The 60,948-nt window shown below is 48.8% G+C and overlaps 2 protein-coding genes and 2 non-coding genes across 7 annotated transcripts; 2 read left to right on the forward strand and 2 right to left on the reverse strand.

The window, feature by feature from the left end:
- Window positions 1–6,144: 6,144 nt before the first annotated feature.
- PER1 (period circadian regulator 1) lies at window positions 6,145–35,641 on the forward strand. 3 transcript variants are annotated; one of them, XM_069948752.1, is made up of 23 exons: window positions 6,145–6,400; window positions 21,638–21,927; window positions 22,315–22,407; window positions 22,869–23,029; window positions 23,193–23,314; window positions 23,451–23,652; window positions 24,817–24,868; window positions 26,604–26,746; window positions 27,102–27,180; window positions 27,267–27,373; window positions 27,516–27,669; window positions 27,797–27,905; window positions 28,096–28,227; window positions 28,749–28,857; window positions 28,940–29,096; window positions 29,183–29,298; window positions 29,384–29,575; window positions 29,753–29,962; window positions 30,046–30,764; window positions 30,843–30,996; window positions 32,883–33,114; window positions 33,221–33,371; window positions 35,112–35,641. In XM_069948752.1, the coding sequence occupies exons 2-23, from the start codon at window positions 21,698–21,700 to the stop codon at window positions 35,241–35,243; spliced, it is 3,756 nt and encodes a 1,251-aa protein (XP_069804853.1). In that variant the 5' UTR covers window positions 6,145–6,400; window positions 21,638–21,697; the 3' UTR covers window positions 35,244–35,641. The 3 variants fall into 3 exon arrangements, with proteins under 3 accessions (XP_069804853.1, XP_069804845.1, XP_069804863.1); XM_069948744.1 differs by lacking the exon at window positions 6,145–6,400 and adding an exon at window positions 17,340–17,448; XM_069948762.1 differs by lacking the exon at window positions 6,145–6,400 and adding an exon at window positions 17,340–17,448 and having other exon boundaries at window positions 32,922–33,114.
- A 1,748-nt stretch (window positions 35,642–37,389) lies between these two features.
- On the reverse strand, window positions 37,390–49,832 carry CTC1 (CST telomere replication complex component 1). Of its 2 annotated transcripts, XM_069984747.1 has the most exons (24): window positions 49,638–49,831; window positions 49,445–49,566; window positions 48,053–48,311; window positions 46,440–46,639; window positions 45,494–45,629; window positions 43,224–43,511; window positions 42,883–43,011; window positions 42,581–42,807; window positions 42,329–42,503; window positions 42,098–42,250; window positions 41,752–41,860; window positions 41,322–41,403; window positions 40,967–41,246; window positions 40,803–40,892; window positions 40,614–40,715; window positions 40,474–40,535; window positions 39,831–39,928; window positions 39,604–39,766; window positions 39,356–39,427; window positions 38,705–38,849; window positions 38,570–38,631; window positions 38,331–38,493; window positions 38,009–38,132; window positions 37,390–37,594 (listed from the first exon to the last, which is right to left on the reverse strand). In XM_069984747.1, exons 1-24 carry the CDS (start codon window positions 49,665–49,667, stop codon window positions 37,440–37,442), a joined length of 3,426 nt encoding a protein of 1,141 aa, XP_069840848.1. In that variant the 5' UTR covers window positions 49,668–49,831; the 3' UTR covers window positions 37,390–37,439. The 2 variants fall into 2 exon arrangements, with proteins under 2 accessions (XP_069840848.1, XP_069840930.1); XM_069984829.1 differs by lacking the exon at window positions 42,883–43,011 and having other exon boundaries at window positions 49,638–49,832.
- Window positions 49,833–49,997: 165 nt separating this feature from the next.
- On the forward strand, window positions 49,998–50,079 carry TRNAL-AAG (transfer RNA leucine (anticodon AAG)). The gene has a single exon. It is a non-coding gene; the product is annotated as a tRNA-Leu (tRNA).
- Window positions 50,080–50,268: 189 nt separating this feature from the next.
- TRNAP-UGG (transfer RNA proline (anticodon UGG)) lies at window positions 50,269–50,340 on the reverse strand. The gene has a single exon. It is a non-coding gene; the product is annotated as a tRNA-Pro (tRNA).
- Window positions 50,341–60,948: the final 10,608 nt, after the last annotated feature.

Here is a 60,948-nt window from a genome sequence, read left to right on the forward strand (position 1 = left end):
AAGTTTTGTAGGAATCATGGCCGTTGTTACACCTTAGTGTATCACACACAGTAGTATATAGTGTACACCACACACACACACAGTAGTAGTATATAGCGTATAGCACACACATCTCAGTGTATCACACAGTAGTACTATATAGTGTATACCACACACACACACACACACACACACACACACACACAGTAGTAGTAGTATATAATGTATATCTCACATACGGCAGCAGTATATAGTGTATAGCACACATACAGTAGTAGTATACAGTGTATACCAAACACCTTGGTGTACCACACACACACAAGAGTAGTGTATAGTGTATACCACACACACACAGTAGTAGTAGTAGTAGTATATAGTGTATATCACACACACCTCAGTGCCGCCGCTGTCATTGTGTTATTATGTCACTCTATCGCACACAGTAGTAGTATACAGTGTATACCACAAACCTTGGTGTACGCCACACACACAATAGTAGTATATAGTGTATACCACACACACACAGTAGTAGTATATAGTGTATAGCACACACCACAGTAGTAGTATATAGTGTATAGCACACACAGTAGTATATAGTGTATACCAAACACACCTCAGTGTACGTGGCGCCACTGTCATTATGTTATTGTACTGTTAATGTCACTGTATCACACACATTAGTATATAGTGTATAGCACATACACACACTAGTAGTATATAGTGTATACCACACACACAGTAGTAGTATATAGTGTATATCACACACAGTAGGAGTATATAGTGTATATCACACACAGTAGTATATAGTGTATATCACACACAGTAGTATTATATAGTGTATAGCACACACAGTAGTATATAGTGTATACCACACACAATAGTATATAGTGTATACCACACAGTCGTATATAGTGTATACCACACACCTCAGTGTACGTGCCGCCGCTGTCATTGTGTTATTATGTCACTGTATCACACACAGTAGTATATAGTGTATACCACACACACAGTAGTAGTATATAGTGTATACCACACACACAGTAGTATATAGTGTATAGCAGTGATTTTCAACCTTTTTTGAGCCGCGGCACACTTTTTATACTTAAAAAATCCCGGGGCACACCACCAACCAAAATGGCACAAAATGACACTTAAACAGTACATATTATACATATAGTTAATAATATAAATTCTAAATGTATTTATACTCACTCAGTGTGAAACCTGGGCCTGTTTTCTTCTCCCCCCCTGTGCTTCTCTCCACCATACTTCTCCCCCCTGCTTCTCTCCTGTGCTTCTCTCCACCATACTTCTCTCCCCTGCTTCTCTCCTGTGCTTCTCTCCCCCATGCTTCTCTCCTGTGCTTCTCTCCCCCATGCTTCTCTCCTGTGCTTCTCTCCCCCCTGCTTCTCTCCACCATACTTCTCCCCCCTGCTTCTCTCCCCCATGCTTCTCTCCTGTGCTTCTCTCCACCATACTTCTCCCCCCTGCTTCTCTCCTGTGCTTCTCTCCACCATACTTCTACCCCCTGCTTCTCTCCTGTGCTTCTCTCCCCCATGCTTCTCTCCTGTGCTTCTCTCCACCATACTTCTCCCCCCCTGCTTCTCTCCTGTGCTTCTCTCCCCCATGCTTCTCTCCTGTGCTTCTCTCCCCCCTGCTTCTCTCCACCATACTTCTCCCCCCTGCTTCTCTCCCCCATGCTTCTCTCCTGTGCTTCTCTCCACCATACTTCTCCCCCCTGCTTCTCTCCTGTGCTTCTCTCCACCATACTTCTACCCCCTGCTTCTCTCCTGTGCTTCTCTCCCCCATGCTTCTCTCCTGTGCTTCTCTCCACCATACTTCTCCCCCCCTGCTTCTCTCCTGTGCTTCTCTCCCCCATGCTTCTCTCCTGTGCTTCTCTCCACCATACTTCTCCCCCCTGCTTCTCTCCTGTGCTTCTCTCCACCATACTTCTCCCCCATGCTTCTCTCCTGTGCTTCTCTCCCCCATGCTTCTCTCCTGTGCCTCTCTCCACCATGCTTCCCCCCCCTGCTTCTCTCCTGTGCTTCTCTCCACGTAGCGCACACGTTGATTGGATGCGTGCATCACGGCCCGCCGCAGCGCACCACGCAACCGCCCACATTATAATCCGCCACTGATCGCTGTGCATTGCCAGGGAACAAAACACAGGGGCACCATAGTTTGGGGAACTTTCCCCGCGGCACACCCGACCATGTGTCGCGGCACACTAGTGTGCCGCGGCACACTGGTTGAAAATCACTGGTGTATAGCACACACAGTAGTAGTATATAGTGTATATCACACACAGTAGTATATAGTGTATAGCACACACAGTAGTATATAGTGTATACCACACACAGTAGCAGTGTATAGCACACACAGTAGTATATAGTGTATAGCACACACAGTAGTAGTATATAGTGTATAGCACACACAGTAGTAGTATATAGTGTATAGCACACACAGTAGTAGTATATAGTGTATAGCACACACAGTAGTAGTATATAGTGTATAGCACACACAGTGGTATATAGTGTATAGCACACACAGTAGTATATAGTGTATACCACACACAGTAGTAGTATATAGTGTATAGCACACACAGTAGTAGTATATAGTGTATATCACACACAGTAGGAGTATATAGTGTATATCACACAGTAGTAGTATATAGTGTATAGCACACACAGTAGTATTATATAGTGTATAGCACACACAGTAGTATATAGTGTATAGCACACACAGTAGTATATAGTGTATAGCACACACAGTAGTATATAGTGTATACCACACACACAGTAGTAGTATATAGTGTATAGCACACCTAGTGGTATATAATGTATAGCACACACAGTTGTATATAGTGTATAGCACACACAGTAGTAGTATATAGTGTATAGCACACACAGTAGTATATAGTGTATAGCACACACAGTAGTATATAGTGTATAGCACACACAGTAGTATATAGTGTATAGCACACACAGTAGTAGTATATAGTGTATAGCACACACAGTAGTAATATATAGTGTATAGCACACACAGTAGTATATAGTGTATAGCACACACAGTAGTATATAGTGTATAGCACACACAGTATTAGTGTATAGCACACAAAGTAGTATATAGTGTATAGCGCACACACACAGTAGTAGTATATAGTGTATAGAACACACACAGTAGTAGTATATAGTGTATAGCACACACAGTAGTATATAGTGTATATCACACACACAGTAGTAGTATATAGTGTATAGCGCACACACACAGTAGTAGTATATAGTGTATATCACACACACACAGTAGTAGTATATAGTGTATATCACACACAGTAGTATATAGTGTATACCACACACAGTAGTAGTATATAGTGTATAGCACACACAGTAGTATATAGTGTATATCACATACAGTAGTAGTATATAGTGTATATCACACACAGTAGTAGTATATAGTGTATATCACACACAGTAGTAGTATATAGTGTATAGCACACACACAGTAGTAGTATATAGTGTATAGCACACACAGTAGTAGTATATAGTGTATAGCACACACACAGTAGTAGTATATAGTGTATAGCACAAACACAGTAGTAGTATATAGTGTATAGCACACACAGTAGTATATAGTGTATAGCACACACAGTAGTAGTATATAGTGTATAGCACACACAGTAGTATATAGTGTATACCACACACAGTAGTAGTATATAGTGTATAGCACACACAGTAGTAGTATATAGTGTATAGCACACACACAGTAGTATATAGTGTATATCACACACAGTAGTAGTATATAGTGTATAGCACACACAGTAGTATATAGTGTATACCACACACAGTAGTAGTATATAGTGTATAGCACACACAGTTGTATATAGTGTATAGCACACACACAGTTGTATATAGTGTATAGCACACACACAGTAGTATATAGAGTATAGCACACACACAGTAGTATATAGAGTATAGCACACACAGTAGTATATAGTGTATAGCACACACAGTAGTATATAGTGTATAGCACACACACAGTAGTATATAGTGTATAGCACACACAGTAGTATATAGTGTATAGCACACACACAGTAGTATATAGTGTATAGCACACAGACAGTAGTATATAGTGTATAGCACACACAGTAGTATATAGTGTATGGCACACACAGTAGTATATAGTGTATATCACACACAGTAGTAGTATATAGTGTATAGCACACACAGTAGTATATAGTGTATAGCACACACAGTAGTATATAGTGTATACCACACACAGTAGTAGTATATAGTGTATACCACACACAGTAGTAGTATATAGTGTATAGCACACACAGTAGTAGTATATAGTGTATATCACACACAGTAGTATATAGTGTATACCACACACAGTAGTATTATATAGTGTATAGCACACACAGTAGTATATAGTGTATATCACACACAGTAGTATATAGTGTATAGCACACACAGTAGTAGTATATAGTGTATAGCACACACACACACAGTAGTAGTATATAGTGTATATCACACACAGTAGTAGTATATAGTGTATAGCACACACAGTAGTAGTATATAGTGTATACCACACACAGTAGTAGTGTATAGCACACATAGTAGTATATAGTGTATAGCACACACAGTAGTAGTATATAGTGTATAGCACACACAGTAGTATATAGTGTATATCACACACAGTAGTATATAGTGTATAGCACACACAGTAGTAGTATATAGTGTATAGCACACACACACACAGTAGTAGTATATAGTGTATATCACACACAGTAGTAGTATATAGTGTATAGCACACACAGTAGTAGTATATAGTGTATACCACACACAGTAGTAGTGTATAGCACACATAGTAGTATATAGTGTATAGCACACACAGTAGTAGTATATACTGTATAGCACACACAGTAGTAGTATATAGTGTATAGCACACACAGTAGTAGTATATAGTGTATATCACATACAGTGGTATATAGTGTATAGCACACACAGTAGTATATAGTGTATACCACACACAGTAGTAGTATATAGTGTATACCACACACAGTAGTAGTATATAGTGTATAGCACACACAGTAGTAGTATATAGTGTATATCACACACAGTAGTAGTATATAGTGTATATCACACATTAGTATTATATAGTGTATAGCACACACAGTAGTATATAGTGTATAGCACACACAGTAGTATATAGTGTATAGCACACACAGTAGTATATAGTGTATAGCACACACAGTAATATTATATAGTGTATAGCACACACAGTAGTATATAGTGTATAGCACACACAGTAGGAGTATATAGTGTATATCACACAGTAGTATTATATAGTGTATAGCACACACAGTAGTATATAGTGTATAGCACACACAGTAGTATATAGTGTATACCACACACAGTAGCAGTGTATAGCACACACAGTAGTATATAGTGTATAGCACACACAGTAGTATATAGTGTATAGCACACACAGTAGTATATAGTGTATAGCGCACACAGTAGTATATAGTGTATAGCGCACACAGTAGTATATAGTGTATATCACACACAGTAGTAGTATATAGTGTATAGCACACACAGTAGTATATAGTGTATAGCACACACAGTAGTATATAGTGTATAGCACACACAGTAGTATATAGTGTATAGCACACACAGTAGTAGTATATAGTGTATAGCACACAGTAGTATATAGTGTATAGCACACACAGTAGTATATAGTGTATAGCACACACAGTAGTATATAGTGTATAGCACACACAGTAGTATATAGTGTATATCACACACAGTAGTATATAGTGTATAGCACACACAGTAGTATATAGTGTATAGCACACACAGTAGTAGTATATAGTGTATAGCACACAGTAGTATATAGTGTATAGCACACACAGTAGTATATAGTGTATAGCACACACAGTAGTATATAGTGTATACCACACACCTCAGTGTACGTGCCGCCGCTGTCATTGTGTTATTATGTCACTGTATCACACACATTCCTTGTCTCGTGTCTCTGCACCTCGTTGTGTTCCCGCCCCCCTTCCCTCCAATCACCGCTGAGGAGGCGGGGTCACTGCATGTGGACTACCAATCAGTGGCCAGGGGCGTGTCTTGGCTCCCAGCTCTCACGTGTAGCTGGGAATGGCAGGAGTTGTCTCCCGGAGCCGGTGACTGGATAGTGGCGCAGCACGGAGAGAAGCGACATATACGGATCCGTGCTGTCACCGCCTATACCGTGTGCACGGTGACCGGATACACCACAACCTCTCCCGGTACCGGCCATATCTCTGCTACGGTGTTCTGTATCTGAGCCCAGAATAACGCAGCGTGTGAACTGCGACCTCCTGAGTGCGACATACGGTACAGCGCTGTGATGGACGCTGAGGAGTAACTACATACAGGTAAGGGGCAGCCTGTCTGATCAGGGAGACCGTCAGCAAGTAGGTGCCATCTGTGTGATGTTATTACAAGCTTCTCCTGTATACCCTGTATGCACAGAGCATGTTCTCACTGTATACAGCAGCTCTGCGGTCTGTCAGGGAGGTTATTGTTTACTGCACAGTCCTTCTCACAGCTGAGGGTTTGTTACAGTTGTATCCAGTGCAGATAGTCTGTATACAGATACATGGCTGATACATGGTAACAGTGATGGGAAGCAGAGCTCCTGTATACAGGGTGGAGTCCAGTGTATTATAGGATGGTGCGCCCCCTAGTCACCTGTCAGGGAACTGCGCCCCCTAGTCACCTGTCAGAGAACTGCGCCCCCTAGTCACCTGTCAGGGAACTGCACCCCTAGTCACCTGTCAGAGAACTGCGCCCCTAGTCACCTGTCAGAGAACTGCTCCCCTAGTCACCTGTCAGAGAACTGCGCCCCCTAGTCACCTGTCAGGGAACTGCGCCCCCTAGTCACCTGTCAGAGAACTGCACCCCTAGTCACCTGTCAGAGAACTGCGCCCCTAGTCACCTGTCAGAGAACTGCGCCCCTAGTCACCTGTCAGAGAACTGCGCCCCTAGTCACCTGTCAGAGAACTGCTCCCCTAGTCACCTGTCAGAGAACTGCGCCCCCTAGTCACCTGTCAGGGAACTGCGCCCCCTAGTCACCTGTCAGAGAACTGCACCCCTAGTCACCTGTCAGAGAACTGCGCCCCTAGTCACCTGTCAGAGAACTGCGCCCCTAGTCACCTGTCAGAGAACTGCACCCCTAGTCACCTGTCAGAGAACTGCACCCCTAGTCACCTGTCAGAGAACTGCACCCCTAGTCACCTGTCAGAGAACTGCACCCCTAGTCACCTGTCAGAGAACTGCACCCCTAGTCACCTGTCAGAGAACTGCACCCCTAGTCACCTGTCAGGGAACTGCGCCCCCTAGTCACCTGTCAGAGAACTGCGCCCTTAGTCCGCTGTCAGAGAACTGCGCCCCCTAGTCACCTGTCAGAGAACTGCGCCCCTAGTCACCTGTCAGGGAACTGCGCCCCTAGTCACCTGTCAGGGAACTGCGCCCCCTAGTCACCTGTCAGAGAACTGCACCCCCTAGTCACCTGTCAGAGAACTGCACCCCTAGTCACCTGTCAGAGAACTGCGCCCCTATTCACCTGTCAGAGAACTGCGCCCCTAGTCACCTGTCAGAGAACTGCGCCCCTAGTCACCTGTCAGGGAACTGCGCCCCTAGTCACCTGTCAGGGAACTGCGCCCCCTAGTCACCTGTCAGAGAACTGCACCCCTAGTCACCTGTCAGAGAACTGCGCCCCTATTCACCTGTCAGAGAACTGCGCCCCTAGTCACCTGTCAGAGAACTGTGCCCCTAGTCACCTGTCAGAGAACTGCGCCCCCTAGTCACCTGTCAGAGAACTGCGCCCCTAGTCACCTGTCAGAGAACTGCACCCCTAGTCACCTGTCAGAGAACTGCGCCCCTAGTCACCTGTCAGAGAACTACGCCCCCTAGTCACCTGTCAGAGAACTGCGCCCCTAGTCACCTGTCAGAGAAGTGCGCCCCCTAGTCACCTGTCAGAGAACTGCGCCACTATTCACCTGTCAGAGAACTGCGCCCCTAGTCACCTGTCAGAGAACTGCGCCCCCTAGTCACCTGTCAGAGAACTGCGCCCCTAGTCACCTGTCAGAGAACTGCACCCCTAGTCACCTGTCAGAGAACTGCGCCCCCTAGTCCCCTGTCAGAGAACTGCGCCCCCTAGTCCCCTGTCAGAGAACTGCGCCCCCTAGTCCCCTGTCAGAGAACTGCGCCCCCTAGTCCCCTGTCAGAGAACTGCGCCCCCTAGTCCCCTGTCAGAGAACTGCGCCCCTAGTCACCTGTCAGAGAACTGCGCCCCTAGTCACCTGTCAGAGAACTGCTCCCCTAGTCACCTGTCAGAGAACTGCTCCCCTAGTCACCTGTCAGAGAACTGCGCCCCCTAGTCACCTGTCAGGGAACTGCGCCCTTAGTCCGCTGTCAGAGAACTGCGCCCCCTAGTCACCTGTCAGGGAACTGCGCCCCTAGCCACCTGTCAGAGAACTGCGCCCCTAGTCACCTGTCAGAGAACTGCGCCCCTAGTCACCTGTCAGAGAACTGCGCCCCTAGTCACCTGTCAGAGAACTGCGCCCCCTAGTCACCTGTCAGAGAACTGCGCCCCTAGTCACCTGTCAGAGAACTGCGCCCCCCAAGTCACCTGTCAGGAAACTGCGCCCCCTAGTCACCTGTCAAGGAACTGCGCCCCCTAGTCACCTGTCAGAGAACTGCGCCCCCTAGTCACCTGTCAGAGAACTGCACCCACTAGTGCCTTTATTGCATATCCTTTCTTACATTATAAGAAACTAGGCTTACATTTATGCGGGGAAATACCTTATAAGGCTTCCTCCTATAGGATTCTATGCTGTAAGATATATGTGACCCTAGGATAAATGCTCAACAGTTATACTACTGCTATAACACTGCTCCTATATACAAGAATATAACTACTATAATACTGCTCCTATATACAGGAATATAACTACTATAATACTACTCCTATATACAGGAATATAACTACTATAATACTGCTCCCTATATACAGGAATATAACTACTATAATACTGCTCCTATATACAGGAATATACCTACTATAATACTGCTCCTATATACAGGAATATAACTACTATAATACTGCTCCTATATACAGGAATATAACTACTATAATACTGCCCCTGCTATACAAGAATATAACTACTATAATACTGCTCCTATATACAGGAATATAACTACTATAATACTGCTCCTATATACAAGAATATAACTACTATAATACTGCCCCTATATACAGGAATATAACTACTATAATACTGCTCCTATATACAGGAATATAACTACTATAATACTGCTCCCTATATACAGGAATATAACTACTATAATACTGCTCCTATATACAAGAATATAACTACTATAATACTGCTCCTATATACAAGAATATAACTACTATAATACTGCCCCTATATACAGGAATATAACTACTATAATACTGCTCCTATATACAAGAATATAACTACTATAATACTGCTCCTATATACAAGAATATAACTACTATAATACTGCCCCCTGTGTACATAACTGTGTATATAACTATGATGCTGCTCCCTGTGGTTATGTATGTGCAGTTATCAGGCAGTGTGGTTGCTGTATTATCTCGCGTCTCCTCTTATTACTCTCCCGTCTGTTCCTCGCTGTTGTCGCTTTTACCAGTTTCGCTCTTCTTGCTTCTCCGTCTCCTCAGTTATTATGTCACACTCAGTCCTATTATATAACACAGTCAGTCTGATAGCATAGGGTTATGTGATCAGGCAGTGTTCACACCACCGCTCTGTGACATAATGGTCTTCGAGGAAAATCTCTGCCTTATGTTACAGCGGGTGCCCTGTGGTCCGAGGAGCCTCCTGTTACGAAAGGGGCATCTCCTGTGCCATCTGGACAATAGACGTGTCATCGATATGTCAGATAGGTAGGATCAGGAGAAGAGAGGCGGCCGTGACTCTCGGTCTATTACACAGGACTATGTTAATGTCAGCCAGTACGGGGTTAAACATTACAATGCAAGACCCTTTCCAGTCTCCGGGTCTGTGTGAAAGCGGGTTCCCCTTGTCCATTTTCCACCATTGGAGGTCTTGTCTATATTGCTCATTATAAGAAGCCTTTCCTATTGCCCCGGCCTTCACTCGACCACTAGATTGCAGTATACATGGTCGACTCTTGGGGGCGCACACTTGAGGCTTTGCTACATTCCCTATGACTTTTCTCTACTACACACCTCTTTCTTTCGTTCTCTTCTCCCATTCTCAGCCTTTTAAAACATAAAGTAGACTAACGAAATATGACGGCGTGTACCCCGCCCCTACATGTGCCGCCATCATGTGACATTGTGTGTATCACATCCCGGCCGCGCTCTGATTGGCTGTCCCACTAACCCAGCTCATGCCCCGAAGCCTGGGAGAGGGAACACTAGATGACGAGGAAGACGGGAAGAATCTGCAAAGTATGCAGACTCGTGTCTCTGAGCGTGCCGTGCAGAAAACCACGCCCACCGCGTCCATCGCAACCAATGGCTCGGATGCTGCCGCCCATTCATAAAGTCGTGGCTTCCATGCCCCAGGATCTGAGGTCACCAGCCGGTGATGTTTGGAAGACGGGAATGGATCCAAGGCTTGTTGTTTTTTACTTTGGGTCTTGTTTATGCAGGATAAGAAGTTATTAGGAATCTACAGGGCCAGGATAAACTTTGAGGGGAAGATTGCTACATTCCTGTACGCAAGGAGGCAGAATTCTCCGATGTCTCTGGTAGTCGGGATTTTAGTAGAATAGTTCTGCACAGGATATATATATGTGTATACATTAAGCTCCTGATACTAGTTTACTTTAATGGGTCTACACCTCTACCAGCTGGATCCGATCCAGACAGTTTCAGCCTCCGAAAATAATCAAGAATGTCTCCATTCACTGACAGCAATCAGAGGTAGATACTGTACACAGGGTTTCAGTAAAGCAGTAGTGCCGGACTGTCGAGAGCTGGACCTCCAAATGTCAAGAAGACCCAACTCACTGGAAGAGACTTATAGCGTAAAGGGAACCTGGAACACTGCAGAGATGTTGTTAGCAGGTCTCCTACCATTGGCTGTATCCCAGTTTTCCAGGCGTTCCCTAGGAGGTATCCACCCGCTGCATGGAGCGAGCAGACAGCGGGAATCCGACGCCGATCGTTCTGGTTCTCACGAACCAGAAACCCGAAAAGTCCGCTCATCTCTAGTCGGGGGTTGCTTGCTAACTTCAATAATGTTTAATCCAGCACGCATCTGGGCTGTGTCTTAGGGCCCTATTCTACCGGACAATTATCGTTCAGATTATCGTTGAATTGTTTGAATCTAAACGATAATTGTTCGGTTGAATAGCTAATGACTAACGACCGAACGAGAAATCGTGGCTCGTTTAATAAGACCTGGACCTATTTTTATCGTTGCTCGTTCGCAAATCGTTCGCATTGAATAAGAAGTCGTCGCAGTAGTGACAAACGCAATAGCGGCGACAAGACGACCGCAAGAACGATCATTAGTAACGATTATCTTTCCATGTAAATGGGTGAACGATTTCAGGTCTTTCGTAATAGCGGTCGTTTGGATCGTTTATCGTCAACGATTATGCAAACGATAATCGTCCCGTGGAATAGGGCCCTTAGTCACAGCTCTCTGCGGGGGTGATTGACAGTCAAGGAGGCCCGCTAGAGACTAAAAAGCAAGCAACCCCTCCACATGGTAGGAGACCTGCTCACAACATCCCTGCAGCCTCCCTGGGAGCTTAGTTGGCACAAATGTTCTGATTGGTTTCCTATAAGAACAACTGCAAAATGATGGTGGAGAAGCTGGAAGACCCAGATACAAGAGCTGTTGTGGTATATTGAGGTTGTAGAAGGGGACAGGGCTTCCTCATTTGCAAACCTGTCTTGCTTAGTGAGGCTTCACTTTCTTCCATTGGATGTCTGGCGTTAAGATCAATTGGCAGCCATTGACTTCAATGGCCACCAAGCAAAGAGCCGAAGTACCCTCAGCCCCATCGCTTGGGGTGGTTGCAGTATATATACTGTAGGGTAAGTCAAAAAGCCACCATATAATTTAGACACATTTCACTCGAGCCTGCCTCTGTGTTACGTGTAGAGGACCTCCTGACCTTTCATTGATGTTGAAACCAAGAAGGATCGACCATGTAGAATTTCCGCTGCCTCGTCCTTTTGTTCTCAGGTAGATAAGCTAGTGCCGGAGGAGCAGATTTCTCCCCTCTATCCAGAATACATGAATTTGTATGTGAGTATCAGGAGAGATTGTCGTTGACGAGCAAACATAACAGGCGTTTGGCCAACAGCCACCTTATAATCCAATGTCTACATCTCCCAGGTGGCATCACCGGCATTATTGTTCTGGCCACCATTGAGAAATTTATTGACGTTGCCCGTTCACCATTCTTCTTAAGTGCGGCCATTGTACAGTCATCAGATGCTGCCCCAAGGTCTATACTAATTCCTTTATAAGGGAAGTAACAATATTAAATTCCCTCCATCTCTACATTTCACACCTACACGCGTGTATTTCCTCAGCATCCGCTGCCTGAGTGAGTCACACACACCCCCTTATACTTTCACACGTATATAGCGGCAGCTTCTGTATCCTAGCAGTGTGATTTCTCTCCGGACCACCCTAATGATAACTGACAGGCAGTGACATAGTAATAGGAGTTACTATCGCAACCGCTGCCCTGTGCTGTCCATGCTAGCGGGAGGCCACGGACGGTGTGTGGGCATAGGGACATAGGGAGTCTGAGTAATGCTTCATTGTAATAATTTATATCTACTCTTGAGACCATCACATGCGGGGATGCATAGCGTGTAGGTGGAGGTATATCGTTGGCACTGGGGTCCAGGACCTTTTCGTTAGGCTTCAGCCAGCACAGCATAGGTGTTACGGGGCTAAGTATTACCCTTATGTTTGTAATCCAAGTAAACACATTAACCTTGACTTGGGCACATACAGTGGTACGTCGCTCTTGTTGGTTACAGCCTCCAGAGAGGCACAAAAGATTACTATTACACTGAGCGTTTTTTAACGATAAACGATCGCAAACTAGATTGTTTATCTTTAACCTGAAATTGTTCACCATATTACACAGAACGATAATCCTTAGATACGATCGTTATTACGATCGTTACTATGATTGTTTATTCCTTCTGCTCTCAGGAAAACAATGAACAATGTGCATTTACACTGAACGATTATTGAAAAAATGCGGAACTTGAACGAACGTGGAATTACAGGGAACGATTAACGATAATTTTAGGTTCAGATCTAAATCAACGACATACGAACGATTTTTTTAATCGTTGCCTGCAATTACACAGAACGATTATAGTTTAAATTTGAACGATATAACGATTTTTTGCACAATAATTGTCCCGTGTAATAGGGCCCTTACTCTCACACTAGGTGGCACTTTTTCTTGAATGTTAGAGTTGACATAACGTGAACAAGCTTATAACAGTATTCACCAATGCAGCTTAGTCTCTGGATCCCGTTCTATTCTCTTCTCCACAGTCTGTTTCTGGTCTGTGTTCACTTCACACAGAACCACACCTGTATGTCAGTTCTGCCTTGTGATTGGTGGCTACGTCCTGTGCAACCATTACATCAACGGCACTGATCTGACCCAGTTGTAGTTTCCTGCTAGTTTACTGCCCAGTAGGTAACCTCAGACTATTGGTGCCACCATACCTCACATTTGTCTACCTCCAAATCTTCCTCTAAGCCCTGTTAGGGCATAGTTTTCTGTATGTGGACCCTACTTTATCACTGCTTCCATCTTCTGCCAGGCCCAGTCTACTACTTAAAATACTGTCCAAACCAAGTCTGCTAACCAGGTCTCGCAATCTAGGCCAACTTACTGAGTCACGTCACAGACAACCAATTCCTATTCTAGTTATCCACCGGCCCACCACCAGGACTAGGCATAAAAACAAGACCTAACTAAACCTGCCCCTCCCCTTTTGCATGGTGGTGCAATGCATCAGTGCTTTGCCATGCTAGGCAGCTTCATGTCTCTTTACCTACCCTGTAGTTGACAGCCCAGAAGCTTTTCTGTCCTTTTTCCCTCTATACCAACATGGTGGCGCCACTAGGTATTGTGGTCCATAGTCTTTCAGTAACTTTAATAAGAACAGAACTTTGGTCTCTGAGGGGATTCAGAAACCTCATAATTTTTGCAGTATAGGCAGTCCACCATATGATAGACAAGGTGCCATATCCAGAAGTTTCCCTTATCTAGCTCACTTGGCACTGCCCAAATAGCTCACGTCAGGACCTCTTCCAGAAGATCAAGAATCTCAGAGATGGTGACCTGTGACATATGAGGCTATGGGCCTCATGAGGAGCCAAGTGGCCCTCTGGGTCTTCTGCAATGTCTGAGCCAAATCAACAGGAACCTATGAGGAGCTATGGTTACAAAGAGAGTCACTTGTTGAGAAGATGGCACTCCTTCATGGGGATTGACCACAACCCCTTTGTGCAAAGGTGACAACCTATAAAACGTCAGGAACCTATAAAGAGCTATGGCTACAAGGAGAGTCCCTTGTTGGGAAGATGGCACTCCTTCATGGTTCATGGAACCGCACAAAGGTGACAACCTACAAAACACCAGGACTATGAGAACATCTATAAGACTAAATGGAATACAGATTGTGGTCACATCCATGGACAAGAACCACTCAGCTGGAGTTAATTCTCCAGATATTTTCCGCCGTAACGTCACACGTCCCCCATCCCCCTTTTCCTCTCTGTAAATCTTTGTATAGTCTCGGCAGGACTTGCTGTGGTTTTGGATGTGACGCGTCTGGCATGGTGTGAATGCTTTTGGCTTCTCTACGTAATAGGAGCTGTTTTATGTTCGCCTCGGTGGGGACAGCGCACAGGTCTCTATAATTTTCCTTCCATCTTCATGTTACAATATATTGGCCGCAGGGGTTTTATAGACAGACTGGCACAGGGTGAGGCATTAAGCATTAGACATGAATGGGGCGTTACTAGTCTGGCAGCAGTGTGTAATAAGGTTAATGTAGGCAGATAAATGGGCATCCTCTGGCATATTGGCATGCATCCAGATGGCTGATCAGCTGCTGGGCACATATGTCTCTTGTGGATCCATTTGTAGCTTTGATCCCCCAACCTCATCTGCAGTGGATTCATTGGGAGATGATAAAGATGGAGGTGGACTTGGATTCTGGAGCAAAGAGTCTAGCTCGCACCCTTTGGTACCCTGCGGGACCCTGTATGTTTTGCATGCAATTGGGAACTGCACTCATGCTGAATTTTGCCATAGCCCTATGACATTCACACGGCATGCATATGGTGGCCGGACCCTTGTGCCCATTGCATGAATTTTATGGCTGGCCCCTTGTACTCATTGCGATCGTTTGGTGACTAGATCCTCAGAGCATGCAATTGGTGGCCAGGTCCTTGTGCTCATTGCATGCATTTAGTGGACAAACTCTAGTGCTCCGTGCATGCATTTGGTGGCCTGCCCATTGTGCCCATTGCATGCATTTAGTGGACGAACTCTAGTGCTCAGTGCATGCATTTAGTGGACAAACTCTAGTGCTCAGTGCATGCATTTGGTGGCCAGCCCATTGTGCCCATTGCATGCAGTTAATAGCCAGACCTTTATGCCATTTGCATGCATTTAGTAGCCAGATACTTGTTCTCATTGCATGCATTTGGTGGTTGGACCCTTGCACCCATTGCATACATTTGGTGACTGGACCCTTGCACCCATTGCATACATTTGGTGACCGAACCCTTGCACCCATTGAATACATTTGATGACCGGACCTTTGCACCCATTGCATACATTTGGTGCTTGGACCCTTGCACCCATTGCATACATTTGGTGACCGAACCCTTGCACCCATTGAATAGATTTGGTGCTTGGACCCTTGCACCCATTGCATACATTGGGTGCTTGGACCCTTTCACCCATTGCATACATTTGGTGCTTGGACCCTTGCACCCATTGCATACATTTGGTGCTTCGACCCTTGCACCGACTGCATGCATTTGGTGGTCGGCCGATTGTGGTCATTCCTCGACTAGACCCTTATTGCATGCATATGATGTCTGGATCTGTGTGCTTATTGCATGTACATTGTGGCTGGATAACCTGCACGCTTTCTTACCAGGACATACTGGAATAGTCCCTACATTACACCTATCCGGCAGTGGATGATACATTGCCATCTAGTAGCTCCTGTGGACCCCTGTGGCTTGGACTTCTCTGTGTCCTGTGGTGCGTGTATTGGACTCCCCCCAGGACAATACCTAATATATGCATTTGTAGATACCAGCTTCCCCCTCCCCCCTACTCTATTAAATTGTACGATTAGATAACTTTGCATCTGATCCGGTGTCCAGTAACGGAGAGCTAGAAATCCCCTGGGCGGCTCACACTGCCGCGCACACTTTTACATAAGAAGTCTTTATATAAGCCGCTATCATGACACCGAGGGCTGCGCTGCATTTATGTAAGGACTGGGTAACCCGATCCCTGTGCGTGGGGGTCTATTATGTGATGTCACCCTGGGGATCCCCCCATCTTTCCTCCTCGCACACGCTCCTGCCCGTCGGCGTCTCCTCTCTCGCTCCTTCCCTCTCGTCTCGCTCTCACCACCATCTATGTTTGCCTATGCTAGAACACTATGTTCTTGGCACGCTCACCCCGTCTGGGTGTGTTCCTCGCACGACTCAAAATCTGAGTCTAGTTTCCATTAAGCAGAAGAAGAGGAAGAAGAGTTAAAGGCGGCTTCAATATGTCAAATGGTTTTTCACATTTATTTATTTTTGTAAATATGATGTGATGAATAAAATGAATAAAACCGTAAATGAAAAAAGTCAAAAGATAGGTCCTTCTTAGCCCCTTCCCCCCCCAGAGTGTAGAGATCATTGACGGGGTTAGAGTGCAAGCTCTTGGGCTCCACATGATAGAGGTTTTTTTTAGGGTTTTGACCTTATAAGGGTTAATAATCTGATGTGAGAAGAGGCGCTCCGAATCGATAAGGGGTGGAAGGAGGGGAAGACCTAGATGCAGCAGCAGGAGAAGGGTTAATTTATGATAGAAACATGTTCCTTATTTACATATTATGCAGGAGCTGCGCCACCATTGGTCGCTTTACTGCCTCCAATCATAGCTGGCGAAGGAGGGGGGTCAGCAGCACTGTGTTCCACGTGTGGGGCGATTACTTCACAGGGTGGATCAGTGACATCACGGGACGGGCAGCCTATAGGGAGGCAGCAGGGGAGGGACTGGCAGATGATCAGAAGCTGAGAACTGAAGGTAGTGGAGAAGGAGACGACGTGAGGGCGAGAGAGAGAAGGACGAGCGAGACCCAGCTGAGGATGAGACTGACAAGGTAAGGAGAGGAGGAATACAGGGCCAGCAGGGATGTATACGGTGGTTGGTGAGCGGATGGCAGTGCCAGGGGCCATGGCATCATCTGGAGACCCCCACGTTGTTGCAGCCATATGCCAGGATAGCTTCCATGGCTTCTGTTCCCAAGGACTGTGAAAGTTTTACCCATCAAAAGATAATACCGGACGGACGGAGTGCTGCGTACATGACACGGTGTACGGGAACCAGCGCTTCACCCTATTGGCTGAGAGAGCGAGAGACAGGTGTGCGTCACATGCTCTGACATAGGACTGCCGAAACAGGTCATGTAGGGATCCCCGCCCCCCGTCCGACCTGCATTGCATGAATTCTATGACAGACTGATGACAGTGCTGCGTAGGTGGCGATACTGGAGAGGCTTTGACTTTGCGTTCCAGGATTTTATATAAAGTTTTGCAGCTTCCTTTTATACGTTGACCATTAATTCTCTTCAAAACCTCTGCTTGCTGTTAGTGAGTGGGACCACTCTAGAAGCTGTAGGACAGATCTAGTACTTCTCAGAGCTGAGGGTTTGTTACACTTCTATATAGTCTAGTACAGGTCTAGTGCAGGGGTAGGGACCCTTGCCCCCCCCCAGCTGTTGCAGAACTACAACACCCATCATGCCTGGACAGCCAAAGCTTTAGCTTTGGCTGTCCAGGCATGATGGGAGTTGTAGTTTTGCCACAGCCGGAGAGCCAAGGTTCCCTATCCCTGGTCTAGGCAATGCTCTGTGAGCTAAACAGATGTGCAGCTGTTCTGATGGTTTGTTACAATGTGTCAGTTTGGAGTCCGGGCTGCTTTATTGGCTGACAGGTCTAGAGTGAGCATGATGTGAGACAAGACACAGGGTTTCTATTGAATTTAGGTTTACATTTTGTGAGTTGATAAAATGACCACTAGGTGGCGATCTGCATTGACCATACACAGTGCAGGTAGCAGGACTGTCGGCGTGGATCCTGCATGTGTTTCTGACTCCACCCACTTTCTGACCTGCTGACCTCACAAATTTGCTCTGGTGATGTGTGGGATGAAAGATAGGGGGCGCCGTGTGCCCCTTTAATAATGCAAATGTATTAGGAATAACACCGCAATAGCTCCATGGCATTGCATATGTGCCAGGTTATTAGGTACTATTCATGTATGAAGGAGCGAAGAGCGCACCCCATAGAGAACCAGGTATCACACTGACTGGGAACTAGGGCAATGCTGCCCGACGGCTGTGCATGGTGTAAGCTGGCAGCTCTGCATGTCATTGCCATGAGACAGAACATCACATCGACCTGACACAATGAGGTGAACGAGGATCTTATGGCTTCACACTCCGAGACAGAGAGAGAGAATGAGCTGGGTATTCAATTCACATATATATCAGCAACCTACTGGGTAGCATCCTATATACTGGCTCAGGTAGTGGGGAGCATCCTATAGACTGGCTAAGAGAGTGGGGAGCATCCTATAGACTGCCTCAGAGAGTGGGGAGCATCCTATAGACTGGCTAAGAGAGTGGGGAGCATCCTATAGACTGGCTGAGAGAGTGGGGAGCATCCTATAGACTGCCTCAGAGAGTGGGGAGCATCCTATAGACTGGCTGAGAGTGGGGAGCATCCTATAGACTGGCTGAGAGAGTGGGGAGCATCCTATAGACTGGCTGAGAGTGGGGAGCATCCTATAGACTGGCTGAGAGTGGGGAGCATCCTATAGACTGGCTGAGAGAGTGGGGAGCATCCTATAGACTGGCTGAGAGAGTGGGGAGCATCCTATAGACTGGCTGAGAGAGTGGGGAGCATCCTATAGACTGGCTGAGAGAGTGGGGAGCATCCTATAGACTGGCTGAGAGAGTGGGGAGCATCCTATAGACTGGCTGAGAGAGTGGGGAGCATCCTATAGACTGGCTGAGAGAGTGGGGAGCATCCTATAGACTGGCTAAGAGAGTGGGGAGCATCCTGTAGACTGGCTGAGAGAGTGGGGAGCATCCTATAGACTGGCTGAGAGAGTGGGGAGCATCCTATAGACTGCCTCAGAGAGTGGGGAGCATCCTATAGACTGGCTGAGAGAGTGGGGAGCATCCTATAGACTGGCTGAGAGAGTGGGGAGCATCCTATAGACTGGCTGAGAGAGTGGGGAGCATCCTATAGACTGGCTGAGAGAGTGGGGAGCATCCTGTAGACTGGCTGAGAGTGTGGGGAGCATCCTGTAGACTGCCTCAGAGAGTGGGGAGCATCCTATAGACTGCCTCAGAGAGTGGGGAGCATCCTATAGACTGGCTGAGAGAGTGGGGAGCATCCTATAGACTGGCTGAGAGAGTGGGGAGCATCCTATAGACTGGCTGAGAGAGTGGGGAGCATCCTATAGACTGGCTGAGAGAGTGGGGAGCATCCTATAGACTGGCTGAGAGAGTGGGGAGCATCCTATAGACTGGCTAAGAGAGTGGGGAGCATCCTATAGACCGGCAGTATAGAGCTCTGTACTCTCGGCTGCTGAGACATGCCGGGATGGTTGCTCCCCCGCATCTGGAGATACTTTCCATATGAGCTGCCAGCGAGCCTAAGGACCTTTCCAGGCAGCATCTTCCATGTCTGATAACTACTGCCAGGAGGTTGTGGCTTTATTCCCTAGAGTTCGGATTTTTTGATAGGATTGAACCCCATTACTGAGCCCTAGATGTGAGCGCTGACTACGTGCCGCCTGGTACTGCAATTATTAAACAGGTTTATCCACCCTGGAGTGAAGTGGGGACATGAGCGGTTATGGAGGGAGTGGCCTCTATGTGTCCTCAGCTCACTGCCACTAGGACAGGTATTACAGGGTCATATGTATACAGCCTATTATTCACACTGATGCAGTCATCGCTCCAGAGTTTTATGGTAAAAGCATTAAAACAAGTAGGTTTTGCCAAATAAAGTAGTGATTCTAAATTTTATTTCAACCGTACATAAGGAAGAACAAATGCCGTAGTTAGTTTTCAAGAATATAACTACTATAATACTGCCCCCTATATACAAGAATATAACTACTATAATACTGCTCCTATATACAGGAATATAACTACTATAATACTGCTCCCTATATACAAGAATATAACTACTATAATACTGCTCCTATATACAGGGATATAACTACTATAATACCGCCTCCTATATATAATAATATAACTACTATAATACTGCTCCTATATACAAGAATATAACTACTATAATACTGCTCCCTATATACAGGGATATAACTACTATAATACCGCCCCCTATATACAGGGATATAACTACTATAATACTGCTCATACAGGGATATAACTACTATAATACTGCTCCTATATACAGGGATATAACTACTATAATACTGATCCTATATACAGGAATATAACTACTATAATACTGCTCCCTATATACAGGAATATAACTACTATAATACTGCCCCCTATATAGAGGGATATAACTACTATAATACTGCTCCTATATAGAGGGATATAACTACTATAATACTGATCCTATATACAGGAATATAACTACTATAATACTGCTCCTATATACAGGAATATAACTACTATAATACTGCCCCCTATATACAGGAATATAACTACTATAATACTGCCCCCCTATATACAAGAATATAACTACTATAATACTGCCCCCCTATATACAAGAATATAACTACTATAATACTGCTCCTATATACAAGAATATAACTACTATAATACTGCTCCTATATACAGGAATATAACTACTATAATACTGCTCCTCTATACAGGAATATAACTACTATAATACTGCCCCTATAAACCTCAGCTTATTAGCATGCATTGTGTTTCCTGTGATCCCCTGTTATGGAGTAGTGTGTAGTATATAGGTGTACTATATCTGTGTGTTGCTGGTCTGGGCGGTACATATGACGCTGTACCCGTAGGTGGATACTACTCAGATATAATCACCCATTTATGTAACCCATTATATAATGGTATCATCCACTTGTTATGAGTTATTATGTCACTGGTGGTGCTGGCAGCAGATGCCATCTGACATAATGGGGTTGCGGTGTAGGTGTGATGTGGCGGTGTAGATATTTTCTATCAGATCCTTTGCTGGTTGTGTATATAGTACATTAGTGTGCACAGTGTCCTCGGAGATGGCAGCCGCTTCCCCGTGTAACCTCGGCCTCTGTCTTCTCCTTCGCAGATCGTCATTCTTCATTTTGTCTCTGGTTCTTCACGCCACTGATCCGCCAATACGGAGGGGATGAACGGGCCGTGCGAACCTCCTCCTCCCCTGGGGGAGAGAGGAAGGAGAACACGGGGGAACCGGGAAATGGAGGGCACTCAACAAGACGAGACCGACACCAATAGTCATGGCTCCAGCGGCAACGAATCCAACGGGAACGAGTCACGGCAAAGCCGCAGTTCCCACAGCAGCACCAGCGGCAACGGCAAAGATTCAGCCATGCTGGAGGCCACAGAGAGCAGCAAGAGGTGAGTGGGAAGAGGAGCGATGGGCAGGGGAGCAAGCTGGTTAAAGGGCTTCCCTAGAAGTGGAGAAAGCACAGCTACTTTCTTGCAGAAACAGCGCCACCCCTGTCCTCAGGTTGTGTGTGGTATTACTTCTAATGGAACTAAGCTGCAATACCGCACCCAAACTGAGGACCTGAGTGGCACTGTTTCTGGAAGAAAGCGGACATGTTTTTCTAAGCCTGGAAAACCCCTTTAAGTGGTTAGTGGTGAGTCCACGGGTTTGACCTAGGAAACATTTCTATGGTATTTGTGTGGACTCTCATTTCTACTATACCTTGTGTAGGGGAGCATGACTGAGATGGTGACCCCTAAACCTGTATGGAAATATACTATTCTCTCCCTCTACAGTACAAACTCTCACAGCCCATCACCCCCGAGCAGCTCCATTGCTTACAGCCTCCTGAGCGCCAGCTCCGAGCAGGACAATCCCTCCACCAGTGGCTGCAGGTAAGTCTATTGCATCCACATCCAGAGCTGTAATCATAATTCAGCTTAACCAAGATAACGTATAAAGTCATATCTACCGCAATATAACATGGCAAATACTGGGCACCATGAGCAGTCCGGTAGATGCACAGTCAGTCGGCCAAGACGTGAGACAAGTCTTCGATGTACCTGCAGAGTTACACAAATAGTAAATCGCTGCCACGGTTAATATATTCAGTCAAACCACAATACAGGAATAGAAAAAAAGTTTGGTTTTTTTTTTTTGCAAAACAGCGCCACCCCCTGTCCTCAGGTTGTGTTTAGTATTACAATTCAGCTCCATTCTTTTCAATAGAACTGAGCTGCACTACTGCACCCAGACTGAGGACAAGAGTGGCGCTGTTTCTGGCCATGTATTTCTAAGCCTGTATAACCCCCTTTAACCCCTCCATCTCCATCTTTTATCACCCTTCTACCTGCAGCAGTGAACAGTCCGCCCGGGAGAAAAATCAGAAGGAGCTGATGAAGGCTCTAAAGGAGCTGAAGATACGTCTGCCGTCCGAGAAGAGGGGAAAAGGCAAATCGGGGACCCTGGCCACGCTCCAGTACGCACTCTCCTGTGTCAAACAGGTCCGAGGTGAGTAGACGTGGACGCCTGGATGGTCAGGGTAGATGCCCATCAGATGTCAACCTGAAAAAACGTGGACTGTGGTGGTCATGTACGTTACATACAGGTGGCTTTGTCAGCTGCTTACTGGCATTGAGCTGCACATTTACATCATGTGTTTTATTCTCTTCAGCCAACCAGGAATATTATCAGCAATGGACCATAGATGAGTCGCAGCCCTGCAGCCTGGACATGTCCAGCTTCACCATCGAGGAGGTGGAGAGTGTCACCTCGGAATACACTCTAAAGAACCCGGTAAGTGTCACGGGTCAGTGGGGTCCTGGAAAGAAATGGCGTCCAGAGTCTAGAACTGGGGTGGTCTGCCCCTAGACTATGCCTGGTACGGCGGACTCTCACACACCGTGTTTCACCTTTCCGTGCCGTCTCATAGGACACCTTTTCAGTGGCCGTCTCCTTCATCACCGGTCGGATCGTGTACATTTCTGACCAGGCTTCTCATATCCTGCACTGCAAAAGGGACGTGTTTAAAGGGGCCATTTTTGCTGAATTTCTGGCTCCGCAAGATGTCAGCGTGTTCTATGGATCCACAGCGCCGTATCACCTTCCCTCGTGGAGTAGCTGCACCTCTGGAGGTAAGGATGACCCCCCCCCCTCCATCTATATACACCCTATATACTCATATACAGGGTCACAGCCCTGAGGAAATCACTCACACACCTGCATAAACTGATTCTGCTATACATGGCTATATATATATATATAATGGTCAGCTCAGGGAACTACCTCTGTATCAGATCTGAATAATCAGACATTTATTGCAATAATTAATGTAATATTTTTACTTTGGTAGGTGATCCAAGTGATCTGGGCTTATATGTCCAATATAGTGGCTTATAATAATGTTCTTGGTGGATTAGTAAGTAATAGACCTGGTGTCCTAGTGGATTAGTAACCAATAGACCTGGTGTCCTAGTAGATTAGTAAGTAATAGACCTAGTGTCCTAGTGGATTCGTAATAGACCTTGTGCTCTAGTGGATTAGTAAGAGACCTGGTGCTCTAGTGCATTAGTAAGAGACCTGGTGCTCTAGTGCATTAGTAAGTAATAGACCTGGTGCTCTGTGTGCTAGTAACTAATATCCCTGATGAGCTAGTGGATTAGTTAATTATAGACCTGGTGTCCTAGTGGATTAGTAACCAATAGACCTGGTGTCCTAGTAGATTAGTAAATAATAGACCTGGTGTCCTAGTGGATTAATAAGAGACCTGGTGCTCTAGTGGATAAGTAAGTAATAGACTTAGTGCTCTAGTGCATTAGTAAGCAATAGACCTGGTGCTCTAGTGGACTAGTGACTAAAATCCCTGGTGAGCTAGTAGATTAGTAAGTAGTAGACCTGGTGCTCTAGTGGATTAGTAAGAGACCTGGTGCTCTAGTAGATTAGTAAGCAATAGTCCTGGTGCTCTAGTGGACTAGTGACTAATATCCCTGGTGAGCTAGTATATTAGTAAGTAGTAGACCTGGTGCTCTAGTAGGCTAGTACCTAATATCCCTGGTGCTCTAGAGGATTAGTAAGTACTAGACCCTAGTGGTATTCTAGTGAGTACAGATCCATAGTTGTTTTATTAATATATTTGTCCTGGTGGTCTTGTGGATAGTGGTCTGGGACAGGAATCTTGATGATATGCTAGCCACACACTGATGGTACTCAGCCGATCCTCAGTGTTCTCTGTAAGGCATTGCAGCCATTCTCTCTGTACATATGAAGACTAACACTTGACGCTCTTCCCTCCCCTACAGATACAGCATCCATGGACTACACCCAGGAGAAATCTGTATTCTGCCGGATCAGGTGGGTATCGTATAATAGGAGAAAGGCCTAAGATACCTCTAACTAATGTATTTATAATTATTTTATACAGAGAGGAGAGATGTGCTGTCCCATTCATACCGAGCTCCAAAAATACTGATAACACAAACTAAGTGTATGTAAAGAGTGTGGATGGACTGATCACTATCACAGTATACATAGTCAGATCTGATATAGTATCGAGGGGATGTCCGTAACCCTTAGGCTGGGTGATCACAAACTGGTTAATAATAATGATACTACCATCCCTGGTGGTCTAGTGGTGTAATAATAAAATTCTGGCGGTCTAGTGGTGTAATAATAAAATCCTGGCGGTCTAGTGGTGTAATAATAAAATCCTGGCGGTCTAGTGGTGTATTAGTAAAATCTTGGCGGTCTAGTGGTGTAATTTTAAAATCGTGGTGGTCTAGTAGTGTAATAGTAAAATCCTGGCGGTCTAGTGGTGTAATAGTAAAATCCTGGCGGTCTAGGGGTGTAATATTAAAATTCTAGTTGAATAACGATATAATGATAGCATCTTGGTGATCTGGTGGAGTTATAACATTCTGGTGGCATAATAATAGAATCATAGTCTTGTAATACTAGAATCCTGGTAGTCAAGTGGTGTAATACTAGAATCCTGGTGGTCTAGTAATGTTATAATAGAATCCTGGTGATCTGGTGGTGTAATAATAAAGTTCTGGTGGTAGAAAAATAAACTCCTGGTGGCCGAGTGGGCTAACAAATGAGACTGGACTGTTCCATATCATACATCACAGGGGCACTGTCTGGGGTGAGTGTATACGTGTGCCTCTATTACAGGACAGTGGATGATGATGATGCGTCTGTGTAGTGAGAGGAAGCATGTACATATATAGCATAAGCCTCTATCGCCTGTATACACACAGGAGAGAATTCTTCCGCCTACCCCATATACCGTAATCTACAGCCACACAAAGGAGCCGGTGATTAACGTAGCGCCATGTTGTGCGTCATTCACCCACTCACCTCCCCCACTCTGCAGAACAGCTGTGTAACCTTTTATCTGCGAGGCTCGCCATATGTGAATGAACGCTTACTATATATGGTGTGCACAGTTACTGTATACCGTGTGCCAGGGTTCTATATACAGTGTGCTTGGTGGCTATATACGGTGTGCACAGTTACTGTATACCGCGTGCCAGGGTTCTATATAGTGTGCTTGGTGGCTATATACGGTGTGCACAGTTACTGTATGGGGTGTGTCTGGTGACTATATACGGTGTGCCTGGTTACTGTATACAGTTTGCCCGGTTACTGTATACGTAGTACTAGGTTTTTTTAAACAGTGTGCCCGGTTTCTATATACAGTGTGCCTGGTGACTATATACTGCCGCTAATCTGGCATGCCTGTCAGTGCCGGACTATTGGAAAACATTTTATGTAACAAGGGCTGAGTGGCGGTATTATAGCAGTGTGTTATACGGGGGGCAGTCATATATATTGTACAGGGGGTCGGAGCGGCTTCCAGGTAAGATCCTGCAGTTGTTTGTGCACGATTGGGCATCGCGGCCTCCGCAGGTCACACACTTCTTCTGCAGACTGAAGTCACCCGGTGGCTGCGGGGAGGCCGATCACTCCATGTTTCCCATCTCACCCCGTTGCCCCCACCCCCCTCCGTCTCTCCTCACATTATCGTGCCCCCCTTTGCTGCTGTGGTCTCCCCGGCTCTGGTCTTATTGCAGGTGTGTGTTTTCAGTGGGGGCCGAGAGCGGGATATGAACCTCCGCTATCACCCGTTCCGCCTCACCCCGTACCTGATGAAGGTGCGAGACTCGGACAACGCAGAGGGGCAGCCGTGCTGTCTGCTGATCGCAGAGAAAATCCATTCGGGATACGAGGGTAAGAGGACATGGAGCACATACTAGTGGGGGGTTAAAGGAGAACGCCACGTATTACAGCACTCCTAATAGGAAACTATATTCTTGAGTATTTCCCTTTAAAGGGGTTATAAACAGCGCCACATCTGTGCACAGGTTGTGTGTGGTATTACAGCTCAGCTCCATTCACTTTAATAGAGCTAAGCTGCAATACCACTTGCAACCTGTAAACAGGGGTGGCGCTGTTCCTGGAAGGAAGCTGTCTAATTCTGAGCTGCTCCTTTAATGCTGAATTTATAGCTGATGGGCATGGGGGAGGCATTTATACAAGGAGGGGGTATTTTACATTTTGTGTGACCAGTCCCTCTCGTCCTCAGCCCCCCGCATCCCCCCAGATAAGAGGATCTTCACCACCAGACATACCCCGAGCTGTGTGTTCCAGGAGGTGGATGAGAGGTGAGTGGATTAGATGTGGATTAGGCTCCTGCCCCCCTGGCCGCACTCTCTGAGGATCGGTGTATAACCCTCATCATGTGTTGCAGGGCCGTCCCTCTGCTCGGATACCTCCCGCAGGATCTCATCGGGATGCCGGTCCTGTTTTTCATCCATCCTGATGACCGGCCGCTCATGCTGGCGATACATAAGAAAGGTAAATGTGCCCAGGCCTGTGCCGGACCCGCCGTGATTTATTGTCTGTGGACGGGTGTAGGGGTCATAGATGACGGGTTTGAGACCTCCATGTTTTCGGTCACCTCCCTCCTCACCCGTCTTCCTCTCATCCCCCTCCTTAGTCCTCCAGCAGGCCGGCCAGCCTTTCGATCACTCGCCCATCCGCCTGTGTGCCCGCTCCGGAGAGTACGTCACCATCGATACCAGCTGGAGCAGCTTTGTCAATCCCTGGAGCAGAAAAGTTTCCTTTATCCTCGGAAGACACAAAGTTCGAACGTGAGTACCATGCCCCCCCCCCCCCACACACACACACACACTTTCCCAACACAAATCTGCCTATAGCAGGTGCCCCCCCCCCCCCAATCTACCCTCTACCTCATATACGTACCTCTCTCCTCCGCAGGAGTCCGCTCAATGAAGACGTCTTTACGGCCCCCAAAGGGGCAGAGCTGAAATCTCTGGATCCTGATATTCAGGAGCTGTCCGAGCAGATTCACCGCATACTGATGCAGGTACAGGCACCATAAAGGGGTCCTCTGCCTATCACTGTTGTCTATTGTTGTGACCGTCTCGTCTTTGGCTTCTCTGAGTAGCGGTCACGGCCCAACTAGTCCAGCCAAGATGTCTGCAAGGTGTCTTTAGTCTCTTGTTTAAGGATCATGTAGAGAGTTTCTGACACTTGTTATTTATTTCTTTTTTTAGCCGGTGCACAACACCAACTCCGGCGGTAACGGTAGTGGTGGGAGCAACACTTCACAGGAGCCATTCCACTGCAACGCCTCGTCCAGTGATAGCAACGCCATGGTCACTGAGGACGGGACAGATCCCAAACCTGTAAGTGGAATGAGCCCAAGTCATCATTTGCTTCGTGTCATGTGGAAAGGAGTTATAACTGCCCCCCACACGTTCTACCCCTCTCCTTATAACAGGGATGGGGAACCTTCTACCCTCTAGCAGTTGCAAAACTACCATTTCCATCCTGCCTGGACAGCCAAAGCTAAATTGTCCTGCTTAAAATGGCTGTTGACAATTGTTCTGCTGCCTATGGACTCCAGGAAATTAGACTTGCAGTCATTGAATTTTGGTTTTCCTGATTGTCCCATGGCAGACATTTGTTGTGCTGCTGTAGGAAAATCAAGAAAAACAAAAATTACTTACTAAAAGTCTAATTTCCTGGAGTCCCTAGGCAGCAGAACGGCCATTCTAAGCTTGTACTGCCTACAGACTCCAGGAAATAAAAATTTTAGTAAGTAAATTTTGGTCCTTTGGCTGTCCAGACATGATGGGAATTTCTGTTTTGCACCAGCTGGAGGTTAGAAGATGGCAGAATAATGAATGTGGTTTTGCCTCCTCAGATGACATTTCAGGAGTTCTGTCAGAATGTACATAAAGTCAAGAGTCAGGGTCAGCAGATGTTCCTGGGGTCCCGGGTGATCCGCCCGCACCAGAGAGGACACTTTCAGGGTAGGTGAATATGTTGGTCAGAGAACAGTGTTGGTCACTTTGGGTCTGAGATGTTGAGTAACGCCACCTTTTCTTCTTTTAGCTCTTGCCCCTCCTCGTACGATCCCTTCAGCCATTGCAGACAACACTTCACCCAATACTGCGCCCAGTCGGACTCCATGTGTCCCGGAGGAGCTAACCCGAAAGGAGTCGTCTAATTATTCTTACCAGCAGATCAACTGCCTGGACAGCATCATCCGGTAAGAAGTGATCCCCGGCCGGGCTTCTCCGCTTCCTCTTCCTTACCGCGCTTTCTTCTCACACATCCTTTACATCCTACTCTTAGATACCTGGAAAGCTGTAACCTCCCCAGCACTGTGAAAAGAAAATGTGGCTCCTCCTCGTACACCTCCTCAACCTCCGAGGAGGAGAAGCAGAAAACCGGAGAGAGCGACAAAGAGGGTGAGTACCCGGAAATCTGGTGGAGATTCATTCACGGTGGTTAGAGGGGAAAACAAGAGGTTTTACAGCTCATATCTTTTTGCAGACCCCTCGAGCGGTCCACCTCAACAGCCGGAACTGCCTCCCCCTCCTGCACCCTCCGCAGTAGGTTCCTCTCCTCTCGCTCCTTTGCCTCCATTACCGCCTAGCAAGGCGGAGAGTGTGGTTTCCATCACCAGTCAAGGAAGCTTTAGCAGTACCATCGTCCATGTAGGAGACAAAAAGCCGCCAGACTCGGGTAAATCTTTAGATTAATAACCTGGAGGGGGGGCATGGACGCGGTGGACGCTGATTTGACGGGTCTGCGATAACGGTTAACGGTTTTGTGATCTCACGTCTTGTTTTGTGTTGCTAACGTTGTATCACGTCTTCCCTTCATCTCGTCCATTGCTGCTGCCTCCGCTTTAAACCGCAGCCGAAATGGTCCCTTTGGAAGAGCCATCATGTCCTGCGGCTCCGGCGCCTCCGCTCCGGCCGTTGGGTCTGACCAAGGAGGTCCTGTCGGCTCACACGCAGCGCGAGGAGCAGGCCTTCCTCACCCGAGTACACAACCTGAGCCAGCTGCGGGTGTTTGACCCCATCCCTGTCGGTGTATGGGATGAGCAGAGCCAACGTGCCCCGAGAGGTCAGTTCTTCATCAGGGTGGACAGATATTGTATTCTATTGTTTTTAGCTTTTAATCTGATGACTATTTTTGTTATCTTGCAGGTACTAAGCCCTCGCTTTCCCATCAGCATAATGCCTCAGCTAAGAACCCCTCCACCCCCTCGAAGGATGGGGCAAATACAGGGGGACGGCGGAGCAAGAGTAGGAAGTCAAAAGCCAAGAGGCCAAAGCAAGGCAAACCTGCCACGCCGAGCTCCATGCCGCCATCTCATCACCAGGAGCCGCCTCTCCTCCCCCCTCCTCCCCCTGGCATGCCTGGTTATCCCCTCCCAATGTTTTCCCCCCGAGCCCCTGCCCCCGAGCCTGCCCCATCGCTCCCCAGATACCCTCTAGTTACCCCCATCGTAGCTCTAGTGCTCCCCAACTATCTCTTCCAACCTCCCCCCGTGGCACCTCCTTTCTATCCTGGAGTTTCTGGCTTTCCACCCTTCAATCCGACACCTGACGTCCCGATGTCTGCCTCTGAAGCTCCGCCCCCGACGCCTGCTCCTCCTCCTGTACAACCCGCTGCGTCATGCCCTCCTCCATCGCGGTCCTCATCCCCGCCCCAGCGCTTATTTCCGTCCCGGTGCAGCTCCCCGTTACAGCTAGACCTGCTGCAGATGGAGGAGTTACCGCAACCCGGAGGAGGCGCAGCAGCTGCCGGAGGCGAATGGGAGGTGGAAGAGGATAATAAAGGAGCGGCCCCTGGGAATGTGAACGCTGGAGGGCCCAATGCAGTGCCTGGAAATAGAGAGGACAGACAGGCCGAGAACTGTATGGTAAGTCACAGCCCATCTGGTGACCCTGCTGACCTCTCTTATTATCAGTCCCGACTAACCTCTCCCCTCCGTGTGCAGGGTGACCCCCAGGAGTCTTCATCACACAACGATGCTCTCTCCAGCTCCAGTGATCTTCTGGATCTGCTTCTCCATGAGGATTCCTGCTCGGGCACAGGATCTGCATCAGGATCCATGGGATCTAACGGAGGAAGCACATCGGCTTGTGGCACCCGTGAGTACGGCCAGCTGATCTCTGCTCTTATAACATCACACCATGTAGTGACATCACCCAACAAGGTAATGCTTAGGATAGTATGACATCACATGCAGAGGTAACTGTGGATAGTATGACATCACAACACTGGATAGTATGACATCATAGAGTGAGGTAACGGTATTACATCACATATAGAAGTAACACTATGGTTGTGATCTCACATGGCAAGGTGCTATAGATATGACATCACACATTGAGCTAACACTCGATATTACAATGGTACATAATGAAGCAACACTTAGAATATTATGACATCACTCACTGTAGTAATATGGATATTATGACATCACATGGAGGGGGTAACACTATAGATATATCACACAATGAGGTTACAAAGTGGTGATTATGACATCACACAGAGTTAACACTGTATATTATGACATCACACAGACAGGTAGCACTATGTATATTATGACATCATACAGATGGGTAATACTATGCATATTATGACATCACACAGCCGGGTAACACTATGTATATTATGACATCACACAGCAGGGAAGCACTATGTATATTATGACATCACACAGCGAGGTAACACTATGTGTATTATGACATCGCACAGCCTGGTAACAATATATATTATATCACACAGCTGGGTAACACTATGTATAATATGACATCACACAGCCGGCTAACACTATGTATATTATGACATCACAGAGACAGGTAACAATATATATTATATCACACAGCCGGGTAACACTATGTATATTATAACATCACACAGCCCGGTAACACAATGTATATTATAACATCACACAGCCTGGTAACACTATGTATATTATAACATCACACAGCCCGGTAACACTATGTATATTATAACATCACACAGCCGGATAACACTATGTATATTATGACATCACACAGCCTGGTAACACTATGTATATTATGACATCACACAGCCGTGTAACACTATGTATATTATAACATCACACAGCCGGATAACACTATGTATATTATGACATCACACAGCCGGGTAACAATATATATTATATCACACAGCCGGGTAACACTATGTATATTATGACATCATACAGACGGGTAACACTATGTATATTATAACATCACACAGCCGGGTAACACTATGTATATTATGACATCACACAGCCGGGTAACACTATGTATATTATGACATCACACAGCCGGGTAACACTGTATATTATGACATCATACAGACGGGTAACAATATATATTATATCACACAGCCGGGTAACACTATGTATATTATGACATCATACAGACGGGTAACACTATGTATATTATGACATCACACAGCCGGGTAACACTATGTATATTATGACATCACACAGCCGGGTAACACTATGTATATTATATCACACAGCCGGGTAACACTATGTATATTATGACATCATACAGACGGGTAACACTATGTATATTATGACATCACACAGCCTGGTAACACTATGTATATTATGACATCACACAGCCGGGTAACACTATGTATATTATAACATCACACAGCTGGGTAACACTATGTATATTATAACATCACACAGCCGGGTAACACTATAGATTATATTACACAGCCGGGTAACACTATGTATATTATGACATCATACAGACGGGTAACACTATGTATATTATGACATCATACAGACGGGTAACACTATGTATATTATAACATCACACAGCCGGGTAACACTATATATTATATTACACAGCCGGGTAACACTATGTATATTATGACATCACACAGCCGGGTAACACTATGTATATTATGACATCACACAGCCGGGTAACATATATATATAACCTGTGCGGTAATATTGTATCCAGTCTCATAGAATATTATTTCACCTTATTTCACACTTTTCTAGAGCTTAAGTACAATCGAATCCTTTCTAATTTCCCGCCAGGGAGCAGCGAGGGCAGCAACACCAGCAAATATTTTGGTAGTATTGACTCCTCAGAGACAGACTTAAGAGTCAAAAAGTCGGAGAGGGAGGAAGTGGAACAAAAAGTGATCAGATACGTCATGCAGGACCCGCTCTGGCTCCTTATGGCCAACGCCGACCATGAAGTCATGATGTCCTACCAGCTCCCTTCCAGGTTAGACCATTAGTGTTTATACTTGTAGGAGGACGCAGGTCCCGGCTAGATCTTAGTCTTGGTCTAGTTCCTTCTGATCTAAGACCTCACTGGTCCACCCTCACAGAGATCTTGAAAGCGTCCTTCGGGAAGATCGGGAGAAACTTCGGCAACTTCAAAGAAATCAGCCTAAGTTCAGCGAGGAGCAGAAGAAGGAGTTGGGGGAGGTCCATGCCTGGGTCCGGAAAGGCCGTCTACCCCATGTCATCAATATCACAGTGAGTGTATACAGAGACAGTAGCCGGGTATGGCCCAATATTACACCAATGTTTCAGGTCTCCAGAGTTGCCTCTGAGCCGCTTCTGAGGCAGGTGATGGGCAGGACCAGTCTTCTCTTTATTGTAGGGATGGTATGGGGGCAGGTGATGGGCAGTGGTCTCCTCCTCCCTGTAGGGATGGTATGGGGCAGGTGATGGGCAGTGCCTGGTCTCCTCCTCCCTGTAGGGATGGTACAGGGCAGGTGATGGGCCCAGTCTCCTCCTCACTGTAGGGATGGTATGGGGGCAGGTGATGGGCAGTGGTCTCCTCCTCCCTGTAGGGATGGTATGGGGGCAGGTGATGGGCAGTGGTCTCCTCCTCACCGTAGGGATGGTATGGGGCAGGTGATGGGCAGTGGTCTCCTCCTCACTGTAGGGATGGTATGGGGCAGGTGATGGGCAGTGGTCTCCTCCTCACTGTAGGGATGGTATGGGGGCAGGTGATGGGCAGTGGTCTCCTCCTCCCTGTAGGGATGGTATGGGGCAGGTGATGGGCAGTGCCTGGTCTCCTCCTCACTGTAGGGATGGTATGGGGCAGGTGATGGGCAGTGGTCTCCTCCTCACTGTAGGGATGGAATGGGGGCAGGTGATGGGCAGTGGTCTCCTCCTCACTGTAGGGATGGTATGGGGCAGGTGATGGGCAGTGCCCGGTCTCCTCTTCACTGTAGGGATGGTATGGGGCAGGTGAGGGGCAGTGCCTGGTCTCCTCCTCACTGTAGGGATGGTACAGGGCAGGTGATGGGCAGGTGTCTCCTCCTCACTGTAGGGATGGTATGGGGCAGGTGAGGGGCAGTGCCTGGTCTCCTCCTCACTGTAGGGATGGTACAGGGCAGGTGATGGCAGTGCCCGGTCTCCTCCTCACTGTAGGGATGGTATGGGGCAGGTGATGGGCATTGCCCGGTCTCCTCCTCACTGTAGGGATGGTATGGGGGCAGGTGAGGGGCAGTGTCTGGTCTCCTCCTCACTGTAGGGATGGTATGGGGGCAGGTGAGGGGCAGTGTCTGGTCTCCTCCTCACTGTAGGGATGGTATGGGGGCAGGTGAGGGGTAGTGCCTGGTCTCCTCCTCACTGTAGGGATGGTATGGGGCAGGTGATGGGCAGTGTCCGGTCTCCTCCTCACTGTAGGGATGGTATGGGGGCAGGTGATGGGCAGTGTCCGGTCTCCTCCTCACTGTAGGGATGGTATGGGGCAAGTGATGGGCAGTGTCCGGTCTCCTCCTCACTGTAGGGATGGTATGGGGCAAGTGATGGGCAGTGTCCGGTCTCCTCCTCACTGTAGGGATGGTATGGGGGCAGGTGGTGGGCAGTGTCCGGTCTCCTCCAGACAGGATTGTTAGTTATGAGGCCATAAAGTTCAATCTTGGTTTCCTCAGAGCGGAGAATCTTGTTCCGTACAGTCGGAGCTTCCTTCAGCTGTGTCTATTTAACCTCCCGTCGGCTTTTATGTGTCCGTTGCTAGGAGCTGTTTGCTCCTGGCTGCTCAGATTGGAGGATGTTTCTCCTGCTGGAGCTCAGCAGTGACCATTGGGGTCTTGGTTCTTCTCCCCCGGTTACTTAGGTTGGTGGGGCGGCAGCTCTGTATGATATGGCTGCCCCCTGATGTATTGGTTCCCCTCCCATGTTGTGTATTCGGAGCTCCTGCAGCCATCACTGTACACACAGCACTTCTGCATCATGTTAACCCCGCGTTGTCCCCTTCAGTCCTGCACAGGCTGCTCCCCTGACGCCTCCAATTACGAGGAAGATCTGGATCTATCGATAATGATGGAAGAGGGAGGTGAGTGCAGAACGGGAGGCGAAGAGGCCCCAGCGGAGGCGTCTGTCACCAGCTGAACTCCCTCCTCCCCCATCCGTCTGAGAATTCCAAGCTGCCTTATGTATATATCACAATGATTCATAGGAAGGGAAGACTGGAGAACCCGGGAGGGAGGTGGGGGGCGAGGATTCCTCATCTCTCTGATCCTGGGGAACGCCATTCAGCTAAAGCCATGGACTCTAACTACAAGACTGCCGCCAATCATCCACCAACGCTGAATGGAAGGGGACAGCCTAGAACGGCATGGATGTTCATTTTCTTTATATATATATATTTTTGTAAACTGTCTTAATTTATCATGGTTGTGTGTGAGGGGCGGGGGTGGGTCCGGTCACGTCCGATGGGCGCGGAGTAACACTCGGTTGTCTGACGTTTGTACGGTTCTGTAAATAAAGACCTCCTGTTCTATTTTTTATGGGACTGTAGTGGAATAGTTTATTTATGCACCCCCCAGCCGTGGTAAACCTTCATTGAGTCAATATAGAAGCCTTAAAGGGGAGGTTGACCAAGAAATTACTTCTTTCAAATCAACTGGTGCCAGAGTGCTGTGTGGTGTTACAGGTAGAGATTACAGCGTGCTGTGTGGTGTTACAGGTAGAGAATACAGCGTGCTGTGTGGTGTTACAGGAAGAGAATACAGCGTGCTATGTGGTGTTACAGGTAGAGGATACAGCGTGCTGTGTGGTGTTACAGGTAGAGAATACAGCGTGCTGTGTGGTGTTACAGGTAGAGAATACAGCGTGCTGTGTGGTGTTACAGGTAGAGAATACGGCGTGCTGTGTGGTGTTACAGGTAGGGAATACGGCGTGCTGTGTGGTGTTACAGGTAGAGAATACGGCGTGCTGTGTGGTGTTACAGGTAGGGAATACGGCGTGCTGTGTGGTGTTACAGGTAGAGAATACGGCGTGCTGTGTGGTGTTACAGGTAGAGAATACGGCGTGCTGTGTGGTGTTACAGGTAGGGAATACGGCGTGCTGTGTGGTGTTACAGGTAGAGAATACAGCATGCTGTGTGGTGTTACAGGTAGAGAATACAGTGCTGTGTGGTGTTACAGGTAGAGAATACAGCGTGCTGTGTGGTGTTACAGGTAGAGAATACAGTGCTGTGTGGTGTTACAGGTAGAGAATACAGTGCTGTGTGGTGTTACAGGTAGAGAATACAGTGCTGTGTGGTGTTACAGGTAGAGAATACAGCATGCTGTGTGGTGTTACAGGTAGAGAATACAGTGCTGTGTGGTGTTACAGGTAGAGAATACAGCGTGCTGTGTGGTGTTACAGGTAGAGAATACAGTGCTGTGTGGTGTTACAGGTAGAGAATACAGCGTGCTGTGTGGTGTTACAGGTAGAGAATACAGTGCTGTGTGGTGTTACAGGTAGAGAATACAGCGTGCTCTGTGGTGTTACAGGTAGAGAATACAGCGTGCTGTGTGGGGTTACAGGTAGAGAATACAGCGTGCTGTGTGGGGTTACAGGTAGAGAATACAGTGTGCTGTGTGGTGTTACAGGTAGAGAATACATTGTGCTGTGTGGTGTTACAGGTAGAGAATACAGCGTGCTATGTGGTGTTACAGGTAGAGAATACAGCGTGCTGTGTGGGGTTACAGGTAGAGAATACAGCGTGCTGTGTGGGGTTACAGGTAGAGAATACAGTGTGCTGTGTGGTGTTACAGGTAGAGAATACAGCGCTGTGCGGGTGGGACCACAATGAAATGATAAAGTACTGCAAATAATTCAGTAACACAATGAAACTGCAATGTGTGAACACAGCCTAGATGTTCTGCAACAGATTTGGGCGGAGAATGTGCAGGGTGGGAGACTGTGATGAACAGCTGAGGGAAAGCAATGCATTCTGGAACCGGTACTGCATTCTGGGAACTGCTCAACCAGGAAGTACAGAAACACGATACAGAACAAAACCCCCCAAAACAAATGGATTTTTTGTAGTTTCAAAGCTGGGATAGATAGGTAAGTAATGCTTTATGCTTCTGTAGAAGTTTCATTTTTTTTACCCTCTACCTGGAGTTCCCCTTTAACATAACGGCACCAGACTTGGCAGCTTATATGAACCATAGAATAGAACATAACTGACTGGGGGGCCGAAACACTTCCATGGAGAGAACCTACTTCTTGCTGGAGTTTCCCTTTTAATAGCAACATAAGAATGTTATATATAAAATTATTTATTTCCAGTTTATCGACCATATATTATTGCCATTAACCGCTTCCTGACTGGCTGCGGTCCCTAATCATGTGACACAAGGTCCGGGGCTCCACTTCCTGTAGCTGCAGGCAGGTGACCACAGGGGCTGCAGGAACGCGGGTGACGTACTCTCTCTCCCCCCGTCTGAAACGCGTCAGCTGTGATGAGGCTGAGGAGCAGGAGTAACAATGTGAATACATTCTAGTGTGGGTCCTTTTACACAGACCGATTATTGAAGCCAAAGCCAGGAAGTAGACTATAAACAGAACAGGTCATAAAGACTGAGATTTCTCCTCTTTTTCTGCGTAATAGGACCCCTAAAGTACAGGTTCATAGAGGTTATCCAGGAAAAACAAAGCTACTTTCTTGCAAAATCAGCGCCACCCCTCTTCTCAGGTTGTGTGTGGTATTACAATTTACTCTCTATTTATTTCAATGGAACTGAGCTGCAATACTGCACCCAAACTGAGGCCAAGGGGGGTGCTGTTCCTGTTTTTTTTAAAGCCTGGATAACCCTTTAAAATAAAGCTCCAAGCTAGTTACAGTAAGGCCTATGGGGCACAGAGTATTAGAGGATACTTACCTGGAGTTTCGGCTCCCGTCGGCACACGTTGTCTGAACGTGAGCAATAAGGGGCGGGAGATGGCTGGACGGGACTTCAGGAAGGTTAGGTGGTCTAGCAGCGGGTCTCTGCTGTGCTCATCACTCTGCAGAAGAAGAGATGTAAACTTTCTAAGCAACATCTACAGGAGGGATGGGAGCCCTCCAGCTGTTGCAGAACTACAATTCCCATCATGCCTGGACAGCCAAAGCTTTAGCTTTGGCTGTCCAGGCATGATGGGAATTGTAGTTTTGCAGCAGCTGGAGAGCTGAAGGCTCCCCATCCATCCCTGATCTACACGTACCGGCATCTCGCTCCTCCCCCGACTCTTCACCACCACCTTCCCCTGGGACAGGACCCGGCCCTGCAGCGCCTCCCAGAGGCTGCGGGAGACTCCCAGCATCAGTGAGACCGCCTCATCCTGCAGGTAGAGCCGCACCTCTCCGGATCCATCCTCTGCCTTCACCCTGACATGGACAACAACAGGTTAACCCTTTCTGATCTCCGGAGTTCCTCCATGTAAGCGCTAGCGGTCTTGCTCACCAGGCTTTAGCTCTGAAGATGCCGGAGCGGGAGGTGCAGGAGGGCGAGCGGTCACAGACTCCCTGCAGGGTAAGAGGACTATAAGCCAAGTCATGTTATGGGAATGGTTGAGTGTGAGTTGCAGTGCACACTCACCTGCGTGAACTCACTGCCACACGCGGTGCAGTCCCAGTATAGCGTCATGCTGAGGACACAGGTCACCAAGCACAGGGCGCGCTGAGGAGCCGGGGTCCCTGGCAGCTGCCTGAACAGCACAAGAGGGGGCGCTGCAACATCCTCACTGAAGGCACAAAGGATTACAAGTGGCGTCAAGGAAAGTTTTGCCGCTTTCTAATATATTTTTATATCTTTGTACTTATCAGCTGCTGTATGTTCTGCAGGAAGTGGTGTATTCTCTCCAGTGTGACACAGTGCTCTCTGCTGCCACCGCTGTCCATGTCAGGTACTGTCTAGAGCAGCAGAGGTCTTCTATGGGGATTTGCTGCTGCTCTGGATAGTCCCTGACACGGACAGAGGTGGCAGCAGAGAGCACTGTGTCAGACTGGAGAGAATACACCACTTCCTGCAGGACATACAGCAGTTGATAAGTATGGGAAGACTTGAGATTTTTAAATAGAAGTAAATTACAAATATAGATATAACTTTCTGAAATCAATTGAAAAAAAAAAATTCACTGGAGTTCCCCTTTAAAACACTAAACGCATTAAAAAGTTGCGGAAAGTTTAACTTACAGAGAACTTTATCAACTACTGTGACACAGTTCTAACAACAGTTCGAAAAGCTCACCAATTGTCTGCTGGTGGGCTCAAGATGCTCACGTGGGTGGTGGGAACACTGCGGAGGTAGACTCTGCCAGACCTTACAGAAAGAACAGAAACATTAGCAGAATGGCGATTACAGCTCTGGAGTATAATGAAGGACAAGTAATGTAATGTATGTACACAGTGACCCCACCCGCAGAATAGTGAGTGCAGCTCTGGAGTATAATACTGTAGCAGTACAATATCATTGTATCTTAGTTATGCACTGGGTACCTGGACACTTTCCTCTCTAAGCCTTGCAGCATTACTGTGGCCCCTGGGAGAAGCCCTAGAGGATAGGGGCCCCCTGAGACATCCAGATACACAGAAGCAGATGAATAGCACTGGGGCTGCGTTATGGTCACTTTGATGGAAACTCCGGGTGGCAGGAACCAATCTGTGGAGGAGGAAAGGGGATGAGCATGATACATGACCAGCAGCAGTAAGACCGCCATGCTTACCCCTGTGCGTGTAGGATGGCGCTGTCCTCATACTCTGTGTGTCACACAAGGAGCGGCTGGATACCATGGCAGTCACAGTCAGCAGGGAGGAGCTGGAGCTGAAAGAGACACCGGGGGAGGTTTATCAAACATGGTGTAAAAAGTGAAACTAGCTCAGTTGCCCCTAGCAACCAATCAGATTCCACCTTTCATTCCTCACAGACTCTTTGGAAAATGAAAGGTGGAATCTGATTGGTTGCTAGGGGCAACTGAGCCAGTTTCACTTTACACCATGTTTGATAAATCTTCCCCGCCACGTCCATGGCTGAGGATCAGGCGCCACGTCCATGGCTGAGGATCAGGCGCCACGTCCATGGCTGAGGATCAGGCGCCACGTCCATGGCTGAGGATCAGGCGCCACGTCCATGGCTGAGGATCAGGCGCCACGTCCATGGCTGAGGATCAGGCGCCACGTCCATGGCTGAGGATCAGGCGCCACGTCCATGGCTGAGGATCAGGCGCCACGTCCATGGCTGAGGATCAGGCGCCACGTCCATGGCTGAGGATCAGGCGCCACCTCCAGGACTGAGGATCAGGCGCCACCTCCAGGACTGAGGATCAGACACCACCTCAACCACAAGGCTCGGCCTGAGGAGGCACCCACCTCTCCTTCAGTGCTTCTTCTATAGACAGAACGTCAGGCGGGGCCGATGAGATTACAGGCGTCTAAGTACATAGAACAGATCATGGGGTCACACAGGACACAGCACAGAGAGGGGGAAACCAACAGCGGGAATAGGTCACCTCCACATCTTCTAGTGTCCAGTCAGCCGGGACCTGGAGACATCGAGGAGCACCGACAGTGTCCCGGGGGGGAGCAGATAACCGGTAAAATATCCCAGAGTCCTAGAAGATTAATAAATGTGACCATAGGGAAGAAGCCAAGAGTCTGCCCCCCTCCTGCCAGGTGACACACAGTACTGCCGCTCTTACCGTCTCTCCCGTTGCCGTCACACGATACATTCTGTTGGGTTGAAGAAAATGAAACCACCGGACTGAAGATGAGGAGAACAATAGTAAAACCTGCACAGAGAGAACAGAGATTACTCAGGGTCACGGGCAGGCAGAAGAGGACAATGGTTTCCTGAGCCTCAAACCTTGGTAACATGTCCATCTGGTCTCCGGGAGGCTTTGTCTACTCCTGTGATGTCCACCCATGAGGCTGTAGCCCGAAACTGAAGCTCCTTGTCATGGCCAGGCTTCATACACCTCCCCTCCATATTCTTTACCACTAGGTGGCGCTGTGCCCAGGAAGCCTCCAGCCGCGGGATTTTATCTGGTGGTTCAACATCAGATGGTGAAACTGGACAGGAAGATGATGAGGAATGGGAGGAATGGAGGATTCTCACGTCCTGAACGAAGAACATAGCGTACGTCCTAAGACAGGAGGAGACGGGAGCTCAGAATGGTGATAAGTCCTGCACCCAGAGGTCACGTATAAACGAGACTTACCTGCTGCGGCCATCCTCACCGTTATCTTTAACCTGGATGTTTTCTGTCACCAAGTGATATTGCCGAACCTCGAGGACGCTGCCTATAAAACACAAGGCCGGAGGCTCGATGAATACTGAGTCCGGGGCTCGGAGAGAACTAACTGTAGAGATGAGCAGATCCGTCAAACTGTTCAGGGTCGGCAACAACCCGAACGCTCAGCGATTGATTCCCGCAGCTGCAGACGTTGGATGGCGCCCTAGGGAGTCCTAAAGTACGTGAATACAGCCATAGGCTCAACACTAGTTACCACCTATGAGATGTATGGTTGGTTGGAGGCCAGCCCTACGAAACATGAGAACGGGGGTCCCTTGTCTCCACAAGAATACAGCGTCAGTGCTTGTCCAATTCAGCCTTTATGCAAATAACACTATGGAAAATGGACACAAACCTATCCAGGCGATTGGAGGAGCCGGTAAAATCAGACAGGTGAGAGAAGACGACTGATCCTTTAGGAGCAAAGATCCTGAGGAGGAAGCGTGAAGAACACCGAGCAGGACCTGAGGAGGGATAAGACACATGTGAGCCCCATCTCTAGGCAATCTACCTGCAGGCTCTCATACCCGGCAGATGACATACACTACATTAAACCTAGCGAAGGACCTGAAGGGGCGGAGCATGACAAGATTTGTGCCGCCCCTTTTATAAGACTTCTGTAATTTCACCATTTCTATGGAATCACACCCCAAGAATGAAGCCGATCCTGTACTTTGCAATGTGTGGCCTCTCATACTCACGTGAGGAGTGGACAGGTCTCCAGACCGCAGGGAGTTATAGGACCAATGAAGACGACGACTTGACTCCTCTCCCCGGAGGTTCTGCGAGGAGGCGACCAGCGAGGGAAACAGAGAGAGAGGAGGGAGGCACCAAGGAGGAGGCAGTGGAGAGTACTGAGGGGGACAATGAGAAGACCATTAGATCATGGCCGCCGACCTCCACCAACTCGTACTCTTCTCCATCGCTCTTACCTCCTGCAGAGGACACTCATGGGGATCGGCCATCATCTCCTGCTGTAAATCCCTCTCACTCCTCCCGCTGGGCCAAGACGACAATGTGGAGGACAACAATCTTTCTGCAGGACCTTGGGCTCCATTACTGAGGGGTCGGGTGATGCAGGACTGTCTGACCAGACGGGGGCACAACCTGGAAACCCGAAACATGACATGAGTGGTGTTAACCCCCCTGGCTCCTCCTGATGAGAGGGTCTCCACCTCACTTACTTCTCCTGTAGCTTGTCCATGACGTGACAAACCCACAAGTACTCGGGCAGCCGAAGACGGTAGGAGAACAGGAGGTGAAGATACAGGTTACCGGAGGAAGAGAGCAGGGAACATGGCGTGTCAAGGCGAGAGAAGTCACATATTGTGAGGCGGCTTCTGAGACAGCACGAAAGGACGAGAGTGGGGAAGAGAGGGCTGGGAGACTGCTGCAGGTGGGCGTCAAAGACCTGGAAAACCAGACATCAGCTATGAATGGGCGCTGCCAGACATCAACCAACACCTCACTGGTTATGTCTCCTTACATCCACCCTGGCGCCAACTCTCAGTCCTCTCCCTATGTTCCGCAGCTGTGTGTACGCGGTGCAGAGAAGAAGCGCCCCATCCAGCTCATACAGGCCCGCCTGGGCATTCAGCACCCGCGTGACAGCGCCCTGGGGGAGAAGACCTCATGTAACATAGCAGCTGCCAGACACCCCCATCAGTTCCCACTGACATCACGCAAGACTCTAGCACCCACTAGTGGCAGAGTACAGGTACTACATGGTAACAACACTGCCACAGACTGCTAGAATGGGACAACAATACCCAGCAAGCTGTAATCACATGTCCATAGTGTCCTCCATCAGATGTCCTGACTCCTCACCTTGTAGGTTAAAGTCTTGGATTCTTTACACCGTTTTCCGGGCAGTCGCTCCTGAAGACGATCATGTGATGCTTTAGGTTCACTTGGTTCTGTTAATCCTTCTGAATTCTCCATAATGGGAGTAAAGGGGCAAGATGGGGAGAGCTGAGGGCGTGTGAAGAGAAGAGAAGATGAGGTGACAGCAAACACCTGCTGACGTGACCCACGAAGACACGACAGCGCAAGCGAGGTCACTTCATAGGTGTCACCGACGTGTATCACCTGATACCAGGAGAGCTTGGATGGAACCTGCAATAGAGAAGGATACAGATATAACAAAGCCAGAGCTATGAGTATCCTCCTCCTCCTCCTGCAGGGTGATACAGATAGAAGGAGCTATGAGTCTCCTCCTCCTCCTGCAGGGTGATACAGATAGATGGAGCTATGAGTCTCCTCCTCCTCCTCCTGCAGGGTGATACAGATAGAAGGAGCTATGAGTCTCCTCCTCCTCCTCCTGCAGGGTGATACAGATAAAAGGAGCTATGGGTCTCCTCCTCCTCCTGCAGGGTGATACAGATAGAAGGAGTTATGAGTCTCCTCCTCCTGCAGGGTGATACAGATAGAAGGAGCTATGGGTCTCCTCCTCCTCCTGCAGGGTGATACAGATAGAAGGAGCTATGAGTCTCCTCCTCCTGCAGGGTGATACAGATAGAAGGAGCTATGCGTCTCCTCCTCCTCCTGCAGGGTGATACATATAGAAGGAGCTATGAGTCTCCTCCTCCTCCTCCTGCAGGGTGATACAGATAGAAGGAGCTATGCGTCTCCTCCTCCTCCTGCAGGGTGATTCATCTAGTAGCAGCTATGAGTCTCCTCCTCCTCCTGCAGGGTGATACAGATAGAAGGAGCTATGAGTCTCCTCCTCCTCCTCCTGCAGGGTGATACAGATAGAAGGAGCTATGAGTCTCCTCCTCCTCCTGCAGGGTGATACAGATAGAAGGAGCTATGCGTCTCCTCCTCCTCCTGCAGGGTGATACAGATAGAAGAAGCTATGAGTCTCCTCCTCCTCCTGCAGGGTGATACAGATAGAAGGAGCTATGGGTCTCCTCCTCCTCCTGCAGGGTGATACAGATAGAAGGAGCTATGAGTCTCCTCCTCCTGCAGGGTGATACAGATAGAAGGAGCTATGCGTCTCCTCCTCCTCCTGCAGGGTGATACAGATAGAAGGAGCTATGAGTCTCCTCCTCCTCCTCCTGCAGGGTGATACAGATAGAAGGAGCTATGCGTCTCCTCCTCCTCCTGCAGGGTGATACATATAGAAGGAGCTATGAGTCTCCTCCTCCTCCTGCAGGGTGATACAGATAGAAGGAGCTATGAGTCTCCTCCTCCTCCTCCTGCAGGGTGATACAGATAGAAGGAGCTATGAGTCTCCTCCTCCTCCTGCAGGGTGATACAGATAGAAGGAGCTATGGGTCTCCTCCTCCTCCTGCAGGGTGATACAGATAGAAGGAGCTATGAGTCTCCTCCTCCTGCAGGGTGATACAGATAGAAGGAGCTATGAGTCTCCTCCTCCTCCTGCAGGGTGATACAGATAGAAGGAGCTATGAGTCTCCTCCTCCTCCTCCTGCAGGGTGATACAGATAGAAGGAGCTATGCGTCTCCTCCTCCTCCTGCAGGGTGATACATATAGAAGGAGCTATGAGTCTCCTCCTCCTCCTGCAGGGTGATACAGATAGAAGGAGCTATGAGTCTCCTCCTCCTCCTCCTGCAGGGTGATACAGATAGAAGGAGCTATGAGTCTCCTCCTCCTCCTGCAGGGTGATACAGATAGAAGGAGCTATGCGTCTCCTCCTCCTCCTGCAGGGTGATACAGATAGAAGAAGCTATGAGTCTCCTCCTCCTCCTGCAGGGTGATACAGATAGAAGGAGCTATGAGTCTCCTCCTCCTCCTCCTGCAGGGTGATACAGATAGAAGGAGCTATGCGTCTCCTCCTCCTCCTGCAGGGTGATACATATAGAAGGAGCTATGAGTCTCCTCCTCCTCCTGCAGGGTGATACAGATAGAAGGAGCTATGAGTCTCCTCCTCCTCCTCCTGCAGGGTGATACAGATAGAAGGAGCTATGAGTCTCCTCCTCCTCCTGCAGGGTGATACAGATAGAAGGAGCTATGCGTCTCCTCCTCCTCCTGCAGGGTGATACAGATAGAAGAAGCTATGAGTCTCCTCCTCCTCCTGCAGGGTGATACAGATAGAAGGAGCTATGAGTCTCCTCCTCCTGCAGGGCGGCGCACTCACCTGTACAATCACAGGCACAGACTGTCTTGCATCTTGCAGGAAAAAGAAGAAGAAGGTCCTGCTGCGGATGGTGACGAGTGAGGTGACAGATGACAGGTTACCAGTTATTGTCACTCGGGATCCATGGGGGTGACTGCTGCAGAAGGGGAGAAAGACAAAAAGACAGAGATGTCAGTAAAGATGTCCATACACCTCATAGTAAAACCAGCAAGGAATGGCAGGAATAGAAGGGGGAGAGAGAGGCTGCAGGAATGACAGGAGGAGAGGAAGGGAGAGAGAGGCTGCAGGAATGACAGGAGGAGAGGAAGGGAGAGAGAGGCTGCAGGAATGACAGGAAGAGAGGAAGGGAGAGAGAGGCTGCAGGAATGACAGGAGGAGAGGAAGGGAGAGAGAGGCTGCAGGAATGACAGGAAGAGAGGAAGGGAGAGAGAGGCTGCAGGAATGACAGGAAGAGAGGAAGGGAGAGAGAGGCTGCAGGAATGACAGGAAGAGAGCGGGAAGAGAGAGGCTGCAGGAATGACAGGAGGAGAGGGGGGAGAGAGGCTGCAGGAATGATAGGAGGAGAGGGGGGAGAGAGGCTGCAAGAATGACAGTAAGAGAGGAGGAGAGAGAGGCTGCAGGAATGATAGGAGGAGAGGAAGGGAGAGAGAGGCTGCAGGAATGACAGTAAGAGAGGGGGAGAGAGGCTGCAGGAATGATAGGAGGAGAGGAAGGGAGAGAGGGGGGAGAGAGAGGCTGCAGGAATGATAGGAGGAGAGGGGGGAGAGAGGCTGCAGGAATGACAGGAAGAGAGGGGGGAGAGAGAGGCTGCAGGAATGACAGGAGGAGAAAGAGGCTGCAGGAATGACAGGAGGAGAAAGAGGCTGCAGGAATGACAGTAAGAGAGGGGGGAGAGAGAGGCTGCAGGAATGATAGGAGGAGGGTAAGAGAGAGGTCTGTCTATTACCGGTCACACAGAAGCCTATGTGCAGACTCAGGGGTGATAGCTGAGGAATCTTCTGGGGGTTGTGGTGCGACATGAGGCCGGGGGATGGGGATCGGGGGTGACAGGACCTCTACGTAGCCTCCTCTTTTGTGAATGGGGATGTAAGTCCAGCAAGGGAAGAGGACCAGAGAGCCCAGACATGAGTAATCAAACTCAGACACCTGCACGAGACAAAGATTAGTATCATGTTCTGGAGCAGCACCATCTTGTGGCACCTATAGGTACTGCAGTGTTGCAGGAACTGATAGGTGGTTAGTGGCCCCTGTGGTTATATAGGAATGAGTGTCAGGGTGGCATCTCACCTTACAGGGCACACAGCCGCTGGCATCTCACCTCACAGGGCACACAGCCGCTGGCATCTCACCTCGAGGGGCACACAGTCGCTAGCATCTCACCCGAGGGGCACACAGTCGCTGGGATCTCACCCCACAGGGCACACAGTCGCTGGGATCTCACCCCACAGGGCACACAGCCGCTGGCATCTCACCCCACGGGGCACACAGCCGCTGGCATCTCACCTCACGGGGCACACAGCCGCTGGCATCTCACCTCACGGGGCACACAGCCGCTGGCATCTCACCTCACGGGGCACACAGCCGCTGGCATCTCACCTCACGGGGCGCACACAGCCGCTGGCATCTCACCTCACGGGGCACAGAGCCGCTGGCATCTCACCTCACGGGGCACACAGCCGCTGGCATCTCACCTCACGGGGCACACAGCCGCTGGCATCTCACCTCACGGGGCACACAGCCGCTGGCATCTCACCTCACGGGGCACACAGCCGCTGGCATCTCACCTCACGGGGCACACAGCCGCTGGCATCTCACCTCACGGGGCACACAGCCGCTGGCATCTCACCTCACAGGGCACACAGCCGCTGGCATCTCACCTCACAGGGCACACAGCCGCTGGCATCTCACCTCACAGGGCACACAGCCGCTGGCATCTCACCTCACAGGGCACACAGCCGCTGGCATCTCACCTCACAGGGCACACAGCCGCTGGCATCTCACCTCACAGGGCACACAGCCGCTGGCATCTCACCTCACAGGGCACACAGCCGCTGGCATCTCACCTCACAGGGCACACAGCCGCTGGCATCTCACCTCACAGGGCACACAGCCGCTGGCATCTCACCTCACAGGGCACACAGCCGCTGGCATCTCACCTCACAGGGCACACAGCCGCTGGCATCTCACCTCACAGGGCACACAGCCGCTGGCATCTCACCTCACAGGGCACACAGCCGCTGGCATCTCACCTCACAGGGCACACAGCCGCTGGCATCTCACCTCACAGGGCACACAGCCGCTGGCATCTCACCTCACAGGGCACACAGCCGCTGGCATCTCACCTCGCAGGGCACACAGCCGCTGGCATCTCACCTCACAGGGCACACAGCCGCTGGCATCTCACCTCACAGGGCACACAGCCGCTGGCATCTCACCTCACAGGGCACACAGCCGCTGGCATTTCACCTCACAGGGCACACAGCCGCTGGCATCTCACCTCACAGGGCACACAGCCGCTGGCATCTCACCTCACAGGGCACACAGCCGCTGGCATCTCACCTCACAGGGCACACAGCCACTGGCATCTCTAATATACAGGTTCCCATCCTGCTCCTTGTTCCCCTCTGTGCACTGGTCTGTGATGTACCCCACCAGAAGGAGCCGTGCCCGCGACAGGATGGCAGGGGGCACACTGCTGGATTCCAGTCTGGGCCCTAAACCCTCACGGCTCCACTGCTGGAACTGCTCAGTGTCCCAGCCCAGCAGGGAGATGCAGGGCGAGTGCTGGAAGGCGAGGAGCTGAGAAATCGGGGTGAAACTGGGAAGAGAGGAGAGAGAGATCAGGGCAACAACCAATACAATACCGCCCCCACAGGACAGACACAGTACTGCTATATACCGCCCCCACAGGACAGACACAGTACTGCTATATACCGCCCCCACAGGACAGACACAGTACTGCTATATACCGCTCCCACAGGACAGACACAGTAGGACAGGGACCAGGGGCGCCGCACCTCTAGGACAGTCATTGGGCGTGCTGCACCTCTAGGACAGTCACTGGGGGCGCCGCACCTCTAGGACAGTCACTGGGGGCGCCGCACCTCTAGGACAGGGATTGGGGGCGCCGCACCTCTAGGACAGGGACCGGGGGCGCCGCACCTCTAGGACAGGGATTGGGGACGCCGCACCTCTAGGACAGGGACCGGGGGCGCCGCACCTCTAGGACAGTCACTGGGGGCGCCGCACCTCTAGGACAGTCACTGGGGGCACCGCACCTCTAGGACAGTCACTGGGGGCGCCGCACCTCTAGGACAGGGATTGGGGGCGCCGCACCTCTAGGACAGGGACCGGGGGCGCCGCACCTCTAGGACAGTCACTGGGGGCGCCGCACCTCTAGGACAGTCACTGGGGGCACCGCACCTCTAGGACAGGGACCGGGGGCGCCGCACCTCTAGGACAGTCACTGGGGGCGCCGCACCTCTAGGACAGTCACTGGGGGCACCGCACCTCTAGGACAGTCACTGGGGGCGCCGCACCTCTAGGACAGTCACCGGGGGCGCCGCACCTCTAGGACAGTCACCGGGGGCGCCGCACCTCTAGGACAGTCATCGGGGGCGCCGCACCTCTAGGACAGGGATTGGGGACGCCGCACCTCTAGGACAGTCACTGGGGGCACCGCACCTCTAGGACAGGGACCGGGGGCACCGCACCTCTAGGACAGTCACTGGGGGCGCCGCACCTCTAGGACAGTCACTGGGGGCACCGCACCTCTAGGACAGTCACTGGGGGCGCCGCACCTCTAGGACAGTCACCGGGGGCGCCGCACCTCTAGGACAGTCACCGGGGGCGCCGCACCTCTAGGACAGTCACCGGGGGCGCCGCACCTCTAGGACAGGGATTGGGGACGCCGCACCTCTAGGACAGGGGGTCACAGGGGGCTCAGGGTACCTGTAGCTGATAGGCAGCTGGGGGCTCAGGCTCCTCAGGCTCGGGATCAGCTCTCTCCCCGCCGGCCCCTCTTTCAGCTGCTCCAGGACGTGCGCCTCTGCCGCCTGCAGCCAGGAGGTGACCTGCAACGAAACACAGGCTCAGGACATGGAGACCCCGAGCCCACCTCCCCCATCACACGCACGACACCCACCTGCACCCCCTCAGGAGCCCCCGTCTCCATAGACACCAGACACGCACTCTGGCACAACTTCACTCCATTCTATACAAACTCCTGGAAGTACTGGCGGAAGCAGGAAGTGATGTCATCGCCCTGGCCTCATGGACTGGCGGAAGCTTCCGGTATCTCCTCTACAGCAACCACCGCAGGCTTAGTGAAAACCTGGAAATGCACGCCATCTGCTGTTGAAAGGTAGAATTGCACCAAACATTGTAGGAGGCGGAACATCACTCAGAGACACCAATCCTTCTCCTGTTTATAAAAGAACTAAAACCCCTCAGTGCTCCGTGTACATTATAAGCCTCAGCCCGCAGTATAATGCTCTCACAGGCAGGTAGCGTGGCCGAGCGGTCTAAGGCGCTGGATTAAGGCTCCAGTCTCTTCGGGGGCGTGGGTTCGAATCCCACCGCTGCCAGAAGCTTTTGTCCCCGTGTTATTTCTCTATCTGCATTATACAGAATACCTGCAGAACAAGCAGGGATCTCTAACAACACAAAGCAAAAAAATATCAATATAAACCGTGATCATTACTAAAGGTAAAGTGATGTATCTGCTAAATGATGACATTTATGATAATATTGTTAAGATATAATACATAAAAAAAGGGCTCGTCCGGGATTTGAACCCGGGACCTCTCGCACCCAAAGCGAGAATCATACCCCTAGACCAACGAGCCAGCTGTCTGAGTTCTATGTGCTGTGTGATATAGGAGCTGTGCTGTGTGATATAGGAGCTGTGCTGTGTGATATAGGAGCTGTGCTGTATGATATAGGAGCTGTGCTGTGTGATGTAGGAGTTGTGCTGTGTGATGTAGGAGCTGTGCTGTGTGATATAGGAGCTGTGCTGTGTGATATAGGAGCTGTGCTGTGTGATATAGGAGCTGTGCTGTGCGCTGTAGGAACTGTGCTGTGTGATATAGGAGCTGTGCTGTGTGATATAGGAGCTGTGCGGGGTGCTGTAGGAACTGTGCTGTGTGATATAGGAGCTGTGCTGTATGATATAGAAGCTGTGCTGTGTGATATAGGAGCTGTGCTGCGAGATATAGGAGATGTGCTGTGTGATATAAGAGCTGTGCTGGGAGCTGTGTGCTGTGCTGTGGGATATAGAAGCTGTGCTGTGCGCTGTAGGAGCTGTGCTGTGTGATTTAGAAGCTGTGCTGTGTGATATAAGAGCTGTGCGATGCGCTGTAGGAGCTGTGCTGTGTAATATAGAAGCTGTGCTGTGTGATATAAGAGCTGTGCGGTGCGCTGTAGGAGCTGTGCTGTGTGATGTAGGAGCTGTGCTGTGCGCTGTAGGAGCTGTGCTGTGTGATATAGAAGCTGTGCTATGTGATATAGAAGCTGTGCTGTGTGATATAGGAGCTGTGCTGTGTGATATAGGAGCTGTGCTGTGTCATATAGGAGCTGTGCTGTATGCTGTAGGAGCTGTGCTGTGTGATATAGGAGCTGTGCTGTGTGATATAGGAGCTGTGCTGTGTCATATAGGAGCTGTGCTGTATGCTGTAGGAGCTGTGCTGTGTGATATAGGAGCTGTGCTGTGTGATATAGGACCTGTGCAGGGTGCTGGAGGAGCTGTGCTATGTGATATAGGAGCTGTGCTATGTAAAATAGGAGCTGTGCAAGGTGCTGTATGAGCTAAGCTGTGTGATATAGGAGCTGTGTAGGGTGCTGTAGGAACTGTGCTGTGTGATATAGGAGCTGTGCTGTATGATGTAGGAGCTGTGCTGTGTGATATAGGAGCTGTGCTGTGTGATATAGGAGCTGTGCTGTGTGATGTAGGAGCTGTGCTGTGTGATATAGGAGCTGTGCTGTATGATGTAGGAGCTGTGCTGTGTGATATAGGAGCTGTGCTGTGTGATATAGGAGCTGTGCTGTGTGATATAGGAGCTGTGCTGGGTGATATAGGAGCTTTGCTGGGTGATATAGAAGTTGTGTAGGGTGCTGTAGGATGTGTGCTGTTTGATAAAGGAGCTGTGCTGTGTGATATAGGAGCTGTGTAGGGTGCTGTAGGATGTGTGCTGTGTGATATAGGAGCTGTGCAGGGTGCTGTAGGATGTGTGCTGTGTGATATAGGAGCTGTGCTGTGTGATATAGGAGCTTTGCTGTGTGATATAGGAGTTGTGCTGTGCGCTGTAGGAGCTGTGCAGGGTGCTGTAGGTGCTGTGCTGTGTGATATAGGAGCTGTGCTGTGTGATATAGGAGCTGTGCTGTGTGCTGTAGGAGCTGTGCTGTGTGATATAGGAGTTGTGCTGTGCGCTGAAGGAGCTGTGCTGTGTGCTGCAGGAGCTGTGCTGTGTGATGTAGGAGCTGTGCTGTAGGAGCTGTACTGTGTGATATAGGAGCTGTGCTATGTGATGTAGGAGCTGTGCTGTGTGATGTAGGAGCAGTGCTGTGTGATATAGGAGCTGTGCTGTGTGATATAGGAGCTGTGCTGTGTGCTGTAGGAGCTGTGCCGTGTGATATAGGAGCTGTGCTGTGTGCTGTAGGATGTGTGCTGTGTGATATAGGAGCTGTGCTGTGTGATATAGGAGCTGTGTAGGGTTCTGTAGGAGCTGTGCTGTATGATATAGGAGCTGTGCTGTGTGATATAGGAGCTGTGCTGTGTGATATAGGAGCTGTGTAGGGTTCTGTAGGAGCTGTGCTGTGTGATATAGGAGCTGTGCTGTGTGATATAGGAGCTGTGCTGTATGATGTAGGAGCTGTGCTGTATGATATAGGAGCTGTGCTGTATGATGTAGGAGCTTGCTGTGTGCTGTAGGATGTGTGCTGTATGATGTAGGAGCTGTGCTGTGTGATATAGGAGCTGTGCTGTGTGCTGTAGGAGCTGTGCTGTGTGATATAGGAGCTGTGCTGTATGATATAGGAGCTGTGCTGTGTGATATAGGAGCTGTGCTGTGTGATATAGGAGCTGTGCTGTATGATATAGGAGCTGTGCTGTGTGAAATAGGAGCTGTGCTGTGTGATATAGGAGCTGTGCTGTATGATGTAGGAGCTGTGTTGTGTGATATAGGAGCTGTGCTGTGTGATATAGGAGCTGTGCTGTATGATGTAGGAGCTGTGCTGTGTGGTATAGGAGCTGTGCTGTATGATGTAGGAGCTGCGCTGTATGATGTAGGAGCTGTGCTGTATGATGTAGGAGCTGTGCTGTATGATGTAGGAGCTGTGCTGTATGATGTAGGAGCTGTGCTGTGTGCTGTAGGATGTGTGCAGTATGATGTAGGAGCTGTGCTGTGTGATATAGGAGCTGTGCTGTATGATATAGGAGCTGTGCTGTGTGATATAGGAGCTGTGCTGTGTGATATAGAAGCTGTGCTGTATGATGTAGGAGCTGTGCTGTGTGATATAGGAGCTGTGCTGTGTGATATAGGAGCTGTGCTGTATGATGTAGGAGCTGTGCTGTGTGGTATAGGAGCTGTGCTGTATGATGTAGGAGCTGTGCTGAGTGATATAGGAGCTGTGCTGTATGATATAGGAGCTGTGCTGTGTGATATAGGAGCTGTGCTGTGTGATATAGGAGCTGTGCTGTATGATATAGGAGCTGTGCTGTGTGATATAGGAGCTATGATGTAGGAGCTGTGCTGTATGATATAGGAGCTGTGCTGTATGATGTAGGAGTTGTGCTGTATGATATAGGAGCTGTGCTGTATGATGTAGGAGTTGTGCTGTATGATATAGGAGCTGTGCTGTGTGATATAGGAGCTGTGTTGTGTGCTGTAGGAGCTGTGCTGTATGATAAAGGAGCTGTGCTGTGTGATATAGGAGCTGTGCTGTGTGATATAGGAGCTGTGCTGTGTGATGTAGGAGCTGTGCTGTGTGATATAGGAGCTGTGCTGTGTGATGTAGGAGCTGTGCTGTGTGATATAGGAGCTGTGCTGTGTGATGTAGGAGCTGTGCTGTGTGATATAGGAGCTGTGCTGTGTGATGTAGGAGCTGTGCTGTGTGATATAGGAGCTGTGCTGTATGATATAGAAGCTGTGCTGTGTGATATAGGAGCTGTGCTGTGTGATGTAGGAGCTGTGCTGTGTAATGTAGGAGCTGTGCTGTGTGATATAGGAGCTGTGCTGTGTGATGTAGGAGCTGTGCTGTGTGATATAGGAGCTGTGCTGTGTGGTATAGGAGCTGTGCTGTGTGATGTAGGAGCTGTGCTGTATGATGTAGGAGCTGTGCTGTGTGATATAGGAGCTGTGCTGTGTGATGTAGGCATGGCCGGCGTTAGGGGGGGGCAAGCAGGGCAAATGCCCAGGGCCCCCATCCCCCAGGGGCCCCCTCCCGCAGTTCCAGTAGGAGAGGAGAGCACAGACAGCGTCCTCCAGCGTCTGGGAGTGATCCCTGGCTGCTGCCATCAGGGGTCACGCAGAGGCTGCAGGACGCTGGGCTGGTGTCTGCTCCGTCTGTGTAGCTCCCCCTCCCCCTCCCTCCAGCTCCTCTCTGCACGTGACTTCCTCCTCTGGTGTGGAGCTGTCGGGACGATGGAGGAGAGGGCTGCCGGGTGAGGATGACAGCCTGCTGCTGCTGCAAGGTACATGAGGGGGATTCACCACTACACCCAGCATGCTAGAGGGGGTAAGTATACTGTATATGTAGTGTGTAATGTGTATGAATGTAGGTGTATAATGCATGGATGTAGTGTGTGTTACATGTCCTGTGTATAGTGTGTGGACTGGATGGTTTGTATCTGTATAATGTGTTTTCATGGATGTGTGTGTGTATATATATATATATATATATATATATAATGGTGTGTGTGTGTGTATATATATATATATAGCTGTTTGTGATTGGGTGAATAAATCCTCACTATACACTACTGGAGTGCCGTCCTCGTGTTCAATTTTTTATATATATATATATATATATATATATATATATATATATATATATATATATAATGGTGTGTGTGTATATATATATATATATATATATATATTATATATATATATATATATAATGGTGTGTGTGTATATATATATATATATATATATTATATATATATATAAAATGGTGTGTGTGTGTGTGTGTGTATATATATATATATATATATATATATAATGGTGTGTATATATATATATATATATATATATATATATATATATATATATAATGGTGTGTGTATATATATATATATATATATATATAATGGTGTGTGTGTATTAGCACTGCTGACTCCAAGTGTTGAGGTGAATAGACTGTATATAGGAGCTGCAGCCATTCTCTGGCCTCATCAGTCCTATGTAATTGCTGCAGGTGACCACTGAGGCCGCTGATTGGCTGCAGCTCCTATGTATATAAGGCAATACGGTGAGAAAAAAAAATAAGGTGGTATTCAGTCCTTAGGTGGTGGTCACTGTATGGCGGTAATATTGGTCTGTATATAAAGTCATTATGTGGCGGTCACTCTTTGGCATTAATATTGCTCTGTATATAGTGTATATATAGTCATTACTGCCATAGATTGACTACCACATAATGACACTATATACAGACCAATATTACCGCCATACAGTGACCACCACATAATGACTATATACACTATATACAGACCAATAGTACAGCCATAGAGTGATCGCCACATAATATTGGTCTGGATACAGAGTCATTATGCAGTGGTCAATCTATGGCGGTAATATTGGTCTGCATATAGTGTGTATATAGAGTTATGTGGCGGTCAATCTATGGCGGTAATATTGGTCTGTATATAGTGTGTATATAGAGTTATGTGGCGGTCACTCTATGGCGGTAATATTGGTCTGTATATAGTGTGTATATAGAGTTATGTGGTGGTCACTGTATGGCAGTAATATTGGTCTGTATATAGAGTTATTATGTGGTGGTCAGTCTATGGCGGTAATATTGGTCTGTATATAGAGCCATTATGCGGTGGTCACTCTTTGGCAATAATATTGGTCTGTATAAAGTGTCATTATGCGGTGGTCACTCTTTGGCATTAATATTGGTCGGTATATAGTGTATATATAGTCATTACTGCCATAGATTGACCACCACATAATGATATTGCCAAATTGCCGCCATACAGTGACCACCACATAATGACTCTATATATAAACTATATACAGACCAAAAGTACAGCCATAGAGTTACAGACACATAATATTGGTCTGTATACAGTGTATATAGAGTCATTCATTATACAGTGGTCAGTCTATAGCGGTAATATTGGTCTGTATATAGTGTATATAAAGAGTCATGCGGTGGTCACTCTATGGCGGTAATATTGGTCTGTATATAGTGTATATAAAGTCATTATGGGGCGGTCACTTTATGGTGGTAATATTGGCCTATATATAGTGTGTTTTCTTCAATAACGGTATGGAGGTAATATTTGGTCCTGATTATAGTGATTTTTTTATTTTATTTTTTTAATGCAATTCATATAAATAGTTCTTGTGTTTACACCACTAGCGGCAGTCCTGGCATGTAGTGGCAGTCCCATAATGTAGCGGCAGTCCCAGAATGTAGCGGCAGTCCCAGAATGTAGCGGCAGTCCTGCCATGTAGGGGCAGTCCCATAATGTAGGGGCAGTCCCATAATGTAGCGGCAGTCCCGGCATGTAGGGGCAGTCCCGGCATGTAGCGGCAGTCCCGACATGTAGCGGCAGTCCTGACATGTAGCGGCAGTCCCGACATGTAGCGGCAGTCCCGACATGTAGCGGCAGACCCATAATGTAGCTGCAGTCCTGACATGTAGCGGCAGTCCTGGCATATAGCGGCAGTCCCGGCATGTAACCTTCTGAACTGAGTAAGGGCCCTAATACATGGAGCGAAAATTGTCCGAATCAGGACGCTATCGCTCTGAGAGGACACTGGGGAACATGATCAGGTAGTATATATCACAGACAAGGCCTGAGGACACCGGGGGACCTTAATCAGGTAGTATATATCACAGACAAGGCCTGAGGACACCGGGGGACCTTAATCAGGTAGTATATATCTTTATTGTTTACTATATACAGCAAGGATTGCACACACATCACTAATGATATACTGTATATATACACATAGGGGGGGAAATTTATCAAACATGGTGTAAAATGAAACTTGCTCAGTTGCCCCTAGCAACCAATCAGATTCCACCTTTCATTACTCACATTCTAAGTAGGTGGAATCTGATTGGTTGCTAGGGGCAACTGAGCCAATTCTTCTTTACACCAGTTTGATAAATCTCCTCCATAGCTTTTGCTGCATCATAAAAGAGCCATGTAGTAGGCTCTCTAAGCGAGCTCCATTCTACCAGATTGGCGCTCACTTCTGCGGAATATCAGGCCGTGTAATACGGCCTTAAAAGTGGCCGCACACTTCCAATAACTGCTGGCTGAACAATCCTTCAGCTGACAATTATCTGTCCCATCCGGTCCCGTCCTCCCCATACACAGAAATTTGGCACATCTGAGTGTTCCTGTGTTCTCTATGAGAGGGGAAAGCCATAGCCATACAGATCTGATGCCGGCTTATCTCTCTGAGAACAAAGAGGTTGGGCGTTGATTTTCCATCAAGCTCGACCCCCTATGTCCACTGATATCATCTGTCAGAGGACTGTCCAGAGAGCCCCATACACCTTACGCTGATGGCCGAACCCACCAGGAGCAACAGGTACCACCAACAAAAGAGTAACATGTATGGGGACCTTAAATTGTTGCTAAAATATTTCAGCATTTGGGGCCCCACCTTTAACTTCGCCCAGGGCCACATCTAGTCTAAAACCGGCCCTGGATGTAGGAGCTGTGCTGTATGATATCGGAGCTGTGCTGTGCGATATAGGAGCTGTGCTGTGTGATGTAGGAGCTGTGCTGTGTGATATAGGAGCTGTGCTGTGTGATGTAGGAGCTGTGCTGTATGATATCGGAGCTGTGCTGTGCGATATAGGAGCTGTGCTGTGTGATGTAGGAGCTGTGCTGTGTGATATAGGAGCTGTGCTGTGTTGATGTAGGAGCTGTGCTGTGTGATATAGGAGCTGTGCTGTGTGATGTAGGAGCTGTGCTGTGTGATATAGGAGCTGTGCTGTATGATATAGGAGCTGTGCTGTGTGATATAGGAGCTGTGCTGTGTTATGTAGGAGCTGTGCTGTGTAATGTAGGAGCTGTGCTGTGTGATATAGGAGCTGTGCTGTGTGATATAGGAGCTGTGCTGTGTGATGTAGGAGCTGTGCTGTATGATGTAGGAGCTGTGCTGTGTGATATAGGAGCTGTGCTGTGTGATGTAGGAGCTGTGCTGTATGATATCGGAGCTGTGCTGTGCGATATAGGAGCTGTGCTGTGTGATGTAGGAGCTGTGCTGTATGATATCGGAGCTGTGCTGTGTGATGTAGGAGCTGTGCTGTGTGATGTAGGAGCTGTGCTGTATGATATCGGAGCTGTGCTGTGTGATATAGGAGCTGTGCTGTGTGATATAGGAGCTGTGCTGTGTGATATAGGAGCTGTGCTGTGGACTGTAGAATAATACGAGGCAGACCATTAGGAGCCCTGGAGCTTCTCTCTGTGTAGTATCAGTGTGATGCGGGGTCCCCCCTCTCTGTGTATTATCAGTGTGATGCGGGGTCCCCCCTCTCTGTGTAGTATCAGTGTGATGCGGGGTCCCCCCTCTCTGTGTAGTATCAGTGTGATGCGGGGTCCCCCCTCTCTGCATATTATCAGTGTGATGCGGGGTCCCCCCTCTCTGTGTATTATCAGTGTGATGCGGGGTCCTCCCTCTCTGTGTAATATCAGTATGATGCGGGGTCCCCCCTCTCTGTGTAGTATCAGTATGATGCGGGGTCCTCCCTCTCTGTGTATTATCAGTGTGATGCGGGGTCCCCCCCTCTGTGTATTATCAGTATGATGCGGGGTCCTCCCTCTCTGTGTATTATCAGTGTGATGCGGGGTCCCCCCTCTCTGTGTATTATCAGTATGATGCGGGGTCCCCCCTCTCTGTGTATTATCAGTATGATGCGGGGTCCTCCCTCTCTGTGTATTATCAGTGTGATGCGGGGTCCCCCTCTCTGTGTATTATCAGTGTGATGCGGGGTCCCCCCTCTCTGTGTAATATCAGTATGATGCGGGGTCCCCCCTCTCTGTGTAGTATCAGTATGATGCGGGGTCCCCCCTCTCTGTGTAGTATCAGTATGATGTGGGGTCCCCCTCTCTGTGTATTATCAGTGTGATGCTGGGCGCCTCTCTGTGTAGTATCAGTGTGATGCGGGGTCCCCCCTCTCTGTATATTATCAGTGTGATGCGGGGTCCCCCCTCTCTGTGTAGTATCAGTGTGATGCGGGGTCCCCCCTCTCTGTGTAGTATCAGTATGATGTGGGGTCCCCCCTCTCTGTGTATTATCAGTGTGATGCAGGGTCCCTCTCTGTGTATTATCAGTGTGATGCGGGGTCCCTCTCTGTATATTATCAGTGTGATGCGGGGTCCCTCTCTGTATATTATCAGTGTGATGCGGGGTCCCTCTCTGTGTATTATCAGTATGATGCGGGGTCCCCCCTCTCTGTGTATTATCAGTGTAATGCGGTGTCCCTCTCTGTGTATTATCAGTGTGATGCGGGGTCCCTCTCTGTGTATTATCAGTATGATGCGGGGCCCCCCTCTCTGTATATTATCAGTGTGATGCGGGGTCCCCCCTCTCTGTATATTATCAGTGTGATGCGGGGTCCCTCTCTGTATATTATCAGTGTGATGCGGGGTCCCTCTCTGTGTAGTATCAGTGTGATGCGGGGTCCCCCCTCTCTGTGTATTATCAGTGTGATGCGGGGTCCCCCCTCTCTGTGTATTATCAGTGTGATGCGGGGTCCCCCCTCTCTGTATATTATCAGTGTGATGCGGGGTCCCTCTCTGTGTATTATCAGTATAATGCGGGGTCCCCCCTCTCTGTATATTATCAGTGTGATGCGGGGTCCTTCTCTGTATATTATCAGTGTGATGCGGGGTCCCCCCTCTCTGTGTATTATCAGTGTGATGCGGGGGATCCCTCTCTGTATATTATCAGTGTGATGCGGGGTCCCTCTCTGTGTAGTATCAGTGTGATGCGGGGTCCCTCTCTGTGTAGTATCAGTGTGATGCGGGGTCCCCCCTCTCTCTGTGTAGTATCAGTGTGATGCGGGGTCCCCCCTCTCTGTGTAGTATCAGTGTGATGCGGGGTCCCCCCTCTCTGTGTAGTATCAGCGTGATGCGGGGTCCCTCTCTGTGTAGTATCAGTGTGATGCGGGGTCCCCCCTCTCTGTGTAGTAGTGTGATGCTGGGTCCCCCTCTCTGTGTAGTATCAGTATGATGCGGGGTCCCTCTCTGTGTATTATCAGTGTGATGCGGGGTCCCTCTCTGTGTAGTATTAGTGTGATGCGGGGTCCCCCCTCTCTGTGTATTATCAGTGAGATGCGGGGTCCCCCCTCTCTGTGTATTATCAGTATGATGCGGGGTCTCTCTCTGTGTATTATCAGTGTGATGCGGGGTCCCCCCTCTCTGTGTAGTATCAGTGTGATGCGGGGTCCCCCCTCTCTGTATATTATCAGTGTGATGCGGGGTCCCCCCTCTCTGTATATTATCAGTGTGATGCGGGGTCCTCCCTCTCTGTATATTATCAGTGTGATGCGGGGTCCCCCCTCTCTGTGTATTATCAGTGTGATGCGGGGTCCCTCTCTGTATATTATCAGTGTGATGCGGGGTCCCTCTCTGTATATTATCAGTGTGATGCGGGGTCCCCCCTCTCTGTATATTATCAGTGTGATGCGGGGTCCCCCCTCTCTGTGTATTATCAGTATGATGCGGGGTCCCCCCTCTCTGTGTATTATCAGTGTGATGCGGGGTCCCTCTCTGTGTATTATCAGTGTGATGCGGGGTCCTCCCTCTCTGTATATTATCAGTGTGATGCGGGGTCCCTCTCTGTGTATTATCAGTGTGATGCGGGGTCCCCCCTCTCTGTGTAGTATCAGTGTGATGCGGGGTCCCTCTGTGTAGTATTAGTGTGATGCGGGGTCCTCCCTCTCTGTGTATTATCAGTGTGATGCGGGGTCCCTCTCTGTGTAGTATCAGTGTGATGCGGGGTCCCCTCTCTGTATATTATCAGTGTGATGCGGGGTCCCCCCTCTCTGTGTAGTATCAGTGTGATGCGGGGTCCCTCTCTGTGTAGTATCAGTGTGATGCGGGGTCCCTCTCTGTGTAGTATCAGTGTGATGCGGGGTCCCTCTCTGTGTATTATCAGTGTGATGCGGGGTCCCCCCTCTCTGTATATTATCAGTGTGATGCGGGGTCCCCCCTCTCTGTGTAGTATCAGTGTGATGCGGGGTCCCCCCTCTCTGTA

The sequence above is a fragment of the Dendropsophus ebraccatus genome, chromosome 1 (genome assembly GCF_027789765.1).
Source record: "Dendropsophus ebraccatus isolate aDenEbr1 chromosome 1, aDenEbr1.pat, whole genome shotgun sequence".
Taxonomy (NCBI): domain Eukaryota; kingdom Metazoa; phylum Chordata; class Amphibia; order Anura; family Hylidae; genus Dendropsophus; species Dendropsophus ebraccatus.

What these genes read in the sequence shown, in the direction of transcription:
- PER1 (XM_069948752.1), top strand. Translation starts at nt 21,698, where the DNA reads ATGAACGGGCCGTGCGAACCTCCTCCTCCCCTGGGGGAGAGAGGAAGG. An exon ending in GCTGGCGATACATAAGAAAG is followed by an intron (nt 27,374 to 27,515) that starts GTAAATGTGCCC and finishes CCCCCTCCTTAG; the next exon opens with TCCTCCAGCAGGCCGGCCAG. An exon ending in GAGCCAACGTGCCCCGAGAG is followed by an intron (nt 29,963 to 30,045) that starts GTCAGTTCTTCA and finishes GTTATCTTGCAG; the next exon opens with GTACTAAGCCCTCGCTTTCC.
- CTC1 (XM_069984747.1), bottom strand. Translation starts at nt 49,667, where the DNA reads ATGGAGACGGGGGCTCCTGAGGGGGTGCAG. An exon ending in CCAAGACTTTAACCTACAAG is followed by an intron (nt 43,012 to 43,223) that starts GTGAGGAGTCAG and finishes CTTCTCCCCCAG; the next exon opens with GGCGCTGTCACGCGGGTGCT. An exon ending in GAGTTGGCGCCAGGGTGGAT is followed by an intron (nt 42,808 to 42,882) that starts GTAAGGAGACAT and finishes CTGGTTTTCCAG; the next exon opens with GTCTTTGACGCCCACCTGCA.